This window comes from Anomaloglossus baeobatrachus (assembly GCF_048569485.1).
Source record: "Anomaloglossus baeobatrachus isolate aAnoBae1 chromosome 5 unlocalized genomic scaffold, aAnoBae1.hap1 SUPER_5_unloc_24, whole genome shotgun sequence".
NCBI classification, from domain to species: Eukaryota; Metazoa; Chordata; class Amphibia; order Anura; family Aromobatidae; genus Anomaloglossus; species Anomaloglossus baeobatrachus.
The window spans coordinates 617,900-689,988 of record NW_027441800.1 but is presented as its reverse complement, the minus strand read 5'-3'; the positions used below and the strand labels follow the sequence as shown (position 1 = coordinate 689,988).

Genomic DNA, 72,089 nt, shown 5'->3' with positions numbered 1-72,089 from the left:
TGGCCGATGGCTCTCTCTTGACTATCACATACAGGAGTGCTCGGCCAAATGTTCTTGTGTTCTCTGTCTGAGAGCAAATGTCGCCTCCTCTGGGGGTGGATTATCTTTAAAGAGAGCAAAAGGATCAACAAGTGGAATTCCAACACGCCAGTTCCTTCCCTCCCTTGACAGCCATTCTCAAGGTAAGTCGGGAAGCCTCCATACACATCAGATTGTTGTCCGATCCTGGCGACTTTATTCCTATGTATGCGAGCCTTCATGTAATCTGTATAAGGGCTTATTCAAACACCTATGAACGTCAGTACAATCTCAGAAAGCAATGCATGGACTGGGTGAGGCCGTCCTCATAGACAGTACTGAGCTCAAAAGTTATGAACCTCAGTGCAGCAACTCCAATCTAGTCACCTCTGTAGTGAGACAGCTAGAATGGAATTACTGTAGAGAGGACGTCCCTTATAGACAGTACCCAGAAATCATGGACCTAGGTGCAACAACTCCGATCTAGTCATCTCTGTACTGAAACATCTATAATGGAGTTGATGTACGCCAGATGTCCTTATAGACAGTGCTGTGAGCTCAGAAATCATGAGTCTCAGTGCAGCAACTCTGATCTAGACACCTCTGTAGTGAGATAGAATGGAGTTACTATACAGAGGACGTCCCTTATAAACAGTGCTGTGAGATCAGTAATCATGAGCCTCAGTGCAGCAACTCTGATCTAGACACCTCTGTAGTGAGATAGAATGGAGTTACTATACAGAGGACGTCCCTTATAGACAGTGCTGTGAGCTCAGACATCATGAGTCTCAGTGCAGCAACTCTGATCTAGACACCTCTGTAGTGAGATAGAATGGAGTTACTATACAGAGGACGTCCCTTATAGACAGTGCTGTGAGATCAGTAATCATGAGTCTCAGTGCAGCAACTCTGATCTAGTCATATCTGAACTGAGAAAACTAGAAAGGAGTGTCTGTACAGAGGGTTTTCCTTAGGCCAGAGCCACACTATCATAAGGCATCAGATGCGATATGCTAATGGCACTCGGATCAGGTTCTGCTACGAGTATGAGTCGAGTGTCATTATACAGTGATCCAATCCAGTAATCGGATCACAGGTGCAGGGGAGAGGGAGGGATTAATCTCTCCATCTTCTCCATTACTTGTCTGCATATATCCAGATGTCATCTGAGCACAGTGCGATGTTTCACACGCACCTATAGACTTATATGAGTGCAAGTGAGTCCAGACTTCCTGCAATCGCAGCATGCTGCCATTTTTTCCTCAGTCCGATTGGAGCTGAAAGAAAAAATCGTAGATCTGAGCTGCAGCATTGTCTAACATGAAGCCGCGTGCAATCCAAGATTTTCTCGAGTCATACGCCAGTGTGACAGTGCAGTGCCCAGAAATCACGAACCTCTCTGTCATCTCTGTACTGAGCAGTGGTGTAACTAGAGTTTGATGGGCCCTAGTGCAAAATTAGGACCTGCCCCCCCAACACAGACACACGGGGTACGGGATAATGACGCCGACACTCGGGGTATGGGATAATGACGCTGACACTCGGGGTTCAGGATAATGACCCTTAACACTTGGCTCTTTCCCTCAGCCCCCAGGTTTCCCATGATCTGAAATCCCTCTTTCTATCATCACCCAGCTTTCCTATGTTCTGATATCCATCTTGTCCTCAGCACCCAGCTTCCCTATGCTCTGCTATACATCTTTCTCTCAGCACACAAGTTTCCCATGCTCTGATATACATCTTTCCCTCAGCACATAGGTTTCCCATGCTCTGATATACATCTTTCCCTTAGCAACCAGCTTTCCCATATCATAGCATCGTAAAGCTGGGTGCTGCGGGTAAGAGCCTCTTTCCATCAGCACAAAACTTTCCTATCCCAAGCTTATGTCTTTGTCCCCCCTCGTATATATAGTTCTCCAAATACTATAATGGCCCCCACATAGCCTTCCATATAGTATATTGGGTCCCACGTACCCCTTCATTTTATTAGAATACGCCCCATAGTCCTTTTTGTATTATAATGTATTTCCCATAGTCCTCCATGTATGGCGACCTTCACACATCAGTGTTTCTGGTACGTATGTGCTTTTTTTTGTATGTACCAGAATCACTGACATACGCAGACACATTATAATCAATGTGACTACTCACACATCAGTGATTTTTCACTGAACGTGTCTCCGTGCAGCGTACACGCGTAGCCGTGATTCTGCACGGAGACAAGTTCGGTTTTTTTCTGGCATCACTGATGACCCACGGACCGCACTATGGTGTGATCCGTGCGTGATCTGTGAAATACGTACCAGAAAATCACTGACATATTAAATTTTAAACATTTTCAACTCACCTTTCCAGCGATTCGCTGTGCAGCCTCTGATCTCTGCAGCTCCTGCCCGGCTCATGAATATTCATGAAAGCAGAAATAGCCGACCCGGAAGTGGCTGCAGAGAGCGGTAGGCGTACGCTGCAGAGCCGAGGAGTTCAGCACCATGGACAGCAGGAGCGAAGGCAGGTGTTAGGTCTTCGTGGTGGAAACACTGGACCGTACACCGGACTTCCCCAGTGAGGCAACCAGACCGGTCACCCCGCCAGAGGGCCCTGATGCACGGCAGCCAAAGCACTACTGGTAGCAAGATAGTCCGTTCAGGGAACTGGGAAGTAGATGTCTCTGGGGTCACAGAGTTCCTGAAAGTAGTCCGGGTTCCGATGCCGGGCTGTGACGTCAGGCGGAATCTGGAACCGGCTGAGCGAGAGGGCAAGTCACCAAATGGAACCGGGGAACGGAGACAGGTGGGACTGAGGAGGTGGTTGAATCCTCAGATGACAGTCACCGACAGGAGTCCTGGGAACAGCCGTGGACAGGACCGGTTGGCATAGCAGGATAGGCTCTGTGAGATAGACAAGGTTAATACCGGACAAGGCAAAAGGGGGACCTGAACTCCTAGCTTACTAAACACATAGAACAGGCCCCGCCCACCTGGAAGGAAGATCCTCTTATACCCAGTACCTGCATAGGCAATATCCTGTTTCTGGACGCTGGCCCTTTAAGAGAAGGTCAATGACCACGCGCACGCCCTAATGCGCATGCGCGAGGCCCGAGTGTTGGCGGCCAGAGCGGGGAGCGGTGCAGAGGAAGCAGGAGTGCCCGGCAGGGAGTCTTGCATCGCAGAGGAGCGCCTGGAGCGAGGAACAGGACGCAGGAGAGGGAGAGGGAGCAGGGTGAGCGCGGAGAGGAGGACCGGAGGCCGGAGTGGCGGGTAAGGAGCGCTGTCGGGGACCGGAGAGCGTGACAGTACCTCCTCCCCCACGCCCCCCTCCCCGCAACCGGGACAGGAATTCACGTATCAGGGGGGTGCCAACATTCTGCCGGGGCTCCCAGGACCTAACCTCGGGGCCATAACCTGCCCAGTCCACCATGAAGTATTGCCTACCCCGCACAGTCTTCATGGCCACAATATCCCTTACCGCATAGATGTCATCCTCAGCAATAGGAGGAGGAGGACTGGTGTCAGCGGAGAAGGAACCAAGGACAACCGGTTTGAGCAAGGAGACATGGAAGGAGTTCGGTATCCGCATCGTGGCCGGGAGCTGTAGCTTGTAATAGACCTCATTGATCTTGCCGATAACTTTGAACGGCCCGATGTATCGAGAACCCAACTTGTACGAAGGCATCTTCAATCGGATGTATTTGGATGCAAGCCAGACCAGATCGCCTGGAGAGAAACTCGGAGGATCCAGGCGCCTCTTGTCCGCGTGTCTCTTCATCTGCAGGGAAGCGCATTCCAGAGAAGTCTTAACAGTGTTCCATATGGCAGAGAAATCTCGGACCAGGGCATCAGCAGTGGGGACATTGGAAGCCGAGGATACTAGTAATGGAACGGAAGGCTGAAGTCCGTAAACGACATGGAAGGGAGAGCTGGAGGTGGACGCGCTGATGTGATGGTTATGGGAGAATTCAGCCCAAGGAAGAAGCGTGGACCAATCGTCATGATGGATGTTGACGTAGTGGTGCAGGAAGGAAGTCAGGCACTGATTGACTCCTTCCACTTGGCCATTCGACTGAGGGTGGTAGGCCGAAGAAAAGTCCAGAGACACTGCCAGATGTTCGCAGAGAGCTCTCCAAAAGCATGAGGTAAACGGAGTTCCTCTATCAGACACAAAGTGTGCGGGAAAGCCATGCAACCGGAAGATGTGCTGTATGAAGGCGTCAGAGAGCTCCTGGGCAGAGGGCAATCCGACCATGGGGATGAAATGAGCCATCTTCGAGAAACGGTCCACCACGACCCATATGACCGTATGTCCGGAGGACAAGGGCAAGTCAGTAATAAAGTCCATGGCAATGTGTTGCCACAGAACGGAGGGAATTGGCAGAGGCAAAAGACCACCATATGGGAGGTGCTTGGGCGTCTTGTTCCGGGCACAGGATGGACAGACTGAGACGAAGGAGACGACGTCCTTGCGAAGAGATGGCCACCAATAGTGACGGACAATCGTACTCCATGTTTTCTTCTGACCAGCATGGCCGGCTGTTTTCGAGGCATGACCCCAGTGTAAGAATTTCTGCCTGTCGGTCTCGGAGACATAGGTCTTCCCAGGGGGTGTGTAAGCCAGAGCGACAGGAGCCACCGGAATGACCTTACTGGGGCAGATGACGGGCTGGAACGTCTCCTCCTCCTGCTCCATGGGCACAAAGGACCTGGACAAGGCATCTGCTTGCACATTCTTATCCGCGGGCTGAAAATGGAGTTGGAAATCGAACCGGGAAAAGAACAAGGACCACCGGGCTTGTCGTGGGTTCAGTCTTTGAGCAGACCGCAGGTATTCCAGGTTCTTGTGGTCAGTGTAAATGATCACTGGGTATACTGCTCCCTCCAGGAGGTAGCGCCATTCCTCCAAAGCCAGTTTGACAGCCAGTGGCTATCGATCACCGATGGTGTAGTTGCGTTCAGGCGCCGAGAAGCTCTTGGAGAAGAATCCACATGTGACCATCTTCCCGGTGGAGGACTTCTGCATGACCACTGCCCCGGCCCCTGAGGAGGAGGCATCCACCTCCAAGGTGAACTGTCGGTTCAACTCTGGATGATGGAGAACAGGAGAGGAAGCAAATGCCCGCTTCAGGGAGTGGAATGCGGCGTCAACCACCGGTGACCAGTCCTTCGGGTTAGCCCCCTTCTTAGTCAAGGCGGAGAGAGGCGCAGTCAGAGCAGAGAAGTGAAGAATGAACTGACGGTAATAATTGGCAAAGCCGAGGAAGCGTTGAATAGCCTTCAGTCCGGAAGGAGGGGGCCAGTTGAGGATAGAAGAGACCTTCTCTGGGTCCATCTGCAGACCAGTGTCAGAGATCACGTAACCCAGGAAGGGAAGAGACGACTGTTCGAACACGCACTTCTCGTACTTGGCTCTAAGCCTTTGTAGGACCCGCTGCACATTCTCTCTGTGGGTCTGTAGGTCCGGGGAGAAGACCAGGATGTCGTCTAGATATACGACCACACAGACGTAGAGGAGATCCCTGAATACGTCGTTCACTAGTTCTTGGAAGACTGCCGGAGCGTTACATAGACCAAAGGGCATCACACAATACTCATAGTGCCCATCGCAAGTGTTGAATGCGGTCTTCCATTCGTCCCCAGAGCAGATGCGAACCAGGTTGTAGGCACCGCGGAGATCCAACTTGGTGAACACACGGGCTCCTCTGAGCCGATCGAATAATTCGGGGATGAGCGGCAGAGGGTATTTATTCTTCACGGTGATCTGGTTTAATCCACGGTAGTCAATGCAGGGGCGCAGGTCACCTTCTTTCTTCTTAACGAAGAAAAAGCCTGCTCCAGCAGGAGACGAGGATCTCCGAATTAATCCCCTTGCCAGATTCTCAGTGATGTAGGCGGACATGGCCGTGTTTCAGCAGGGGACAAGGAGTATATCCATCCCCGAGGGGGTGTGGTTCCCGGCAGCAGGTCGATGGCACAGTCGTAGTGACGATGTGGCGGAAGCACCTCTGACTCCTGATTCAAAAATCCCCTGCAGGTCTTAGGATCCCCGGCATACTGGGGCGGAGATGCCAGGCGGAGTTTAGAGGTCTCCGAGGAAGCCCCCACGGGAGCTGCGGACGTGGTCTGAGTCGCCAGGGAGGTGGCTGTCGCTTGCAGCGTATTCAGGCGGGTATCCACAGATGTCATGAAGGCCAGCATGCGGGATTGGGTCTCGCGTTGATGTCCCAGTTCCTGCTGTAATCCAGCCAGCTGGGACAGCAGTGCTTCGGCGGGATCCATGGACTGTTCTAGCTGTTAGGTCTTGGTGGTGGAAACACTGGACCGTACACCGGACTGCCCCAGTGAGGCAACCAGACCGGTCACCCCGCCAGAGGGCCCTGATGCATGGCAGCCGAAGCACTACTGGTAGCAAGCTAGGCAGTTCAGGGAACAGGGAAGTAGATGTCTCTGGGGTCACAGAGTTCCTGAAAGTAGTCCGGGTGACAAGACTCAGGTTCCGATGCCGGGCTGTGACGTCAGGCGGAATATGGAACCGGCTGAGTGAGAGGGCAGTTCACCAAACGGAACCGGGGAATGGAGACAGGTGGGACTGAGGAGGTGGTGGAATCCTCAGACGAGAGTCACCGACAGGAGTCCTGGGAACAGCTGTGGACAGGACCGGTTGGCGTAGCAGGACAGGACCGGTTGGCGTAGCAGGACAGGCTCTGTAAGATAGAGAAGGTTAATACCGGACAAGGCAAAAGGGGGACCTGAACTCCTAGCTTACTAAACACGTAGAACAGGCCCCGCCCACCTGGAAGGAAGATCCTCTTATACCCAGTACCTGCATAGGCAATATCCTGTTTCTGGACGCTGGCCCTTTAAGAGAAGGTCAATGACCGCGCGCACGCCCTAATGCGCATGCACGAGGCCCGAGTGTTGGCGGCCAGAGCGGGGAGTGGTGCAGAGGAAGCAGGAGTGCCCGGCAGGGAGTCTTGCGTCGCAGAGGAGCGCCTGGAGCGAGGAACAGGACACATGGAGGACGCAGGTGAGGGAGAGGGAGCAGGGTGAGCGCGGAGAGGAGGACCGGAGGCCGGAGTGGCGGGTAAGGAACGCTGTCGGGGACCGGGGAGCGTGACAGCAGGTGAGTAATGTCCATTTGCAATCACGGATTGCACATGGACAACCCACGTGTGCCGTGAATCACGGAACACGGAGGGACATGTGTGGGTTTTACATGTCACTGAAGAACGTCAGTGTTTTTCAATGACGTGTGAAGGGGGCCTATAAGGTAGCTCTCATAGCCCTCCAATTATTATAATACAACTCCTATAGTCCTCCATGTATTATAATTCACCCCATAGTCCTTCATGTATTATACTGCACCCCATAGTCCTCTGTATATTATACTGCACCCCATAGTTTTCCATATATTATAATGCACCCCCATAGTCCTATATGTATTATAATGCAGTCCCCATAGTCCTTCATAATGTATTATTTACCCCAGAGTCTTTCATGTATTCTAATGCAGCCCTATGATCCATGTATAAGGTAATGCCATTAGTCCTCATATAATGCAGCCCCATAGTCATTCATATTGCATTATGCAGCCCCATAGTCCTCCATGTATAATGCACCACTGCATTCCATGTATAAGGTGCCCTTCATATTGTATTATGCAGCCCCATAGTTCTCCATGTATAATGCACACTCGCATTCCATGTATAAGGTGTCCTTCATATTGTATTATGCAGCCCCATAATCCTCCATATATAATGCACCCCTATAGTCCATGTATAAGGTAACCCAGGGGTCTCAAACTCGGCTGGGTGTATGGGCCGCACAGAGGAAAAAAAATAATTTGGGGACCCGCATTCTTTGCAGGACAAAGTGACATTTTTTTTGGTACCATATATAATATAATTTATTTTTTTTTACACACCTTGGGATCACTGATTTTGAACATTTTCACTTGTTCATTATAGCAAACATGCACATTCTTTGTTTAAATATAAACATTTTTTTTTTACATTATATTCCTTTCTTGTAACTAATAGTCTTACAATTAGCACTATATAGAAATTTTGACCAACATCTTTTAGTAATGTTCCCCATATTGTTGTAACGTGCCCATCCTTGCCCCCTTGTAGTATTGTGTCCCATCCCACAGTAATGTGCTCATCCTTGTCCCCTTGTAGTATTGTACCCCATCCTAGTCCCCATCCCACAGTAATGTGCTCATCCTTGTCCCCGTCCTAAAGTAATGTTCCCCATCCTTGTCCCCATTTTGTAGTAATGTGTTCATCCTTGTCCCCATGTTATAGTAATGTGTCCATCCTTGTCCCCCATCTTATAGTAGTGTTCCCCATCCTTGTCCCCTTGTAGCAATGTCCCCATCCTATAGTACTGTCCCCATTCTATAGTAATGTGCCCATCCTTTAGTAATGTGCCAACCTTGTCCCCACCCTATAGTAATGTCCCCAGCATTATCCCTATTCTATAGTAATGTTTCCCATCCTTATCCCCTTGTAGTAATGTCCCTATCCTACAGTAATGTGCCCACCTTGTCCCCATCCTATAGTAATGTCCCCATCCTATAGTACTGTGCCCATCCTAGTCCCCATCCTATAGTAATGTCCCCAGCCTTGTCCCCAATCTATAGTCATGTGCCCATCCTAGTCCCTATCCTATAGTACTGTCCCCATACTATAGTAATAATGTCCCCATCCAATAGTATTGTGCCTATTCTTGTAATGTCCCAATCCTATAGTAATGTCCCCAGCCTTATCCCCATCTCATAGTAATGTGCGCACTTTCTCCCCATCCTGTAGTAATGGGTCAGCAGCACCCCTCACCTTCCACAGGTCTGCGGCCCCAGATCCACAGTGATTGGAGAGATCGGTCACAAGGCCAGTCTCTCCAATCAGAGCTGGGGGCGGGTGAAACTGAGGTCATCCAGCTCCAGCCAATGATCAGGGCTGGATTTCAATGTTTCAGCGATTTTCAATGGCTGAAACATTAGTGGCTGTGATTGGCTAAGCGGCGTTCGTCAGCCAATCACAGCCTCCGTAGGTCCGGGGAGGAGACACCACCCCTCCTGAGGTCCCCTCCTCCCCGAATCTAAGGTATTTGCAGCGATCGCAGCCACCGGGGCTGCGATTTCGCCATGACGTACTGGGTACGTCATGGGTCCTTAAGTACCAGGGAGCCATAACGTACCCAGTATGTCATAGGTCGCTAAGGTGTTAACGTCCAACACACACACACACACACACACACCATTCTTCTCACCTGTCCCGCGCTCCCTCATCTCTGCTTCGTGTGGCCCCCAGGCCCGTGTGGTCACTATCGCGGCAGGTGCAGTGTCACTGTCAGTGATTTATGTGAGATGATTGTATTGCCGGCGCGAGAGCGCAGCGCCACCAACACATTCATCTGACATAAAGTGCAGACAGTGGCTGCGGCCCCTGCACCGGCCGCGATAGTGAACAGGGGCACGGGCTTGGGGGCCACACGAACTACCCTGAGGGGCCACATGCGGCCTGCGGGCTGCATGTTTGAGACCCCTGCCTTATAGGAACCTGACACATACAATGATACCGTCACCCCCGATCCCTTCATAGTGTTACTGTATAATGTCCCAGCATGTGGAGCATTCCAGTATTTGACTGCGGGCCCCCTAACTGCTGTGCCCCGTGATAAGGGGTTAATCCGGTCATCCCATGTAATTTCTCCCTCCTCCCTGTTTTGTTGCAGCCAATGGTTCTGTTCTCCTCCTCCTGCTTCCTTCCTTTATAAACCTCTTCCCGGCCTCTTCCGGTCTCTCCCCACTTTGTGGGACCCGGAGGCAGCTGTCCCCACTGTGCACTTGGAGAGAGTGAATATGGCAGTCGATATAACCGCTGCCGTCCCGGACTATCAGGAGGGATTGGGATGCATGGCTGTCATCCCTCATTGCTGGCCGGTGTCCCGTGCCTCCTGATGGTCAAGCTCCTGTCCCTGCTCCCATCCATGCCAGCGGGAGGTCGGTGTGCCCGGCCGCCGGATCGCCTAAGCCCCGTTATCACAAACCCCAGTGCACAGTCCCCATAGTGCCCCCCCTCCTCCTCAGTACCAGCCCCACCCAACCGACAGTTACCCAGCGCGGCGGCGCGCACCCTTTCATTCACACAAAGCCCCCCTGCCCTGATGCTCTGTGTATGCACCTCCATCAGACACGGAGGGCTGTAGCCTCACCACCCCCCTCCCTTTAGTATATGAGCCGGCAGCTGAGCACTGGCCCCGCCCACCATTAACACTGAGCGGTTGCTGCTCTTCCTCTATGCAGGGAGCGCGGCGCTGCTATCTTTTTTAACTGCCCGCACCCACAGGCTCCTTCCCTTGCAGTCCCAGCCCCCCCTTCACTCTCTCTCACCCCTGATGCGCTTGTCTGCTCAGCACCCATGCACTGCACCTCCCTGCGGCCGCGTCATACACACTTCTGGCCCCGCCCACCCGCATCCACCTGTATAGTTGATCCTTGAGTGTATGGGCTCCTTTCAGGTGGTAGGCGTGGCCTGTCCAGTGTAACAATTCTCCCTCCCCCGTCTGCACACCCCACTCCACTGTGTCAAGGGGTTAAAAATTCCTGTACATAGAGTCTCATTTTTAGGTCTCATTTTTAATCAATTTAATTATCAAAACAATAAATCTTACTTATTAGTACAGTGAAAAACACAAGTAACAGTAATACCTTCCAGAAATAGAGATTTAACAATGAAAACCTGAACGTTTAGGACGCAAAATCCCTAGAATAGAAATAGGACACGTACATTGTAATATCTATACGGAGTTCCTGAGTTATCGGTGTTTGACTTATACAAAAAAATGAAGAAAATTACTAATGTGACTAGATATAAATGTATTCAAATGTTTAATATCATAGAATACCAATAATAATTTACAATAAATATTCACGAAAGAAGAAGGTTGTATCTAAAAAATAGGAGGACTGAAAACTCCCATGAGTGCAAAGCAACTCAAACAAAAGAAAGAAGAACAGTAACACCCCAACACCGATCAGTAAGACCCCAACACCGATCAGTAACACCCCAACACCGATCAGTAACACCCCAACACCGATCAGTGACACCCCAACACCGATCAGTAAGACCCCAACACCGATCAGTGACACCCCAACACCGATCAGTAACACCCCAACACCGATCAGTGACACCCCAACACCGATCAGTAAGACCCCAACACCGGTGTAACACTCAACCGTAAAACCCAACACTGGGGTGTTACTGTTCTTCTTTCCTTTGTTTGAGTTACTTTGCACTCATAGGAATTTTCAGTCTTTCTATTCTTTAGATACAGCCTTCATCTTTCGTGAATAATTATTGTAAATTATTATTTGTATTCTATGATATTAAACATATTTGAATAAATTTATCTCCATTTCCCTTATAGTTTTTCTCCACTCATACAAAAACCCTACTTATGAATGGAGGAACTGTCTTTGGATAGAAAGAATTGCGTGGCGGTCAGAGCGCTCCGAGGCTGGCTTAGCTGCTAGTAGATGCTGTAGCTGTGCTCAGCCTGTAAGGAGCTTGGCAAGCGCTGCTGTGTGTCACTGCCTCCTAAGCGTCCTGACCCAGACTGCAGATGTCGGATCAGTTCAGACAGCAGCAGCCCTCCTGTAGGTGAGCGGAATGATGAGCTCCTGCTGCCATGTGAGTCATATTGCTGTGCAGCAGGTGGTGAGCAGTGGGACTCAAGACACACAGGAGAGCAAAACGAATGCAACATTACTGACTTTGGGGGCATTATTGCTTAAGATGGGGGTGAGGGTTATTATTTGTATTACATCTATTGTCATTTCGAAATCCATGCAAATTTAAAATTTTTTTGGTTTCTTCTTGGTATAGTGTGGCAGTGAAAGCCACTGAGATTTGCATACTAACCTGTACTGTATTTATATGCAGAGTCTATAGACTATTGTAAGTGCCTTCAAATTGCCCCTTACAATTGCCACAGCTGTCCACTAGATTTCCTTTTCTTCCATGATCCGCGTGATACCACGGGCATGGCTAGCACTGCGGCCAAACTCCTGATAGAGCTAGCAGCCAGCCAAACAGCACCCAGCCAATTAGTAGCACGCTCACATTGCTCTCCCCTTTTCTCCCTAATGCCAGTGAACCAGATTAAGCAGAAGAAATAAAAATCCAGTGGATGGTTGTCGGGATAACTTGGGGGCACTTACAGAATCTGTAGACCCTGCATCTATATACAAGTAAATATATATGCCCCCTCCCTGCCCACTTATGAAATAGAAAAGTTAAGTTATTCTTTGAGAATTAACTGATATTCCTCTTTTTTTTCCTTTTTTTTACTGATTGCTTTTGACATAACTAAACTGAACTAATTTTGAAATCTAGTTTAGTTTCAGTTACAGTATATGAAAATGGTCTGTAAATGCACTTAGTGTAGGTTGAGTTCACAAGGGCATCGTATAGTTATATTCAGCTTCTCTGTCCAAAGGAGAGGCTGGACAGAACCAAATAGAATAGTTTGCTTCCCTGTTTGCTTGAACGGGGACAGTAACTTACTGAACTGCTAGTGCTCAAAATATTAGCACGTTTTTTTCATACCCGCAGGCCTTTCCCCCCTGTTTTAAAGCAGCCTTAACATTTATAGTACGAGCAGTTCAGAAGGCTTGTACCCTTATTCAAGTTATCGGGGAACCAAAAGTCTTTGTTTTGTTGTATTCAGCCTCTTATTTTTGACAGAGGAGCTGAATGAAACCCCCTGACCCCCAGCCTTAGCTTTATAAGAAGTGCTGTAAAGAATAGCTAAACTTTCAAACCAGTTTAACTCTATTGGCTTCCCCACCCTCATTATAACTCACCTTAGTCCTGCCAATTGTGTGCTCCTGGACTGTGGTATCACCCATGGTTCTTGCCTTTCACACCCGCTCTGTCTCCCTGACATCCACCCAACATTTTCTCTGGCAAGTGTTTACATGTGTACTTACCCAAGATGGCATCAGCCCCAATCGGAGACTTCCTTTCCTCTGAAATCTGATTAGCAATAAGGAAAGGAAGGCTCTGATCACTTCTGGTGCAATCTTGGGTGACTACATACAGTATGTAGTCACCAGCAAGAGGAAATATCTGGTGGACATTGGGGAAACAGAGTGCGATGCAGCGGCCAGGAGCGCTGTACTGCTGTAGGACTAAGTAAAGTTATAACAACAATAACAACAAGGCCCAAGGAGACAATAGAGGTAAACTTGCTTAAAAGTTTAGCTACTCTTTACAGAGCGATTGTCTTTACTCATTTGTTATACCTGTAAACAGGAAAAACTACATTTTAACATATATTACAACTTCTGAATTCCCACATAGTTTGTTTGGGTCTACCGTTTTTACAGAGTAGCTCATGTCATCATAAACTTCCCAACAACTGTCCTTTCTTCTACAATATGAAATGTAATGGTTTCCTTGAACATGCATTATAATGGCTCCTAATGTGTACCGTATATCTGATATGATCACTTGAGTGGGGAATTCAGAGATTCGTTGCTTTATCGGTAAACCAACACGTGGCTCTATTATAAGATGTGGTCCTGGTTTGTAGATAATTGTAGTACGTTCGCTGCAGTTGGGTGTACATGGATTATTAATGAGCTTAGATGAAATTTGCATAGCACACTCAAAACCATGTTTTACATCATTAGTGTTGATTGGCCAAAAGATATTGCATCGTTCTTTGTTGTTTTTACATGTCACATTTTGACATGTAGATATTTCTGTTAAACTGGGGATGTCTTTTAAAAACACTTCTACTGTATGGCCAATGTAATCTTCTGCATCCAATCTCGTAATTCCACCTAGATGTGTGTAGCTTGTGTAATTTTCCAGTATCAACTGAGCTCTCTTTCTGTACATGTTTTGATTTGCCCCAAATTCCACAAAATACTTAACAGCACCCAAAATGGGTTTTCTGAGTTAGTTATGAAGTTTCTGTATGAGTCATAATCAACAAACATGGTTGACAAACTATGCAGCAGTGAGTCAAATGGGCAAGTATTATTGACCTTATACACATTATTATTTATATTAATGGTGTTCAAGAGATTCCCATTGCGCAGGATACCTAAAGGTTTTCATGTACAAGGATCATCAGTTATTTGACATATATTTGGATACGGCGTTAAATATGTTGGTCTCTTCTTGAAGAGTATGTTCAGTGGGGAAAGTAAATCCTTGGACTTCAACGACTTGTTATCACCTTCATTTTGTGCTATGGGAGTATGTACCATTTTCAGTTGAGAGTTGGTTTTACCCCGCCAACATTCTTCTTCCCTAAGCTCTACCACACACTGTTCTGTGTTCCTACTTTCAAAAACACTTGTTTCTTTCATAGATTGTTGAAGGGGCAGGAGAGTGTCTGTCAGCTTTTTTATGTGTTCACTAACCACTTCTTTTTCATGACTTTTTTCCTGCTGCCCATGTTTGTCTTTGGCAGATTCATTGATGACCTCTTCCTTTTCCAATGTTACTAAACTGTTTCTTTCTGTGACATGTACAGCAGCTGCTATTTTTGAGCGCCCACACAGAGCACTTAAATACAATGCAACAAATTTGTCAACTCGCATTTGGAGTTTGAATATGCTGAAGAATGGAGTTCTTCAAAAGGCCAAAATCTCCCTCAACTGATGCAGAAGAGGTTGTTTTATTTGGTGATTGAAAAACTGGTTGCATCACAGATGTCCAAATAGGAAAATACCTCAGAAGGTGAAGTAGTTTATGAGAAAAATCTGGACAGAAGTAAGGGTTTGGCTGTTCCCCCTGTTCTAGACTTGCAGTTTCTGCTTCTTGCACAATGTCATTTAGCCAACCTGACAGTGGCTCACTATAGCTCTTTTCATTTTCATCACTCAGCATTTCAGTCTCCTGACAATTCTCCATATACTCATCAATAATTCTCAAATTCCCAGTCTCTATGCAATGGCAAAGGTATGCCTTTGATGATTTATATTTTGATGTTTCACGATCACTGACGTTACCTGTTGTCTCAGATACACAAAGAATAAAGGTACTGAGAACAAGCTGTTTAAGACTGTCAAATGATTCGCACTTCACCAGAAGTCCAACACATCGTATATAGAACTTCCTCACAAGTTTTGCATTTTTTGGAAAGCACTTCCACCGAAATACAGTTTTAATCAGGTGGGCAACATCTCCTCGTATATAGCATTTTGGTTTTTCACTTTTATTGCCAAGTAGGAGGAACAAGCAAGTCCTCAAGTATGTGTTAAGGCTACAGTCATTTAGAGCTTGTGACAATGCACCAAGTAATGCATGAGAAAAGTCGCAGACACATTCTTTAGGCAATGTCTGTACATCCTTGATCCATTTTTCCAGCCAAAAAGTTATAGTTGGAGTATCTTGAGTTTCACTCAACATTTGAGATACACTCATTTGTGTATTCCCAAAGTTAATAACAATCTCATATAAAAAATATGAGCAGACAATTTATTTTCTCGTTTTATTTTGAATACCAAACTCCCTGTGGCATCTACTTGAACGCGAGGGAAGCAATGCTTTGAACCATACTTCTTAAAAATATATATTTGTTCCTTTGACCAATAATGAACAAAAAAATCCATCATATGAGATAGTATGAATATCTCCTGCATACTTATGAGTATTCTTCATCTGAGACAGTGATAAAACTGGATCTTTCAACTTTGGTGTACCAAACATCCTATCCATAGCTTCTTGCCTAGCATCTTGACAAATTCTTAGTGATGGTATGGTTGGTGGTTCCTTTTCTCCAAATGCTATTTCGGAATCAATTGTTTCTCGTCTCCAATTGTAGGGTAAAGTTTTTAACATTTCTTGTCCAAGTTTCCTTCTCTTCTCACCTCTCAACTGATTTGTTTTTGGAATGTGGTATGGGTCTTGTGTCAGGTGCTCGAACATGAAGAATTAAAGGGTTTCCCAGATCAGGTTCCTCTTCTGCATAAATATGCACTGCTGCTTTGCACTCTGTGCAATGCCCATCTGCAGTTAAGAACTTTATTGCTTTGTTTTCACCCACACAAACTTTGTTCCTCTTAAAGGAGAAGGTTCATGGGAGTCCATGCTGTTTATAAAGAACCTCTGTGATAATAGAAGTCCATTCATGTTTTTTGACCACCATGCGCCTCTTTTTGCTGTCACCCTCATTATAGAACACAGTTTTGGGCTTGATCTCTAAAGGGGGCTTCACACGCTACGACATCGCTAATGCGAACTCGTTGGGGTCACGGAATTGGTGACGCACATCCGGCCGCATTAGCGATGCCGTTGCGTGTGACACCGATGAGTGATTTTGCATCGTTGCAAAAACGTGCAAAATCGCTCATCGGTGACATGGGGGTCCATTCTCAAAAATCGTTACTGCAGCAGTAACGAGGTTGTTCCTCGTTCCTGCGGCAGCACACATCGCTCCGTGTGACACCACAGGAACGAGGAAGCTCTCCTTACCTGCCTTCCGGCCGCTATGCGGAAGGAAGGAGGTGGGCGGGATGTTAGGTCACGCTCAGATCCGCCCCTCCGCTGCTATTGGGCGGCCGCTCAGTGACGTCGCTGTGACACCGCACGGATCGCCCCCTTAGAAAGGAGGCAGTTCGCCGGTCACAGCGACGTCACCGGGCAGGTAAGTATGTGTGACGGGTCTGGGCGATGTTGTGCGGCACGGGCAGCGATTTGCCCATGTCGCGCAACAGATGGGGGCGGGTACCCACACTAGCGATATCGGGACCGATATCGCAGTGTGTAAAGCCTGCTTAAGTATTGGTTATAAGGGATTAATACATGCCATAGAAGTGTTGGTTCTTGTCCCTGTGTGCGCACAAAGCCCCCCTTTGAAGAGTGTTCCTCTGGAGAGTTTTCATCAGATGTGCTTGTGTCAGGCCACAACTCCTTAATTTCTGTATCTTTTGATTGAGGCAAGATGTTATGTTCCATACGTAAGTACATCTGCAAATCATACCTATTTTGAAATACATAGTCATGTATCTGTTTGGGTTTAATACTAGAACTACTGGACTCGTGACACCTATATAGAAATACATGGTGCAAAGTAGTCAAAATGACTACCTCAGTAGTTCTAGTGTTAAATATAGCCTGGGAAGTTTCTGATTCTTCCATCAAGGAGCTATATTTCTGCAAGGCGGGGTGAGAACATACTTCCCTCCAGATAGGATCAGAGGCCGACTTTAACTGTCCATTAGCATTGAAAATGCCAGGATAAGATTTTAATGTTTTTTTTAATGTCTGACTAATAATAGAGGGTTTTCGTGGCATCTAAAAACAAAAATAGGTAAACGTTAGAATGGATAAGCTAGTATGTTTTTTCTTGTCACTAATCAGATATTACAACCTATATGTCTAGTTTCAAATAAACATTACTGCATGTAATATGGAAAGTGATCCTCGCCAATACACCATGGACATCTCAGTGTTTTGGTTGGAATTTCATTGTAACTTGAACTGTCATCAAAAAATAGATTTTGTTTAATAGGTACCGCAACCTTTTTTTTAATTAATTTATGTTGTTTAAATTCTGTCATGCTGTGCCTGCTGGCCACAGCGTGACCGTAACGTATGTGTGGCAGTGCGGCGTGACATCTGCTGGCCACAGCATGACAGTATCATATGTGTGGCAGTGCGGCGTGACATCTGCTGGCCACAGCATGACAGTAACGTATGTGTGGCAGTGCGGCGTGACATCTGTTCCCCAACGCCACTTGGCACATTTTCCTATTGTGCACTTATGTGCTTAAGGGCTAGAACACACAAACGAGTTTTGCTGGGCGAATTCGTCCGTCAAAATTCGTTCTAAATTCGCCTGCAATGCTGCCCTATGGGGCAGCACACGCGGCCGAATGTAAGCGGGCGTCACACACGGCGATATCGTGTTCAATATCGCCGCTATTTGGACGTAGTGGCGATATTGCACGGCAATCGCCGCATGTGACATCCCGACGCCGACCGTCGCAAGGTTTTGGAAGTTCCAAAACCTTGCGACTGCGAGCGGGGCAAACCGTAACATCGCCGCGTCACACATGCGACGGCAGCAGAGACTCCTCTGAGCTATTCCTAAGGAGCTGAAGCTTCGAGGAGTCTCAGCCCCCATCGCGTGACGTCACACACGACCAGCCCGCCTCCATCTCCTCACCGTCGGCTTGCAAGGTGTCAGTGTGTGACACCTCGCAGCCGTCGGCGGGCCGATGCGCGCGGCCGCGGCATCGCCTGCGATGCTGCGGTCGCGTCGCTATGTGTGACGCCCGCTTTAATTCTCGTCGGCACCCGACGAGGCGCCGACGAGAATTAAATCAGTTGCATGCAGCTGATTTCTCAGTTTGCCCAGCGCTGTGATTCAAAGTGCCGGGAGGCTCAGAAACGGCGCCGGCAAAACGCCCGGCATGAGTGTCTGTGTTCGTCCAGCGTACTCGCCGGGTGAGTACGCTGGAAGAACACATACGCTCGTGTGTTCGAGCCCTTAGGTGGGATTTAATTTCCTAACACACAGCTCTCTACATCCATTCTCCTGCTGCCATCCATATCTGCATACAGTGATCAGCAGATCCATACACACACTCATGCAGATAAAGATAGGACAATTACACACAGTAGATCAGACCTTCCTGCATAGAAATATGCCATACATAGATAAAGATAGGACAATTACACACAGTAGATCAGCCCTTCCTGCATAGAAATATGCCATACATAGATAGATAGGGCAATTACACACAGTAGATCAGACCTTCCTGCATAGAAATATGCCATACATAGATAGATAGGGCAATTACACACAGTAGATCAGACCTTCCTGCATAGAAATATGCCATACATAGATAAAGATAGGACAATTACACACAGTAGATCAGACCTTCCTGCATAGAAATATGCCATACATAGATAAAGATAGGACAATTACACACAGTAGATCAGCCCTTCCTGCATAGAAATATGCCATACATAGATAGATAGGGCAATTACACACAGTAGATCAGACCTTCCTGCATAGAAATATGCCACACATAGGAAATCAATACCTACCTTCACATTTAGTGAACACACTTGTACCAGGATGTGTTTCTCTGCCTGCTCTTATGACTGAAGTGAAAATGAACATCCAAAGAAAAGGTCACACACAGGGTCAAAAAGAGGGTGGGATCAAAATCACTCAAAAGTTGATACATTGTATTGATAAAACTACATGCACATGTAAAAGGAGCTAAGTGGGTTTTCAAGCCTTTGCCCCACCTGGTTTTTCCACATGTGGTTTTCAATGGCATCATGCAGTGCTTAGGCCATGTTCACACTTGTCGGATTTGATCCGGATTGCTCCGTCGGATTTTTCAGTCGGATTGTACCGTCACTGTTTTTAAACCCAGGATTAACCCATAGGCAGCAATGTTAAAGCAATGTTAAATTGTAAAATCCCTGTGCACACTTGCAAGCGGGATTTTCTGTCCGGATTTGGCCGCTTGGACGGATTTTTCATTCCGCTGCATGATCTTGATTTTTTCATATCCGTCGCGGAACTCCATTGGGGTCAATGTTAGGTCAAACTGCCACTCTCAAATTCATCCAAAAAACGGCCAATTTCAAAAGAGGGGGGGCTAACCCGTAGCTAACCCCCCACCTGACACCCCCAATATCTCGGGAACGAAAGGAGATCTAATGTTAATTTTTGCTGATCAAACCGGATCTAACGAATATCTATCAGAACCCATCCAAAAAATGGACAATTTCAAAAGAGGGGGGGCTAACCCCCCACCTGACACCCCCAATATCTCGGGAGCGAAAGGAGATCTAACGTTAATTTTTGCTGATCAAACCGGATCTAACGAATATCTATCAGAATCCATCCAAAAAACGGCCAATTTCAAAAGAGGGGGGCTAACCCGTAGCTAACCCCCCACCTGACACCCGCAATATCTCAGGAACGAAAGGAGATCGAACGTTACTTTTTGCTGATCAAACCGGATCTAACGAATATCTATCAGAATCCATCCAAAAAACGGCCAATTTCAAAAGAGGGGGGGCTAACCCGTAGCTAACCCGCCACCTGACACCCCCAATATCTCGGGAACGAAAGGAGATCTAACGTTAATTTTTGCTGATCAAACCGGATCTAACGAATATCTATCAGAATCCATCCAAAAAACGGCCAATTTCAAAAAAGGGGGAGCTAGCTACGGGTTAGCCCTCCCAGAAAAAGATCGTAAATATCTCATTTTTTAGAGGAGATCTAACGTTAGTTTTGGTTGATCAAACCGGATCTAACAAAGATCTAACGAATGGAATAATTTTTTACCCAAATTCTTAATAAGGGGGACCTAACTCGGGGTTGGTCACAGCCATTCACAGATACACACAGCCGATCACAGATACACACACACAGCAGATCGCAGATATACACAGCAGATCACACACAGCAGATCTCAGGCACGCACAGCCATCACAGATACACACAGCAGATCACACACAGCAGATCGCAGGCACACACAGCCGATCACAGATACACACAACCGATCACAGATACACACAGCCGATCACAGATACACACATCCTATCATAGGCACACATAGCCGATCACAGATACACACAGCCGATCAGAGATGCACACACAGCAGATCGCAGATATACACAGCAGATCACACACAGCCATCACAGATACACACATCCGATTGCAGACACACACAGCCGATCACAGATACACACAGCCGATCACAGATACACACATCCGATCACAGATACACACACAGCAGATCGCAGATATACACAGCAGATCACACACAGCCATCACAGATACACACATCCGATCGCAGACACACACAGCCGATCACAGATACACACAGCAGATCGCAGGCACGCACACACAGCAGATCGCAGATATACACAGCAGATCACACACAGCCATCACAGATAGACACATCCGACCGCAGGCACACACAGCCATCACAGATAGACACATCCGACCGCAGGCACACACAGCCGATCACAGATACACACATCCGAACGCAGACACACACAGCCGATCGCAGAAAAACACAGCCGATCGCAGACACACACACAGCCAATTGCAGACACACACACACACATCACATCACATCACATCCAGTACTTACGGCAGCAGAGAATGAGAGCAAGTCACGTGTCCGGCCGCAGGTCCTGTTCGTCGCGCTGCACCGCACTGCCTCTCAGGATTCTCCCGGCGAGAAGAGATCGGTGTCACTGGATGAGGTGAGTGTGTATGCGATCCGATGTGTGTGCGATCCGATGTGTGTGCGATCCGATGTTTGTGTGTGTGTGTGTGTGTGTGATTTGTTGTTTGCGTGTGAGCCGATGTTTGTGTGTGCGATCTGACTGTGTGTGCGATTTGATGTTTGTTTGTGAGATCTGGTGTGTGTGTGAGATCTGATTGTGTGTGTGTGTGTGTGTGTGTGTGTGAGATCTGATGTGTGCGGGTGTGTGATCACTGCAGGTCCTGCCGCTCAGTGTCGGGTGAGTGTAATCGCCGGGTGCCGCTGTCTATAATGAAGTGTCCTGCAGTATCTGTATCTTTTTTAGCTGCACGGACACTTCATTATTGATCCGGGACTAGGGCTTATTTTTGGGGGAGGGCTTATATTTAAGCCTTTCTCCGAAAATGCTGAAAATCCCTGCTAGGGCTTATTTTTGGGTGAGGTCTTATTTTTGGAAAAACACGGAATACCCCCAGAGTTGTATGTCCCCTCCACCCCGGTGATGTATACCCCCCCAGAGCTGTATGTCCCCCCCACCCCGATGCTGTATACCCCCTCAGAGCTGTATGTCCCCCCACCCCGGTGCTGTATACCCCCCAAAGCTGTATGTCCCCCCCCACCCCAGAGCTGTATACCCCAAGAGCTGCATGTCACACCCCACCTCAGAGCTGTTTGTCCCCCCACCTCAGAGCCACTGCCCCCCTCTAGAGCTGTATGCCCCCATTGCTGTATACCCTTTTCCTCAGTAATATGTATTCCCCTCAGTAATGTGTATGTCCCCAGCCTCTCTTGTGATGTATATACAGCAGTGTTAGTGTGCTCTATATGTGGCCATGTCTGTAAGTGACTGCCACCAAGGAGTGTGGTACAGACACATGCCCAGGAGGAGCTGGATGGAGACAAGCGGGGAGGTGAATAAGGCTGTTGCCGGCTTCCCAATATTAAAAATATACATAAAAATGTATCAGTGTGTGCATGTATGATCTGTATCTATGTATGTTAGTGTATATGACTGTGTCTAGATTTATGTCTGTTTATGTGTGTTTTTGTGAATTTCTCTTTAAATATACAGTATGTGTACGTATGCCTGTATGTGTGTGAATTTGTGCATCTCTATGTGTGGATGGGGCCCACTGAGACTCTTTCGCCCAGGGCCTACAAAAACCTGGAACCGGCCTTGCATGTACCAGTCATGTATTCTCGTGTTCACTGTACAGGGACGTACCTCTGGGGGGCATGCGGCATATTTTCTCCTGCACAACAATCGGGGGCACCATTGGAAAGTGTGAGGCAGCAGTATGGTGGGAAAAAATTGTAAGTGGACAGTATTGGGAAAGTCTGCAGAGATGAGCTGTGGAAGTGAAAAGTCATCATGACGTCTGGACAAGATGGAGAAGAAAGAATAAGATGACTCCGATCAGAGAAGATGTCACCTGCAAGGTACCTGGATGTACAGTTAGGTCCAGAAATATTTGGACAGTGACACAATTTTGGCGAGTTGGGCTCTGCATGCCACCACATTGGATTTGAAATGAAACCTCTACAACAGAATTCAAGTGCAGATTGTAACGTTTAATTTGAAGGTTTGAACAAAAATATCTGATAGAAATTGTAGGAATTGTACACATTTCTTTACAAACACTCCACATTTTAGGAGGTCAAAAGTAATTGGACAAATAAACCAAACCCAAACAAAATATTTTTATTTTCAATATTTTGTTGCGAATCCTTTGGAGGCAATCACTGCCTTAAGTCTGGAACCCATGGACATCACCAAACGCTGGGTTTCCTCCTTCTTAATGCTTTGCCAGGCCTTTACAGCCGCAGCCTTCAGGTCTTGCTTGTTTGTGGATCTTTCCGTCTTAAGTCTGGATTTGAGCAAGTGAAATGCATGCTCAATTGGGTTAAGATCTGGTGATTGACTTGGCCATTGCAGAATGTTCCACTTTTTTGCACTCATGAACTCCTGGGTAGCTTTGGCTGTATGCTTGGGGTCATTGTCCATTTGTACTATGAAGCGCCGTCCGATCAACTTTGCGGCATTTGGCTGAATCTGGGCTGAAAGTATATCCCGGTACACTTCAGAATTCATCCGGCTACTCTTGTCTGCTGTTATGTCATCAATAAACACAAGTGACCCAGTGCCATTGAAAGCCATGCATGCCCATGCCATCACGTTGCCTCCACCATGTTTTACAGAGGATGTGGTGTGCCTTGGATCATGTGCCGTTCCCTTTCTTCTCCAAACTTTTTTCTTCCCATCATTCTGGTACAGGTTGATCTTTGTCTCATCTGTCCATAGAATACTTTTCCAGAACTGAGCTGGCTTCATGAGGTGTTTTTCAGCAAATTTAACTCTGGCCTGTCTATTTTTGGAATTGATGAATGGTTTGCATCTAGATGTGAACCCTTTGTATTTACTTTCATGGAGTCTTCTCTTTACTGTTGACTTAGAGACAGATACACCTACTTCACTGAGAGTGTTCTGGACTTCAGTTGATGTTGTGAATGGGTTCTTCTTCACCAAAGAAAGTATACGGCGATCATCCACCACTGTTGTCATCCGTGGACGCCCAGGCCTTTTTGAGTTCCCAAGCTCACCAGTCAATTCCTTTTTTCTCAGAATGTACCCGACTGTTGATTTTGCTACTCCAAGCATGTCTGCTATCTCTCTGATGGATTTTTTCTTTTTTTTCAGCCTCAGGATGTTCTGCTTCACCTCAATTGAGAGTTCCTTAGACCGCATGTTGTCTGGTCACAGCAACAGCTTCCAAATGCAAAACCACACACCTGTAATCAACCCCAGACCTTTTAACTACTTCATTGATTACAGGTTAACGAGGGAGACGCCTTCAGAGTTAATTGCAGCCCTTAGAGTCCCTTGTCCAATTACTTTTGGTCCCTTGAAAAAGAGGAGGCTATGCATTACAGAGCTATGATTCCTAAACCCTTTCTCCGATTTGGATGTGAAAACTCTCATATTGCAGCTGGGAGTGTGCACTTTCAGCCCATATTATATATATAATTGTATTTCTGAACATGTTTTTGTAAACAGCTAAAATAACAAAACTTGTGTCACTGTCCAAATATTTCTGGCCCTGACTGTAAATGTATGTTTGTGATACTCAATGCTTCTCATTAGTACTGTGGTTCCTGTATGGTCAAAAAGTCTGATAAATACTAATAACAACTCCCAGCATTTTCTTACAATTGTTAAGGACTTACTGGGAGTTGTTAATGCATGTGATACAAATGTATATGTGGATATGACATTACAATATATTGTTGTAGTAAACTTGGTGCTGTAGTCATATATTGGTGGTTCTGGTGATATATTGCTTTACTGATGAGGGTGCTAGTGATGTATTACTGTACTGCTGGTGGTTCTGGTGATGTATTTATAAACCGTTTACTGATTCTGATCCTGTACACATGTAGCAAGCCATAATTTGTAAAATTACATGACCACAAGGGTTTCTATATCAGTATTTATGTTAATAGCATTAAAGGGGTTGTCCAGGTTTGTGATGAAAGTCTCTGTGACTGCAGACTTCTGAATCCTCACACGGCACACTGTCAGGACTCTCAGATGCCAGCAGTGAGAGCTTCAAAGCACTAACCACAAGTATAATCACAATTCACTTATATTGAGTGAGGCTGCACACGTCTAATTTGAATGTGGCCAGAAGTAGGCAAATCACATACTTGCGGTCCTCTGAATACTTGCTCATGGCATGGGAAAATCATGACAGCGTGCAGTCCTCAAGCTGTGAGAATTCAGTCTGAAGTCATATAGAATAACTGCAAATTTTTATTGTGGACCTGGACAACCCTTTTAATAATAAAATTAAGCCCTGTAGCATGCCCAATCCTAACAACCTGTAATATACTCAATGTAAGGATTTAGCTCTGCTTGCCAATTCCAGAAGTGGTCAAATGACCACTTGCAGGTAATTTTCATACTTCCAGTCACAATTAGCTTCTGTTTATGGGCTGTAGTATTTCACTGAACATTGAGAGAATCAGGAAGAGCAGCTCATCGGCACATGGCAAGTGTGATAATGGCGTATGAGCGGTTACATGACGACTACTCAAACCGCATAAGCCGTGTATAGGAGGGGGCGCCAAACTGAATGATCCACCTCTGATACTGTATATGGTATACCGCGCACAGACATCAGCTGTTATGTACTACTCCGGAGATAATACAATAGAGAACACATTGTTATTTTTAGCAACCATTGCTGCCAGTGAGAACTTTCCTTTTCTGCATTTTTACTATTTCTTGACTGTTTTAACATTAGGATCAATAAAAAATGTCAGTAACTCTACTTTCTGTGTATATGTGACGGCTGTGAGTGATCCTGGACTGTGTGTGTATTGTAGTACTGTAAATATGAATGTGGCAGAACAGGATACGATCCATGCTCTCTGGATTTATATCTAAATGCTACAGTTCGCGCTCTACTGTTATGGCTAAAAATGTTAACGTTATTGGGCCCCACCAGATTTTCTGCCCAGGGGCCCCCACCAACCTTAATCTGGCCCTGCGTACATAACGTACTAGAAGGAGTTCATATAAGCACACTTGGAGTATTGTGTGCAATTTTGGGTGCCGGTGCTCAAGAAAGACATTACTGAACTTGAAAGGGTTCAGAGGCGGGCTACTAAAATAATAAATGGAGTGGGTGCATTACAATACACGGAAAGGTTATCAAAATTAGGTCTATTTACTCTAGAAAAGAGAAGACTTAGGGGAGACCTAATAAATATGTACAAATATATCAGAGGGCAATACAGAGATCTCTCCCATGATCTGTTTGTACCAAGGACTATGACAAGAACAAGGGGGCATTCTCTTTGATTGGAGGAAAGAAAATTCCTACATCAGCATAGAAGAGGGTTCTTCACGGTAAGAGCAGTGAGGCTCTGGAACTCTCTTCCTGAGGAAGTGGTGATGGCCACTCACTGAATGAATTTAAGAGAGGAATGGATGCTTTTCTTGATAGCAAAAGTATAGAAGGTTATAAATAGCATAATCTTACAGGTAGATAGAAGAGAGACCAAGATTATTAGAGGAATGGGTGGGCTGCAACACCAAGACAGGTTATTAAACTAATCACAATGTATAAATATATGAGGGGACAGTACAGAGACCTTTCCAAAGATCTCTTTACACCTAGGCCTGCGACTGGAACACGGGGGCATCCGCTACGTCTTGAGGAAAGAAGGTTTAATCATAATCACAGACGAGGATTCTTTACTGTACGAGCAGTGAGACTATGGAACTCTCTGCCGCATGATGTTGTAATGAGTGATTCCCTACTAACATTTAAGCAGAGCCTGGACGCCTTTCTTGAAAAATATAATATTACCAGTTATGTATATTAGATTTTATGACAGGGTGTTGATCCAGGGAACTAATCTGATTGCCGGATGTGGAGTCAGGAAGGAAATTTTTTTCCCATTGGAGCTTATTTGACACATTGGGTTTTTTTTGCCTTCCTCTGGATCAACATGTTAGGCTACGGGTTGAACTAGATGGACTTAAGGCTACTTTACACGGTACGACCGATTGTGCGATTTCACAATCGATCGTACCCGCCCCCGTCCTTTTTGCGTCACGGGCAAATCGCTGCCCGTGTCGCACAAAGTTAGTAACCCCCGTCACACATACTTACCTCTCGTGCGACCTCGCTGTGGGCGGCGAACGTCCACTTCCTGGAGTGGGAGGGACGTTCGGCGTCACAGCGACGTCACACGGCTGCCGGCCAATAGAAGCGGAGGGGCGGAGATGAACGGGACGTAAACATCCCGCCCACCTCCTTCCTTCCACATAGAGCCGGCGGCGGCCGCGGGAGGCAGGTGAGCTGCTCATCGTTCCCGTGGTGTCACACGGAGCGGCGTGTGCTACCACGGAAACGATGGTCAACTAAATTAAACGATATTATGGAACCTAGCGAGCAGTACCCGACTCACGATTTGTGAGCGATACTGCGTCGCTAGGAGGTGTCACACAGGCCGGCATCGCCAGCGATGCCGGATGTGCGTCACAAAAACCGTGACCCCGACGAGCTATTGCACGATAGATTGTCTGGTGTAAAGCAGCCTTTAGAGTCTCCCTTCAACCTTAAAACTATGAAACTATGAAGCACAAAAAGCAATATGGGTGAACATTAAAATTTCTTTTTGTATAAGGGCCCTAAACAGACCCAGTTAGAACCCACGGAGGTGGTGGTCCGCCTGCGGGTTTTAATGTTGTGTAAATACAGATGAAGCCGCTCAGGAAGCAATGAAGAAAAATCCATGGAGGAATGTAATTAATGAACATTTCTTCAGTTTTAAAAACAAAAAGGAATGTTGAAATAATTAATTTTATTAGAATTAAATAATATTAGTTATTGGTGGGGAGTGTTGATGTGCACCATATATTTGTATTCCTTAGTATAGTGATTCTAGCTGTGAAGGTTCAGAAAGCGAGTGCCAGAGCAAAGCAGGAGTGCGCATGCGTGAGGGGTAACAGGAGTTCAGGTCCGTGGGAGAGAACCACACCGCGCATTCGTGGGGGTTAAAAGACTTCAGACCGTGGGAATTACCTCACTGCGTCTGTGCAGTTTATGGAAAGTTCACAAGCTTCAAACAAGAAGCCCTCCTGCATGACTACAGTGCGAAGGACAGTGCCGGAATAACCACACACAGGACCCCATAATCATGCACCCCTTCCCTCAATTAGAAACAGGAGTCATTAACATCAATCATATACAATTTATAGTTATATAAATGTATAAATATAAACATTATTAAAATGAAACATATTTAAAAGTCGGGACCTGAATTAAGATAATATAAAATTATTATAATATAAATACGATAATATAAAAACAAGAAATCTATTAAATTGAATACAAATATATTGATAAAATGATATTTATAAAACAGATCTGTCACCTCATTTAAACCTATAGGCTTCAAAGTGTTTAATTTGTATATCCAGAATGTTTCTTTTGTATTTAATACCTCCAATCTATTAGGGGTATTAGGAGGGATCTGTTCGATGGGGTCACCCTTAAAGCCATATTTTTATTATGCACTACCGTACAATGCCTAGAGAGTCCATGTAGTAAAAAAAAACTTGCCTGTGGGAATGAAGTCTGTTGTGGAGTGTCTGAGAGCTCCTGCCCACATACTGTTTATTACACTCGCATGGAGTGTTCGAGAGGTCCTGCCCACATACTGTTTATTACACTCACATTCTATCAGGTATACAATAAAATCAGACTGGCATCTGAGATGGCCCTTTATCAGAAAATCTTCCAAACTAGAGGAAGAGCAGAAGGATTTCCTCTTATGTTGGATGTTGGATTGACTTACAGCATAAGCAGTTTTTTTTCAAAGCATCAATATGAGCTGCTTGCAACACAGAGTTCACTGTACCCGTGGGACTTCTCAACTTGCTGGGGGCTACAATATTTCTCAGGGTAGGGGCCCTTCTAAAAGTGATACCCAGATGAGTAGGCATAACGTCCTTTAAAATAGTATCATTTGATAATATGTTCCAATATTTTTCCAAAACTTTTCTAATAAAAACACTGTCATTACTGTATGTGGTAATGAAATTAGGCGTGAAATCATGCGAATTACTGGATTCAAAAGTAGCAGTTCTGGATTTAAATTACCTTGGCTTATCTGTTACCTTACCTGGTAAGACCCTATTCTGCGCTTCTATCCACAGTATTTCCTACGTACACTGTGATGGTCAGGCACAGACTGAGTGAGTCGTGTGATGAGCTGTGAATGAACTGAGGTGAGATCACTGAAGTCACCTGAGGTCAAGTTACCTGCGGTCAAAAGTGGAGGACCGTGGGAACCTCCAGCTGTGGCAGCAACTAACCTAATTGACGTAACCACTGATCTCTGCTCAGTGTCTGCCTGAATCTCAAAGCAGGTAGTCATGTGCCATGATCACTCGCTGTGACTTTACATGTAGCAGAGCTGGAATCGTTGTCTGACCTTGTCTGGATTATGTTGGACTTGCACAGGTGTTTTGGGGATTAATAAAGTAGTAAAAAGAGGGTAAAAGAGGGTATCCACTACATACACATCATGCACCCACGGCTCCGCTACATAGAGATCATATATACACAGCTCTGCTACGTAGACGTTGTACATACATAGCACTGTTCCATACACATCATAAACATACGGCTCTGCTCCATATACGTCATACACACATTTTCAGCAACTTGTGATCAAGATCGATCAGGTCCAAACGTCTTTATTTTAAAGTTGCTCAACAAATCTTCTCCTCACCTGAACTTATCAATAAAGAATGCAATTAAGCAAAGATTGAAATAAGAGTGTGAACGGGTCACATACATACACAACAGGGGTCACATACATACGCAACAATGGTTTACTATAACCGTCCACTGGCACCACGCCTCATCGAGTGTGTGCACGCCAAAATAGGACTACACTGAGGAGCTGATCATGTGACCCCTGACTCCTCCCCTCCATGTGACATCATCACAGGTCCTGTAAGCACAGAGCAGCCATATATCTAGTGTGCGGCTCTGCAGGTGGAGGTAGGTGCAGGGTATTATATATCTAGTGTGCGGCTCTGCAGGTGGAGGTAGGTGCAGGGTATTATATATCTAGTGTGCGGCTCTGCAGGTGGAGGTAGGTGCAGGGTATTATATATCTAGTGTGCGGCTCTGCAGGTGGAGGTAGGTGCAGGGTATTATATATCTAGTGTGCGGCTCTGCAGGTGGAGGTAGGTGCAGGGTATTATATATCTAGTGTGCGGCTCTGCAGGTGGAGGTAGGTGCAGGGTATTATATATCTAGTGTGCGGCTCTGCAGGAGGAGGTAGGTGCAGGGTATTATATATCTAGTGTGCGGCTCTGCAGGGGGAGGTAGGTGCAGGGTATTATATATCTAGTGTGCGGCTCTGCAGGTGGAGGTAGGTGCAGGGTATTATATATCTAGTGTGCGGCTCTGCAGGTGGAGGTAGGTGCAGGGTATTATATATCTAGTGTGCGGCTCTGCAGGTGGAGGTAGGTGCAGGGTATTATATATCTAGTGTGCGGCTCTGCAGGTGGAGGTGTGTGGAGATTCCCCATTACTGGGGCAGGCGGCATTAACCCCTTCAGCTCTGAGACTTTCTTGGTGTTTTTCTCTCGCTGATTTCTATGAATCGTGAGGTTTTTATTCCTTTTCCTCTGATAGATACAGACGCCCCAACTATGAGAGGCCGGAAGTGAGGAAACCCGTCTGCCCTCAGTCCTCGGCCCCTTTCTGCCCTCAGTCCTCGGCCCCTTTCTACCCTCAGTCCTCGGCCCCTTTCTGCCCTCAGTCCTCGGCCCCTTTCTACCCTCAGTCCTCGGCCCCTTTCTGCCCTCAGTCCTCGGCCCCTTTCTACCCTCAGTCCTCGGCCCCTTTCTGCCCTCAGTCCTCGGCCCCTTTCTACCCTCAGTCCTCGGCCCCTTTCTACCCTCAGTCCTCGGCCCCTTTCTGCCCTCAGTCCTCGGCCCCTTTCTGCCTTCAGTCCTCGGCCCCTTTCTGCCCTCAGCCCCTTTCTGCCCTCAGTCCTCGGCATCTTTCTGCCCTCAGTCCTTGGCCCCTTTCTACCCTCAGTCCTCGGCTTCTTTCTGCCCTCAGTCCTTGGCCCCTTTCTTCCCTCGGTCCCTTTCTGCCTTCTGTTCTCAGACCCTTTCTGCCTTCTGTTCTCAGACCCTTTCTGCCTTCTGTCCTTGGACCCTTTCTGCCCTCGGTCCTCGGCCCCTTTCTGCCTTCGGACCCTTTCTGCCCCCACATAGTATAATGTTCCCCCAGAATGTTCTCATTATGTTTCCCCTTATTATCTCCAGTAATTGTATTATTACAGCGGATTCTTTATGATGTTACATCGTCATCTTCTCCCCATTCAGGTCCCTACAATATCGGATCCTCTCAGTGGAGATCTTATATATAAGAGAATTCTCCTGATTGCCCCGTGAAGGATGGATATGGACAGGGACAAGATGGCGGAGAGGATATTACACCTCACCCTAGAGATCCTCTTCCGGCTTACTGGAGAGGTGAGAGATTCTGATGACGTCACATTACATCATTCTTATCTATGGGAATAACAGATGGACAGAACTGGAGAGGTGAGGACTCTGGAAATGTCTGGAGTGAGATTTATTACTGTGTCTCTCCATAACCAGGATTACACAGTAGTGAAGAAGACCTCTACTGAGCCCTGTCAGGCCCCTGTGTCTGAGGGATGGAGAAGACCCCTGAGCCCAATCACGGGGCCTCCACCTCACCCCCCGATACATGAGGACATCAATGACCAGAAGATCCTAGAATTCACCTACAAGATGATTGAGCTGCTGACTGGAGAGGTGACACTGCTGGGAATGCTGGGACATTATACAGTAACGCTATGAAGGGATCGGGGGGTGACGGTATCATTGTATGTGTCAGGTTCCTATAAGGTGTCAGGACGTCACCGTCTATTTCTCCATGGAGGAGTGGGAGTATTTAGAAGTACACAAAGATCTGTACAAGGACGTCATGATGGAGGTTCCCCGGTCCCTCACATCACCAGGTAATAGACAGGACTAAATACAAACGGCCTATAATTATCTGTATGTAAGGAATGAATTCAGTCCCTGTATGTGTCTCCTCCAGTTCTATACAGTAAGAGGACAACACCAGAGAGATGTCCCCGTCCTCTTCTCCCACAGGACTGTAAACAAGAAGATCCCGATGTTCCTCAGGATCATCAGGTAGATGGAGAGAAGGAGCCATGAAATCTCTCTATGATGTGTAGACGGCTGTGAAGGTCTTGTGCTCAGTCTTGTTTTATCCTCCAGTATTATATGTGTTACTAGATGGTGGCCCGATTCTAACGCATCGGGTATTCTAGAATTTATTGTGTAGTTAATATATGATTTTTGTTATATATATAGATGTTGTGTGTAGTTGCCAAGTGTTTATGTAGGGCGCTGTAAATGTTCTGGGTGTTGCCTGGGTGTGGGGGGGTGTGAGAGCGGTGTTTGTGTGTTGCGTTGTTTGTGGAGCGCTGTGTGTCTGCAGCGTTGTGAAAGTGGTGCTGTGTGTGTTGGGCGGTTTGTGTGTGGGTGTTTGTGGGGTGCATGTGTGTGTTTTGGGGTGAGGTATGTTTTGTGCATTGTGTATGTGTTGCGCAGTGTGTGTGTATATTTGTCTTTGTGTGTCGCGGTGTTTATGTGTGCGTGGTGTTTTATGTGTTGGATGTTGTGTATGTGCGGCGTTGTCTGTGTGTGTGGGTGTGGTGTGTTGTGCAGTGCGTGTGTGGCGGTGTGTGTGTTTTGGGGTAGGTGTGCACCCCCATCGTGCTCCATCCCCCATGCTGCGCACCCCCCATCGTGCTCCATCCCCCATGCTACGCACCCCTCATAGAGGAGTATAATAGGAGGAGTATAATAGGAGGAGTATAATAGGAGGAGTATAATAGGAGTAGTCCTGGGGGGAGAGGAGGATAATAGGAGGAGTAGTCCTGGAGGTGAGGGGAGAGGAGTATAATACAGGAGGAGTAGTCCTGGAGGTGAGGGGAGAGGAGTATAATACAGGAGGAGTAGTCCTGGAGGTGAGGAGTATAATAGGAGGAGTAGTTCTGGGGGTAGAGGAGTATGATAGGAGGAGTAGTCCTGGGGGGAGAGGAGTATAATAGGAGGAGTAGTAGTCCTGGAGGTGAGGGGAGAGGAGTATAATAGGAGGAGTAGTCCTGGGTGAGAGGAGTATAATAGGAGGAGGAGTCCTGGAGGTGAGGGGAGAGGAGTATAATAGGAGTAGTAGTCCTGGGTGAGAGGAGTATAATAGGAGGAGGAGTCCTGGAGGTGAGGGGAGAGGAGTATAATAGGAGGAGTAGTCCAGGGGAGAGAGGAGTATAATAGGAGGAGTAGTCCTGGGGGGAGAGGAGTATAATAGGAGGAGTAGACCTGGGGGGAGAGGAGTATAATAGGAGGAGGAGTTCTGGGAGAGAGGATTATAATAGGTGGAGTAGTCCTGGGGGGAGGTGTATAGGTGCCCAATGTATGTGGGGGGCTGAGCCGAGCGACCAATGTGTGCGGGGGGCTGAGCCGAGTGGCCAATGTATTCGGGGGGGGCTCTGTGGGGCCCCGAGGTTCGGTGTCGGTGCAGCTGTGCATTACCTTCAGGGACTCCACGCGGCTGGATCTTGTCACAGGTAGGAAATCTTCTATTTTGATTGTCGTGACGCCACTCTCAGAATTGCGGTCAGTGGAGACCGCCACTGCAGATTAAGGGTGCCTGGGGCTGATAGTGAGTGCAGTCAGTTGTAATAGCCTCCTGAGAGTGAGGCATGCCCCAGGGCCCCGTGTAGGTGTGTGGAACTACAAGTCGCAGAATGACTCACACGCACAAGCAGGATGTCTTTCAGGGGTTTTACTCACTGATGGTGGCAGGGTGAGTAACCCGGGCGTAGCTGGGATGAACCAGGCTGGAACCAGGTGTCCTTCAGGCTGACTGATGAGGGTGGCTACCGACTCGCCTTCCTTAGCCCTTTGCGTTTTGGGGTAACCCCTGCTTGAAGCCCTGCTGGGGTCGCCCAGGGAAGTTGCTGGTGCCTCTCTCCCCTTCTTTTTGGCCCGTTTGCTTGTAGCCTGGACCAGGTCACTCCGGCTGCTTGCCTCCTGTGAGCTATGGGCCCTCACTTTGCTACGTGGCTGCGGACTCTGTGGTGTTGTCTTGGGGGTGTAAAGTGCCCCCTCATGCAGGTTTGGCAAAGGACAAGTGGATCTATCCCTGCACTGGGACCTGCTACCCGTTTGGGCCTGGTATCTCCCTGACAGTCTCCTTACTTTCCACTCCGTTGCTCTCTCTTTAGCTGTATGTGGATTTCGGGCAGCACTACCAGGTGACCGTTCTCCCCCGTCGGTAGTCACTGCGCGGACGCTGTTATACTGCAACAGCTCCAGGGTCTGCTCCTCACGTCTGCTCTCCCTGAGCTGCACACTAAAACTGCTTCGGCTCACTCTTCCCTCCTCTCCTGTTCTTGCCTACGTCACCTAGCAACCAGGCTCTCTACCACACCCCTTGAGTGGAGATGGAGGCTTCGCCCCCTCCTGGGATCCCCAGGGGTCCTCCCAAAGGTAAATGTGTGAGACCTGATCACTATGCGCCTGTGTAGTCACACCTCGGTCAGCCTTCTGGATTACCTGTTTTGTACTGTCCCCAGCATGGGTGCAGTACTCAGTGGTGCCTGACCAGGTCAGGGGCGCCACATTCCCCCTTAGTTATCACCAGCACGTCCTCGGGCTGCAAGACAACATTTTAAAATGCGTAAAACAGTAAAACATAAAACATTTTAAAACCATCAGGTACCATACATCACCACCCTCCACCCACAAGTCCGTTAACCCACCCTAAACCCTCTCAGGCGGCAGGTCACCGGTTTCTTTTGGTAACCAGGTCTGGGCCATCAGCTTCCCCAGACCTTTCTTCCCATCTGCCTCTCCCGTTGGCCGCGCCTTCAGCCACTTCTGGCAGGATGTAGAGGCGGCTTTCATGGTCTGGTGGTTTCAGGGTATACCTGGCCTGGTGGAGCCGCGCCTTCAGCCTCTTCTGGCAGGATGCAGAGGCGGCCTCCACAGTTGGTGCTGACCAGGTACCCTCTTTGTGGTGGAGAGCCAGGCCCCATAAACAGGCGTGCTCTCTGGTTGCAGGCGAGCCAGGCCCCTAAACAGGCTGGCTCTGGTGGTGGTACCTCTGGGGTAACTATTTACACTGCGAGAGTTTGTGGCTATAGCCAGTTCATAGCCTTAAGGTTCAATTTTCAAAGTGCAAAAAGAGGTTTCTCACATTAGTTCATGTGGGCACATTTCTTGAACATGTAAACGTTGCAAAACTTGTCAAAACTTGTAACTTCTGTACTTTACTTTACTTTACATGAACTTTGCTCCTTCTTCCTTCTCACCAGGGCTTGGGCCTGTAGGGCTGCGGCACCTGTTGCTTTCTCCATCTCTGTCATCATCTGTAGTGGTCTCATCAATGGGTTCTTTGTCTTTTCTGTAGGGATTTCTGGGACATGGTGTAACATCTAGTGCGTACCATCCACGTTCTCCTTGGTGCTTTGTGAATTCTACCGAGTCTCCTATCTGTAGGTTTCTTCCTGGATGTCCTCTAGGTAAATGTGCTCTTACATCCCTTCTGTTCACAAAAATGCCCTCCTTTACACCAGGTGCTACTATAAAGCCATATCCAGACCTTAGATTGAAGTCTTCTACAACTCCTCGACAAAGTGGGCCTCTGACCTGCGATTTGGCCCTTCTCAAGGTCCGCTTTTCCTCTAAGTCTCTGGCCGTGACCTCGTCCTTCTCCTCGGGAGACTGCTGTGCAGGTGGATCCCTTGTCCTGCTGCGGCGCCGTGTCCTGCGGGCTGGGTCCGGCCTGGCTGCTATCTCACCGCTTGCAGGCTCCCAGGTGATGTATCTGGACAGATCTTCCTCAGCGGAGGATGTCGGTTCCTCTTCATCCCAGCGGGAGTACGGCAGCATCTCTGGCTCTTGGACTGGTGCTGCATCCACTGCTGATGGCTCTGGAGTCAGCTTCTCAGCTTCCTGGCCTCCCCTCCCCCTTAGTTCTTCTGGGCACTCCTCTTGTGGCAGCGCTAGGGATGGATTTTCATCAGCAGGCCAGGGCGGGGGACTCTTTGGCATGAATGTTGCAGGAGTCTTCCTGTGAGTATGCGGAGGGAGCAGATACCGGTCCACCATCTCCTTTGGGAAGTGGGCCTCTAGATCAGCCTTCAGCTTCCAGTATTCGGGGTCCTCCCCCAGCAGGGACTTCCTAGCAGGGACTTCCTTGGGCTGGGGAGCGGTGTCTGCTCTGGCCTGGCAGGCCGGGGTAAATAATTCTACAGTCTTGTCTTGGCGGGCCGAGCTGGGCGTTGCCGCAGCGACCTGGGTCAGCGTCGCTGTTGCGGCCGGTTCTTGGCGGGCCGGGCTGGACGTCGCTGCAGCGATCTGGGCTTGGCGGGCCGCACCTGGCGTGGCTGCGGCCTGGTTCAGCACCTCACTTGCGGCGCGGACGAGCGTCGCTGCTGCGGTGGGGTCTTGGCGGGCCGGGCCTAGCATGGCGGCGGCCTGGGTCAGCGTCACACCTGCGGCGTGGAGGAGGGTCGCGGTGGCAGCCGGATCTTTGCGGGCCGGGCAGGGCATCGCTGCGGCGGCCTGGATTGGCGTCGCAGCTGCGATGGGATCTGTGCGGGCCGGGCTGGGCGCTTCTGCGGCCTGGATTGGCGTCGCAGTTGCGATGGGATCTGTGCAGGCCGGGCTGGGCGTCGCTGCGGCGGCCTGGACTTGGCGGGCCGAGCCTGGCGTGGCTACGGCCTGGGTTGGAGTCGCTGCAGGGACCGGATCTGGGCGGGCCGGGCAGGGCATCGCTGCGGCAGCCTGGGCTTGGCGGGCCGGGCTGGGCGTCGCTGCGGCGGCCTGGATTGGCGTCGCAGCTGCGATGAGATCTGTGCGGGCCGGGCTGGGCGCTTCTGCGGCCTGATTCAGCGTTGCCGCGCCGGGCATCTCTCCAGGGACCGCGGGCATGGCAGCAGGGGTCGGGGCACTCGCACTGGCAGGGGCAACACAGGACTCACCCATCGGTAGCATCATCGGGGTCTGAGTCGTCGCCGCTCGGTCTGGCACTCGTCGTGCGGTTCCCCTCTCATAGGCCTCAACTGCCTCAGCGATTTCCTTCAGCTCCACACGTCCCTCTCGGATCTGCTGCACGATCCTCGCTTCCAGTCGGTTACTGAACTGGGCAAGCTCCCAGGACCACCAGGCAGCGGAACCCGGCTCTGGGCTCCTATCTTCAGACGCCATCTTCGCCGCGTCGTCGCTGCTCTGCAGATCTTTTCTCAGCAGCAGGCCTCCGACTCTACCTTGCAGCCTCAGTGCCAGTTCCTTCACTGCCTGGAACTCTTCACCCAACAGCAGGCTTATCAGTTTCTGCTCTGCCTTGTCCAGCAGCAGGCTTCTGGCTCCCTTTCTTTCCCGACGTCTCTGAACGCCTCCGCTCCCATCACTTGCGAGACCAGGACTCTTCAGGGGATCTCTGGGTAGCCACACCTCTTCGTGGGCGGTAACTTCTCCCAGCGCGGGCTGCTGTTGTTTTTCAGCGCGCTTTTCATGGTGGCAATATGGCGGCGCTTCCAATTTTCCAAGCGGACCGCCCAGGCACATGGTCACCTGTCTGAACAGGTCTAGTCCTTATCCTGTTCGTGACGCCAGATTTGTGGGGCCCCGAGGTTCGGTGTCGGTGCAGCTGTGCATTACCTTCAGGGACTCCACGCGGCTGGATCTTGTCACAGGTAGGAAATCTTCTATTTTGATTGTCGTGACGCCACTCTCAGAATTGCGGTCAGTGGAGACCGCCACTGCAGATTAAGGGTGCCTGGGGCTGATAGTGAGTGCAGTCAGTTGTAATAGCCTCCTGAGAGTGAGGCATGCCCCAGGGCCCCGTGTAGGTGTGTGGAACTACAAGTCGCAGAATGACTCACACGCACAAGCAGGATGTCTTTCAGGGGTTTTACTCACTGATGGTGGCAGGGTGAGTAACCCGGGCGTAGCTGGGATGAACCAGGCTGGAACCAGGTGTCCTTCAGGCTGACTGATGAGGGTGGCTACCGACTCGCCTTCCTTAGCCCTTTGCGTTTTGGGGTAACCCCTGCTTGAAGCCCTGCTGGGGTCGCCCAGGGAAGTTGCTGGTGCCTCTCTCCCCTTCTTTTTGGCCCGTTTGCTTGTAGCCTGGACCAGGTCACTCCGGCTGCTTGCCTCCTGTGAGCTATGGGCCCTCACTTTGCTACGTGGCTGCGGACTCTGTGGTGTTGTCTTGGGGGTGTAAAGTGCCCCCTCATGCAGGTTTGGCAAAGGACAAGTGGATCTATCCCTGCACTGGGACCTGCTACCCGTTTGGGCCTGGTATCTCCCTGACAGTCTCCTTACTTTCCACTCCGTTGCTCTCTCTTTAGCTGTATGTGGATTTCGGGCAGCACTACCAGGTGACCGTTCTCCCCCGTCGGTAGTCACTGCGCGGACGCTGTTATACTGCAACAGCTCCAGGGTCTGCTCCTCACGTCTGCTCTCCCTGAGCTGCACACTAAAACTGCTTCGGCTCACTCTTCCCTCCTCTCCTGTTCTTGCCTACGTCACCTAGCAACCAGGCTCTCTACCACACCCCTTGAGTGGAGATGGAGGCTTCGCCCCCTCCTGGGATCCCCAGGGGTCCTCCCAAAGGTAAATGTGTGAGACCTGATCACTATGCGCCTGTGTAGTCACACCTCGGTCAGCCTTCTGGATTACCTGTTTTGTACTGTCCCCAGCATGGGTGCAGTACTCAGTGGTGCCTGACCAGGTCAGGGGCGCCACAGCTCCATGTGGCATCCTCTCCCCTGCAGCGTCCATGTGGCCTCCTCTCCCCTGCAGCGTCCATGTGGCCTCCTCTCCCCTGCAGCGTCCATGTGGCCTCCTCTCCCCTGCAGCGTCCATGTGGCCTCCTCTCCCCTGCAGCGTCCATGTGGCCTCCTCTCCCCTGCAGCGTCAATGTGGCCTCCTCTCCCCTGCAGCGTCCATGTGGCCTCCTCCTAGCCTGCAGGGTCCATGTGGCCTCCTCCTGGCCTGCAGGGTCCATGTGGCCTCTTCCTGTCCTGCAGGGTCCATGTGGCCTCTTCCTGGCCTGCAGGGTCCATGTGGCCTCCTCTCCCCTGCAGCGTCCATGTGGCCTCCTCTCCCCTGCAGCGTCCATGTGGCCTCCTCCTAGCCTGCAGGCTCCATGTGGCCTCCTCCTGGCCTGCAGGGTCCATGTGGCCTCTTCCTGTCCTGCAGGGTCCATGTGGCCTCTTCCTGTCCTGCAGGGTCCATGTGGCCTCTTCCTGGCCTGCAGGGTCCATGTGGCCTCTTCCTGGCCTGCAGGGTCCATGTGGCCTCCTCCTGGCCTGCAGGGTCCATGTGGCCTCTTCCTGTCCTGCAGGGTCCATGTGGCCTCTTCCTGGCCTGCAGGGTCCAAGTGGCCTCCTCCTGGCCTGCAGGGTCCATGTGGCCTCCTCCTGGCCTGCAGGGTCCATGTGGCCTCCTCCTGGCCTGCAGGGTCCATGTGGCCTCCTCCTGGCCTGCAGGGTCCATGTGGCCTCCTCCTGGCCTGCAGGGTCCATGTGGCCTCCTCCTGGCCTGCAGGGTCCATGTGGCCTCCTCCTGGCCTGCAGGGTCCATGTGGCCTCCTCCTGGCCTGCAGGGTCCATGTGGCCTCCTCCTGGCCTGCAGGGTCCATGGGGCCTCCTCCTGGCCTGCAGGGTCCATGGGGCCTCCTCCTGCCCTGCATAGTCGCATCTTCGGCTCACAGAGCGCTTACCCGCTCCAAGTGCCGGCAGCCTCTTCTCCGTCTTCCTCCGCGGCACTCTGCACACTGACAGGCGGCAATATTTTGAGGTAATCTCACCATGCTCCCGTGACCTCTGCAGTGTCATCACGCCGCCAGATGCTGGGTCAGAGAGAAAACTGGCTCCACTGAACCTGGAAGTGTGGCTTGCACGGAGGTACGGGGATTCATTTGTATCGGCATCTTAAAGACGCCGATACAAATGAATACAGGGAACTGGATCGCCGACGCTGATTGTTGCCGGTTCGGCGCACCGGTTGTTATTTTAACAACCGGTTTGCCCGAACCAGACAGAACCAGCTGAATCCCACCCCTGGGCTGAGGCGAGCGGCCAATGTATGTGGGGGGCGGGGCTGAGGCAAGCGGCCAATGTGTGCTGAGGGCGGGGCTGAGGCAAGCGGCCAATGTGTGCGGGGGGCAGGGCTTAGCCGAGCGGCCAATGTGTGTGGGGAGCTGAGGCGAGCGGCCAATGCGCCGGTTGTCACTGTAATGATGTCATTTTGGAGCAAGACAGACAGAATAAGGCAATTATATATATAGATACTTGTGTAATGAGAGCGGTGGAGGTGGCAGGATTAGAGCTTATCATAGATGGGACTTCTCCATCTGTCTGTGACTTTTTTACAATATTTGTTTCAGGGTGAAGATCTGCCCCATATTAATACTACAGAGACATATGTGAGGGGTGATGAGCGGAGTAAAGAGGAGATTCCTACAGATAACCGCCCAGGTGAGTAGTGACCACTAAATGCAGAGAAGTCACAGATTCTTCTCAGTCACCGGCTGTGGCTGCTTTTTCAGGGTTGTAGTCCGGCCATATCAAATGGTCACCATTCTGCTGCTAGACCACCACATGTTCCTCCACCCAAAACTGCCCCCATTATTTTGAGCATTGGACGACCTTCTGTTGGAGTGAGACTTGTATCAGCCAGATCTTACAGGTAGAATCCACCCTATCCCCTGAAATTAGTGTACCGCCCCGCGCTCGGCTGCAGCCGAGCCGCTCGGATCCGGGCTCGTTGGTGGGTGGCTCAAGCGCCTCCGGACCCGGGGGTCACTTCGCTCTGAAAGTGTGCTGGCGCTACTTAGGGGGGAGGTAGGTAGGTGCACGGCCGGAGCCGTGTTTAAGTTCGTGACGCCACCCACGGGTTGTGGTGAAGGTGGACACCACCACTGCAGTTACGGGGCACCCGGGGGAGATGGTTATGCAGCAAGATGTTAACCCCTCCGTGGACAGGGATGATGGCCCCGGGACCCGTTGGGGGAGAGTAGCTGGGCGGTGCAGGGCGGTGCGCGGCCGGATGGCACTGTTATACTCACTGGTATTGACACACACAAGTCTCTGATGAACAAAGTTGATGGTGGTCGGTGCCCGCAGCCAGCTGCGTCTGGTCCCCCATCCGGTTTGGTGGTCTTTGCCTTTCTCCTGCACCATGTAGTGTATGTGTAGACTGCCTGTGCTTCAGCAACGGGAGTCCGCTCCCCGGCTTTGTATATGTCAGAGGAGCCCGTTTGCCCGCAGACGCTGGCCCGTGGGATCTCTCTGCCTGTGCGGTGGCTTTCTATCCCCCTCGGTGGGCTGTTGTCTTCAGTCGGGACTTGGGTGGGAAAGGACCTAAGGTGCAGACCGCAATCAGTTGATTAACTCGGTCCAGTGGCTTCTGGACCTCGTTTCAGGGTCTGAGTAACCCCCTTTGTGCTCCGGTTTCCGAGTCGGTTCCCCGGGTCGATACCGGCGGGCCACTACCCTGTCCCGGCCCACCATGGTTCCACCGAGCCGTCTTCCCGGCTCCTGCAGGCTAGGCCACCATCTGCCTCCTAGCCAAAGGTGCCCGGGCTCCAACCCCGGCACCTGTCAGACTTCTTCACTCCTCACTCCACTCACAACTGAACTCAACTTGAACTCACTCTATTTTCCTGCCTCAGGCCCTCGGTGGGCGTGGTCAACCGCCTGGCTCCGCCTCCCTGGTTTGTCCATAAAGCTCTGCGGGAGGTGACTAGGGTTTATGGTTTGGCTGGTATTACCTTATTGGGGGACAGGTGTAATGCGGGGGTCTACCTGTGACTACCTGGCTAGTCCAGGGCGTCACATTAGAAAATCATGGCAAGAAAAATCTAATCTGTATGGTGGACCCCTAAGAGAAAGCGGAGGGTAATGATGCTGGTGACGTCCTAGATTGTTAGTTTGGTGCCGTATTCTCCAGGTGAATAAAGATTGATTGCTCTCAGTGGGAGAAACAAAATAATAATCTTGTAGTTGATGAAGAGACCTCAGTAGTCTGAAAAGCTTGCTTTGTAACAGCATTTATATTAATTTTGTTCTCCATTAATAAGTATCATAACTACAAGATTCTTATTGTTTCTCCACTGAGAGCAATGACTCCATCTTCCTAGAATCTCAGCATCTTATTGATGGATCTTCCTTCTCTCCCTTCTGATGAATGTGCTGATAGGGGCGTTTTTATCGAAACTTGGGCACAGGGTAACTGTAACATATGTAGGGGGTTAGGATTATCCCACAGTGGGTACATAGAGGCCGGGCAGCCCACCCACATGATTTCCAAAATTTAACCTCTTCACGCCATCTTCACATATTTTTCCTTTTTCCCTCCTTTTCTTCCAAGAAGCATAACTTTTTTATTTTTCAGTCAACATAGGCATATCAGGGATTATATTTTTTGCGGGATGAGTTGTACTTTTAAATGGTACTATTCATTTTATCATATAATGTACTGAAAAATGGGAAAAAAATCCCAAGTTCAGTGAAATTGCAAAAAAGTGCAATTACACTTTGTTTTTTATTTACCATGTTCACTATGTGTTCCCATGTTCAGCCTCTGATGGTGAGGATAGGCTTGTGCTGGGAGGTAGCTGCCAGATGATATGCCAGGGAGTCTTTGCACTGTGATAGCTGACCGCAGGGATCGGTGATTGGAGACGGAGAGTCACTGATGTGGTTGGGTGCAGACAGGACGGCTGGTGTAAGCAGGTGTAGCGGATATGGCAGGCACAGCTGGTATAGATAGATACAGCATGTACAGTGGATACTAGAAAACAGACACGTGTTAACATACACAGCATAAGACTCAGCAAGTGGCATGGTAACTGACAACTAGCAACGCGTCTCTAAGGATTGACCACGTTGCCCAGGCACCTCCCATAGGGGGAGGATTACTTAAATACCTATTGCCTCTCAGCCATAGGTTGTGAGGAACTTACGGGTTAGCTGCACGCTGGCCCTTTAAGAATATATGAGCATGAACTAAACTCACTCCAGGGATAGCCTGCACCAAGGAAAGGGTGCTGGACAGTGCGAAGATGCTGGTTACAGCGTTACAAGCTATTTTATAAATTATATCTTTAATATATAAAGCCTAGTGTATGTTTGTGTGTATGTCCGCTAAAGGAATCCGCACCGTTGCATTTACAATCACAAAATTTTGCACAGCCACCTAATTTGATTCAGGGAACGTCATAGACTAAATTTTGAGAGGAAAATTTAACACCACGCTTTACAGTTATTGGCCAAACAAACCCTTCTTACATTAAAGTCAATGGAGCTCAGAGCTGCAGGTCATTAATAGGAGCTGTGATTGGTTGCTATAGGCAACAAAGGACATTCTTAGTATAAGAGTTTGTGTGAGATAATGATTAGTATAAGCAGCTTATGTGTGAGGTAATATGATATTGGCAGAGACACGCACAGACACATACACAGAGACACACAAACACAGAGACAGACAGAGACACACAGAAACTGAGACACAGACACATAGAGACTGATACAGAGACACAGAGACTGATACAGAGACACAGAGAGAGAGAGAGAGACAGAGACACACAGAGCCAGAGACAAAAACAGACAGAGACACAAAGACTCACACACAGAGACAGACAGACAGAGAGACAGAGATACAGAGACACACAGAGATACAGAGACAGACCGAGACACACCCACAGACACCGAGACACACCCACAGACACCGAGACACACCCACAGACACCGAGACACACCCACAGACACCGAGACACACCCACAGACACACACACACAGAGACACACCCAGAGACTGATAGAGACACACGCCCAGAGACAGAGAGACACACTCAGACACACACACATAGAAACAGACATACAGAGACACACACAGACATAGAGAAAGACACACGCAGACACAGAGAAACTTTCCTGGGCAACCGCGGGTACTACAGCTAGTTTATATATATTATTGAAAATAATTTTTATTCTTGGCAGAGGACTGTACCAGGAGATTTGAGGCACAACTGACATCTTCGATTTTTAAAACAGATAACCTTGATATCACACAAAATTTAACTGAAGTGAATGCCTCTGTTCCAGATATACCATCATCTCTTCAAAGCAAAGATCTATCATCTGATTCTCTTAAACAAGTCCTACCTTCTGATTCATCACAGACTATTAAGAAAAATAAATGTCACAAAAGCAGCATTAAAAATCGAAGTGCTCTTGCAGCAAAGAAGCCATTTTCAACTTCAGAATATCAAAAAATTAATAAAAAATTCACCCAGGGCAGAAAAGATTTTCTTCAGAATCTGTTAGTTACGAGAAAGGCCACACAGGGGAGATGCCAATTTCATGTTCAGAATGTGAGAAATGCTTTAACAAAAAATCACATCTTGTTGAACATCAGAGAACTCACACGGGGGAGAAGCCTTTCACATGTTCAGAATGTGAGAAATGCTTTAGCAAAAAATCATATCTTGTTTTACATCAGAGAACTCACACGGGGGAGAAGCCATATTCATGTTCAGAATGTGGAAAATGCTTTAACCAAAAATCAAGTCTTATTACACATCAGAGAACTCACAAAGAGGAGAAGCCTTTTTCATGTTCAGAATGTGGGAGATGTTTTAACCAAAAATCACATCTTGTTACACACCAGACAATTCACACAGGGGAGAAGCCTTTTTCATGTTCAGAATGTGGGAAATGTTTTTCCGATCAATCATGTGTTGTTAGACATCAGAGAACTCACACAGGAGAGAAGCCTTTTTCATGTTCAGAATGTGGGAGATGTTTTAACCAAAAATCACATCTTGTTACACACCAGAGAACTCACACAGGGGAGAAGCCTTTTTCATGTTCAGAATGTGGGAAATGTTTTGCAGCTCAATCATATCTTGTTAAACATCAGAGAACTCACAGGGGAGAAACCTTTTTCATGTTCAGAATGTGACAGATGTTTTAACCGAAAATCACATCTTGTTACACATCAGATAACTAACACAGGGGAGAAGCCTTTTTCATGTTCAGAATGTGGGAGATGTTTTAACAAAAAAAAAAATCTTGTTACACACCAGACAATTCACACAGGGGAGAAGCCTTTTTCATGTTCAGAATGTGGGAAATGTTTTGCAAATCAATCATGTCTTGTTAAACATCAGAGAACTCACACAGGGGAGAAACCTTTTTCATGTTCAGAATGTGGGAGATGTTTTAACCGAAAATCACATCATGTTACACATCAGAGAACTCACACAGGGGAGAAGCCTTTTTCATGTTCAGAATGTGGGAAATGTTTTACAGATCAATCATGTCTTGTTAGACATCAGATAATTCACACAGGGGAGAAACCTTTTTCATGTTCAGAATGTGAGAGATGTTTTAACCGAAAATCAAATCTTGCAAAACACCAAAGAATTCACACAGGGGAAAAACCCTTGACATGTTCAGAATGAGGGAAATATTAGACACACAAATGGATTATTTTTAAACATCAAAAATCTTACAATGGTAAAAATAATTATCTGACCTAGAAGGTGAGAAATGTTATACTTAAAAATTATAATTTGTTGACCACTAATAAAATATTCACATGGGATACTAGAAGCCTTTTGGAAGTAGACATTAAACCATCTAATGCAATTTTTGACCTCCCTACCATCTTCTCTCTTTTGTATTGGTTGAGGAGGTGGGGTGAAGGGGATCTCTCTTTTATTTTATTTGATATTTCTATTAGATCCTTAGAAATCCTTACCCCTTATTTAAGCCTTGCTGATTGGGAAGAGTGTGGCATTTCTAAATCGGTGGCTATTTATAGAGATTCTTAGTTAAAGTCCTTTTTGTAGATGGTTGAGAAATTTCGATTACATAGAAACTGTCTTTATTAATAGCTCCAAGTGAGACATCTCCTTAGTGCTAGATCTGACTTTGAGTACAATTCACCTCCTCTCTCTCTACATAGACTTTATCAAAAAGGGAAATATAATATTAAAGGGGTCTCAATTTTATATAGGTTTCTAAACTCCTCGTTGGAAGATGTGAAGTTGTCATACATAATAAAATGGGAACAAAAGTTATCTTTTACATTCTTCCCTCAACAATGGTGGGCCGCCTCGGAATGGACTTATAGGATATCAGCTTGTATAATTCACCTAGAACAAATGAAATACATTTATACAAGGTGGTATCTGTTTCCAGGCAAATTGGCTCACATGATCCCGGATTATTCCCCTTTCTGTTGGAAAGGTTGTCTTCAGAAAGGCACGTTGGGGAATGAATGGTGGTCCTGTCCTAAAGCTATGATATTTTGGGAGCAGGTGTTTGATCTAATTTCATCTGTAACTAGTCTTCCTGTAATTATGGATGATCTACTGGCAATCCTGAATATAGGACTCGATAACTTCCCTGAAAATGTGAAACCTGTTATTGCTGATATACTTACCTTGGCCAGACGATGTCAGGCTATAAAGTGGAAACTCCCTTCAGTTCCCTCGGTTGAGGAGCTTGTCAGGAAAATTAATACTCATTATGAATTTGCCCTTGTCCATAATATAGAGAGGAGAAAACAAATTCAGAAAAATTGGGGTATTTCCTTCATGGGCTATTTATCCTATGGGGCTTTGATCTCTATATATGTTTTTGTTATTGATTCCTACATATAGAATAGACCGGATTGGTGTTCTTCCCCATCCTCCTTTTTTTTTACTTCTTTTTCTTTATTTTGCTTAGTGGTGGTTGTTAATATTATCGTAGTGTTACGCCGATTGTGATTTGTATTGATTGTTGTTATGTGAAAAATTGAAATAAAATACAGTTAGGTCCAGAAATATTTGGACAGTGACACAAGTTTTGTTATTTTAGCTGTTTACAAAAACATGTTCAGAAATACAATTATATATATAATATGGGCTAAAAGTGCACACTCCCAGCTGCAATATGAGAGTTTTCACATCCAAATCGGAGAAAGGGTTTAGGAATCATAGCTCTGTAATGCATAGCCTCCTCTTTTTCAAGGGACCAAAAGTAATTGGACAAGGGACTCTAAGGGCTGCAATTAACTCTGAAGGCGTCTCCCTCGTTAACCTGTAATCAATGAAGTAGTTAAAAGGTCTGGGGTTGATTACAGGTGTGTGGTTTTGCATTTGGAAGCTGTTGCTGTGACCAGACAACATGCGGTCTAAGGAACTCTCAATTGAGGTGAAGCAGAACATCCTGAGGCTGAAAAAAAAGAAAAAATCCATCAGAGAGATAGCAGACATGCTTGGAGTAGCAAAATCAACAGTCGGGTACATTCTGAGAAAAAAGGAATTGACTGGTGAGCTTGGGAACTCAAAAAGGCCTGGGCGTCCACAGATGACAACAGTGGTGGATGATCGCCGCATACTTTCTTTGGTGAAGAAGAACCCGTTCACAACATCAACTGAAGTCCAGAACACTCTCAGTGAAATAGGTGTATCTGTCTCTAAGTCAACAGTAAAGAGAAGACTCCATGAAAGTAAATACAAAGGGTTCACATCTAGATGCAAACCATTCATTATTTCCAAAAATAGACAGGCCAGAGTTAAATTTGCTGAAAAACACCTCATGAAGCCAGCTCAGTTCTGGAAAAGTATTCTATGGACAGATGAGACAAAGATCAACCTGTACCAGAATGATGGGAAGAAAAAAGTTTGGAGAAGAAAGGGAACGGCACATGATCCAAGGCACACCACATCCTCTGTAAAACATGGTGGAGGCAATGTGATGGCATGGGCATGCATGGCTTTCAATGGCACTGGGTCACTTGTGTTTATTGATGACATAACAGCAGACAAGAGTAGCCGGATGAATTCTGAAGTGTACCGGGATATACTTTCAGCCCAGATTCAGCCAAATGCCGCAAAGTTGATCGGACGGCGCTTCATAGTACAGATGGACAATGACCCCAAGCATACAGCCAAAGCTACCCAGGAGTTCATGAGTGCAAAAAAGTGGAACATTCTGCAATGGCCAAGTCAATCACCAGATCTTAACCCAATTGAGCATGCATTTCACTTGCTCAAATCCAGACTTAAGACGGAAAGACCCACAAACAAGCAAGACCTGAAGGCTGCGGCTGTAAAGGTCTGGCAAAGCATTAAGAAGGAGGAAACCCAGCGTTTGGTGATGTCCATGGGTTCCAGACTTAAGGCAGTGATTGCCTCCAAAGGATTCGCAACAAAATATTGAAAATAAAAATATTTTGTTTGGGTTTGGTTTATTTGTCCAATTACTTTTGACCTCCTAAAATGTGGAGTGTTTGTAAAGAAATGTGTACAATTCCTACAATTTCTATCAGATATTTTTGTTCAAACCTTCAAATTAAACGTTACAATCTGCACTTGAATTCTGTTGTAGAGGTTTCATTTCAAATCCAATGTGGTGGCATGCAGAGCCCAACTCGCGAAAATTGTGTCACTGTCCAAATATTTCTGGACCTAACTGTATATATTGTAAAAACAATTTACATGTGGAGAAAATATAAATTTGAAAAAATTGAACAAGAAAACAAAAAAGAGACCGTGACAGTAAAGGCAAGTAAGTAAAGAAGAAAGGAAAGCAAGTTAGACGTTACATTAGAATTATAATATATACAGTTACTAATAGACGTCTATTTTCTAAAAATCAAATAAAAAGCAATATTCCATGTGCAGCTAACTTTTCCCATTGTTAGATATTTATATATTCATTATATTGACAAGAGTATTGCAATGTCCCCCCAAAAATACCCAACATTCCTCCTCCCTCTTCTTCCTAACTCCCAATCTCAGCGATCTGCCATTCATTAGTTACTTTCAGAGCACAATCTCCATGTCTGACCAATGTCTGTAACTTCTCTATACTACAATAATAACCATGCTCATATTACACATTACTATTTCCATCTACGACCCATTCCTTCTTTGTGGGAACATCTGCTGTGATTGAGTGTCTAAAATAATCCATGATTATCTATACAGAGACGTCATGTACAGAAATATTAGGGCTACAGCAACATCACATATGTTATACAGAAGAATAGTGCTGCCTCTATAGCTCTTTATACAATGACTTCTAGATCAGACAAGTGTTGAGGGCGGGGGCCGCTGCCGCTTCTCTCTCTCGGGGGCCTGTTCGTATCCGGGTTTCTGCTACAGCTCGAGCGGTGACCGGACCCGGAAGGGGGTATTTACAGGGGAGTTGTTGTGTCTGTGACGCCACCCGTGGGTTGCGGTGAGGGATGGTGGCACCGCCGCTTCCTGGTGATGGGGCGCCCGGGGCTGTTAGAGTGGGGAAGCAAGGTGGCATCCCCTTCTCGGGGAGGTGGTCTGTGTTTGCATTGACAATATTTAATTATATATACAGTACAGACCAAAAGTTTGGACACACCTCCTCATTCAAAGAGTTTTCTTTATTTTCATGACTTTAAAAATTGTAGATTCACATTGAAGGCATCAAAACTGTGAATTAAAACATGTGGAATGAAATACTTAACAAAGTGTGAAACAACTGAAAATATGTCTTATATTCTAGGTTCTTCAAAGTAGCCACCTTTTGCTTTCATTACTACTTTGCACACTCTTGGAATTCTCTTGATGGGCTTCAAGAGGTAGTCACCGGAAATGGTTTTCCAACAGTCTTGAAGGAGTTCCCAGAGATGCTTAGCACTTGTTGGCCCTTTTGCCTTCACTCTGCAGTCCAGCTCACCCCAAACTATCTTGATTGGGTTCAGGTCTGGTGACTGTGGAGACCAGGTCATCTGGCGTAGCACCCCATCACTCTCCTTCTTAGTCAAATAGCCCTTGCACAGCCTGGAGGTGTGTTTGGGGTCATTGTCCTGTTGAAAACTAAATTATGGTTCAACTAAACGCAAACCGGATGGAATAGCATGCCGCTGCAAGATGCTGTGGCAGCTATGCTGGTTCAGTATGCTTTCAATTTTGAATAAATCCCCAACAGTGTCAGCAGCAAAGCAACCCCACACCATCACACCTCCTCCTCCATGCTGCAAGGTGGGAACCAGGCATGTAGAGTCCATCTGTTCACCTTTTCTACAAAGTCACGGTGGTTGGATCCAAAGATCTCAAATTTGGACTCATCAGACCAAAGCACAGATTTCCACTGGTCTAATGTCCATTCCTTGTGTTCTTTAGTCCAAACAAGTCTCTTCTGCTTGTTGCCTGTCCTTAGCAGTGGATTCCTAGCAGCGATTTTACCATGAAGGCCTGCTGCACAAAGTCTCCTCTTTTTTTTTTTTTTAAATTCTTTATTTTCCACACTTTTTAAATTTTTTAAAGGGAACCAGCATCATAACTAAGTACATTTGTTAGGATCATATCGGCCTTTTTGCAAATACATTCCATATGCCTTGGGTATAAAGCAAAATTTACATATTCATATATTATCAGGCAGTATTCCCGCAAATACCCTCACTTAGGCGTCCAAGACTTCGGGTTCCACTGAACTGTTTCATAAATAAGTAAATATTAAACAAATAACCATAAGTAATCAGCAAGAGTGCTTAGTAAGAGGAAGGGAAAGAGAGCAGAGGAAGAAGGAGCAAGCTAGTTTGAAAGAATAGAGAGGAATGAATACCAGGGAAAAAGGGGGGGGTGGGGGGGAGTGGGGGAGGTGAAGGGGGTGGGGGGGAAGGAATGGGGTGGGGAGGGAGGTAGGGGGTGCGGCTATGTGTTGCCTTCTGCGGTTCCCTCAGCGCCCATTGCGCCCCCCACTAGAACATCATAGTCCTCGGAATGCTGGAAATCCAGCCATTCCCGCCACGTAGCCCAGAATTTCTCATATGAATCGTGCAATGATGAGGTTAAATCCTCCATGAGCATGAGGTCATTGACCTTATTGATCCATTGAACTAATGTGGGAGATGACGTACTCCTCCATTTTTCTGGTGTGCATACTCTCGCTGCCGTAATGAGGAATTTCCTCAGGGAATTCTTATATGTTTTTTCACGAATCCCGCAGTGATGCAACAGGGCCTCCGCCGGCCCCAATTCCTCATCCTTGTCAGTAACCTGTCAGATAGTGTCGGACACTCCCTTCCAGAAGGGCTGGATCATTTCACACCCCCAGAACACATGTGGAATGTTGCCCTCTGCCTTACCACACCTCCAACATATAGGGTCTATTGACGGAAACATGACATGTAGCTTGGAGGGAACTCTGTACCATCTAGATAAAAGTTTGTAGCTAGCCTCCTGGAACCTGGAACTAATGGAAGACGTGTGGGCCAATCTGAAGATCCTTTCCCATTGTGCTGGTGTCAACTGAATTCCCAAATCCCTTTCCCACTGTGTAGCGAAGGGGGGTAGTTGTTGATCTGAAGGTGAAGATAAAAGCGAATATACCGCCGACAGTGAGTGATGTATTATGCCTGATCCCATACATAATTGTTCAAACTGTGTCTTAGGTCGCTGAAAGTAGGACCTGGTGGGAAGACTACTGAAAAAGTGCGCCAATTGTAGGCATCTCCACTGGCCAAGCGGGGTAGGATCTTGTCTAACTGCCAAACTAGCTGCCGAAGGCCAGGATCCCCAGTCTCCAAACTCCTCCACTCGATCCATCCCGCCTCTAATCCACATCCGGAAGATCGGATCCACCCTACCAGGTTCAAAGGCAGGATGGCTCAAGATAGGCATTAGGCTGGAGTTCCTGGGAATCATTTCTAACTGTACTCTCCCGATGTTGCAATATGTCACGGTTGGGCCGATGGTTGGATGTGTTTTCAATCCTGCAGGGACCTCCGAGAGCACCTACGGCAATTTATTAAGGGGTATTGGGGGGAAGGACTGCTCAATTTGTATCCACTTCTTCTGAGACCCATTCCGGCACCAATCAATCTTTCTAGTAAGATGTCCCGCCAAATGATATCTTCTCAAGTCTGGCAGCCCAATCCCCCCCCCCACCTTTGGTCCTGTGCAAGATGGCTCTTTTTATACGTGCCGATTTACCTGCCCAGACGAACGAGGACTGAATTGATTCTAGGGATTTGAAAAATCCCGAAGGTATTTTAATTGGGAGCGCCTGTAACAAATACAGGATTCTGGTCATTAGCATATGCCGCTATTTTATGCGTGTCTTGAAACACTCCTATACCTGCAATATCTGGGTTGGCTCGTACGTGTCTGAGGAAGGGCTCAAGCGTCAGGATGAAGATTAAGGGTGATAGTGGGCAACCTTGACGGGTGCCATTAGATATTTTAAATGGGTCCGACAGGATCCCATTCACTCGGACCCTAGCCGAGGGTACCGAGTACAGAGACATAATCCGACCCATCATTTCGTGTCCCAACCCCAGACACCCGAGCGTGGCTTCCATGAAAGTCCATCCCACTCTATCGAACGCCTTCTCGGCGTCTGTTGACAGCAGCATGGATGGATGGTATGCCCCTAGTTTTGGCTTTATGTATTATGTATTAAATTAATGGCCTTAACTGTATTATCCCGTGCCTCACGACCCACCATAAAGCCCGTCTGGTCTGGATGAATTATTCGTGAAAGTAGAGGTGCCAGCCTATTTGCTAGAATTTTAGCAAATAGCTTTGTGTCCACATTTAACAAGGAGATCGGGCGGTAGCTCGCACATTGTGTTGGATCTTTCCCTGATTTAGGTATGACTGTAATGTGCGCTCTCAACGAGTCTGCATTAGAGTTCGGGGTTCCTGACACCCTGGAGTTGAATGCTGACAGTAGGTGCGGGGATAATATTTCTTTAAGTTTTTTATAATATACAAGGGGGAAACCATCTGGCCCAGGTGCCTTTCCTGTTTTGGACGACCCAATTGCATCAACTAGTTCTTGAATTAAAATTTGAGTTTCCAGTGCTGCTATCTCAGAGTCCTCCAACCTTGGCATTTTTGCTTCTCTGATATATTCTAAGATTTTCCTTTTTAGGGATGATTTTGGTGTTTGGGGATTATTTGTTTCTAAGTTATATAATGATTCATAAAATTTTTGGAACGTCTCAGCAATTTCTGTCGAAGAGTGAAGTATGGAGCCCCGAGAATGTGCAGGAGATATTTTTGGTATAAAAGTTGTCGCCTGCTGCTGCCTGAGTGCTCTTGCTAACATCTTACTACACTTGTTCCCGTGTTCGTAAAAATGTCTACGGCATCTATTAAGAACCCCTTTTGCCTTACTATTCAGTAATTTCCGTAATTCGTCCCGAACTTTGAATAGGGTACCCCCCAACTCCGCTGAGGGCATCTGCTTATGCCGTGTCTCCAAGTCTCTGAGTTGTGTTAGTAACCTGGTAACCTCCATTTCCCTTTCCCTCTTTCGTCTTGCCCCTGCTGTATGAAAACCCCTCTGATGACACACTTATGAGCCTCCCAGACCGTTGTTGGAGTAGTGTCTCCAGTCCCGTTTACTGTAAAATATTCTGTCAGGGAATTCTGTACTATTTGCAGGCTTCCGGGGTCCTCCAACAGAGAAGTGTTCATTTTCCACTGCCACTGCTGTGGGATCGGAGACTGCAATACCATGGACACCGTACAGAGTGCGTGGTCAGAGAAAGTTATGCTATCTATCTGAGCTTGTGCGATCCTCTCAAGATCTTTATGTTGTACAAAAAAGTAGTCCAGTCTAGAATATACTCCATGTGCATTTGAGTAGAATGAGTAATCCTTGTCAGACGGGTGCAGTAGCCTCCATGTGTCCACAAGCTGCTGCTCATGTAATATGCACCGCAGCTTGCGGAGAGCTGACCTGGGATGTACTGAAGCCCCTGATGAGGTGTCCTGAGCCGGGTTCACAGCGATATTAAGATCCCCCTCTAAGATGAGTGTCCCCTCCGAAAAGTCTTCTATCCTTTCCAAAAAGCCCGACAGGGCATCAATTTGCCCTACATTAGGGAGGTATATGGATACCAGCGTATAGATATGTGTGGCGATCCTGCCCTTCACCATCAATAGTCTACATGTGTCATCACTGCGAGAGTCCATGAACTCCCAAGGGATTGAGCGCGAGATGAGGACGCTAGTTCCTTGGGATTTCGAGTCAGGTGAGAAGCTATGGTATGCCTCCGGGAACCAACGTGAAGTCAATTTGAACAATTTGCCTTTGCTCAAATGCGTTTCTTGCAGAAAAGCAATTTGGACCCCAGCTTTTTTTAATGTGTTTGACAGGATAGACCTCTTACCCGGACTATGTAAGCCTTTTACATTTAACGTCCCACATTTCACCTCCGAGACCCCTGAATTATGCATGTTGAGCCCAAGACCGTTATTAACCCCCTACCAAGGAGAACGGGGTAAAGGAAAAAAGGTTAGGGACTAGGTGGATAAAAGAGGTTAAGAGTGCCAAAAAAAAGAGAGACGGCACAGTCTTTTAGAGCGAAAATCGGGTAGGTAGAAAAGAGCAGTAGAAAAGGATGAAATCAGCTGAGGAAGTGAGTTAGAAAAGGGATACAGAAAGTATTCGACAAGAAGGGAAAGTAAACAAACCAGCTGGCCTAAAAGAACGACCAGTAAATAACACACTATAAAACTTTACAGTCTCACGAAATTTGGAGACCTGGTGACCTTCAATCAGGAGAACCACCCTTGGGGTGCGTGGAAAACCAAGGGTGACAGCTGAGCAAGCTATAGGCATTAATGACATTATCCTACTAGGCTAAAAACTCACATCTCACCCCCCGATCTGAGACCGAACGGTGAGAGGCACAATTCTTAAACTTGTATGTCAAACTATCAACACAGTAACACAGTATTAAGGGACCCTGTGACTACCCAGAAAGGAAGAAGAGGAGAAGAGAGAGAGAGGGAAAAAAAAGGGGGGGGGGGGGAAGAGGGGAAACAGACCCCCCCTGTCAGTGAGGAGAAAGACATAGATATAACCTACATCAGTGACCCATCATAATAGTGTCCTTCTCAAGTCCAATAATCCTACAGGGACTGCCAGATCTTCCTCCTCGACCCGCACCTCCCACCTCTGAATAAGGAACCACCTCCGATCTCGCGTCATCAGTCTGGCTCCTCCCGGGAGAACTCTCCCATTGGCCTGGAATCCTTGGAGCTCCTCTGGGGTCTTGCAAATCCGCGCCTATTTCCTCTTTGTCTTTGGGGTAATCCATCGGATCTGTCCAGATGTAGCCAGTTAGGGATTGCTACTGCAGGGGTTTCAAGGAACTGGAAAAGACCCTCCACCTCCTCCGGGCATTTCAGCAGGTATTGGACCCTATTATGCCAGACTATAAGGTGAAATGGGTGTCCCCATCTGTATGACGCACCTTTTTCCTTGATTTTTTGCAGTAAAGGCATAAGTTGGCGTCTCATGTAGAGGGTTCTAGAAGAAACATCAGGAAAAAGCTTAACTTCAGACCCTTCATATGTGACAGTCCCGTGGGTCCATGCATTTCGCAGCATGGCTTCTTTATCAGTATAATAGTGCAGTCTGCATAGGACATCTCTCGGCTGAGCATTATCCCCAGGGCCCTGGCGATATACTCTGTGGACTCTGTCAATCACAAAAGTGGTGTCATCAGCAGCTCCCATCACCTTGTTAAAGATTGAGGTTACAGTTTTAAGAAGAGCCGTAGCAGCGATCTTTTCTGAAATGCCTTTCAGGCGTATATTATTTCTCCTTCCCCTATTCTCTTGATCGTTTAACAGGATGGCGACATTTTGCAGATGTGTTCTGGAGTTGGATAGATCTTGCTCCAGTGTGTTAACTCTTTCAAATAGTGTAAGTACATCCTTCTCCACTGCTATAGTGCGTGTATCAAGAGCCTCTATATCCCCTCTCACAATGGACAGAGCCCTCTCATGTGCCGCCTCCATTTTGGTGACTAAATTGTCCAGGTCATTTTTAGTGAGGAGTGCAGACAGCAATTGCAAAATACGGTCTGTGTCCACAATAGCACCCGCAGGGTTAACTCCATGTGCACTCTGGCTTCCAATTTGTTTCCCCTGGCTGTTAGGGGGATGGTGACCATGAATCCCTGCAAGCCCCTGCTCCACCAAGGACACTCTGTTTTTATTGCCTCCAGGGTTAAGCCCATCCATGTCAGGACCACCGCTCTCTTCACTAACCTGACACCTCATGGTCTGCTGTGTGGATGGGACACTGCCGCTGCCATCTTCCTGTGTACCCTGCTTCTCAGATCCTGCTCCTGTACACTCCTGCACTGCCAGCGTGTGAGATATAATCAGGGACCTGCTCTGGAGCAGTAGCACTCTGTTTCTGGCTCCCACGTGTCGCCTCTGCTTGTTTTTCAGCACCTCTGCTGTCCTTTGCAGCTGCAGCAGGTGCCTGCCTCATGACAACCGTCGCCATTACAGGAGGAGGCCTAGAGACTGGGGATAGTTTACCTCCCTGAAACAGGCGATCCACCGCCGCTCTGCTACTTCTCAGGGCCGGGGGTCCGCTCTGTGGTCCTGTGCTCCTCTTCCCTGGCATATTTGGGTGTGCCAGGTGAGTTTAAAGCTATGTTTTGTCGCCTCAGCCTACAGAGCTTTCAGTATGTACTTATGCCTGCCACCATGCTCAAGCCACGCCCCAGGTGCAATACTTTTATGGGTCGGTTTTGCTACTTCATTCATGTTGACATTTTTTTTTTTTTCTTACCCAAATGATATCTTTCCTCTATTATCATCTCCATTAATTTTACATATCGGCTCATCTCCTTATCATTTTGGTCCTCATAATATCGGATTCTTTCAGTGGTTTTATTCTGTTTTCAGAAAATATCCTGTCCAGGATGGATATGGACAGGGACAAGATGGCGGCGAGGATATTACACCTTACCCTAGAGATCCTTTTCCGGCTTACTGGAGAGGTGAGAGATTCTAATGACGTCACATTACATCATTCTTATCTATGGGAATAACAGATGGACAGAACTGGAGAGGTGAGGACTCTGGAAATATCTGGAGTGAGATTTATTACTGTGTCTCTCCATAACCAGGATTACACAGTAGTGAAGAAGACCTCTAGTGAGCGCTGTCAGGCCCCTGTGTCTGAGGGATGGGGAAGACCCCTGAGCCCAATCACGGGGCCTCCACCTCACCCCCCGATACATGAGGTCATCAATGACCAGAAGATCCTAGAACTCACCTACAAGATGATTGAGCTGCTGACTGGAGAGGTGACACTGCTGGGAATGCTGGGACATTATACAGTAACGCTATGAAGGGGTCAGGGGATGACGATATCATTGTATGTGTCAGGTTCCTATAAGGTGTCAGGACGTCACCGTCTATTTCTCCATGGAGGAGTGGGAGTATTTAGAAGGACACAAAGATCTGTACAAGAACGTCATGATGGAGGTTCCCCAGTCCCTCACATCACCAGGTAATAGATGTGGCAGGGGCCACAGAGAACAACACCAACACACCCCACACTCCCGGTCAGGCACACCTAAGTCAGACAAAACCCTTGTTGCCTTCCTCCAGGGGCTGATTATCACACCAGGGGGTGGGCCAGGCGGTTGGTCCCGCCCACCAAGGAGTTCACAGTCCTGGAGGCGGGAAAAGAGGAGAGATGAGTTTGAGAGTTGAAAGTGGAAGGAAGGAAAGTGGTAGTAGAGCAGACTGAAGTGGGTCCGGGTGTGTGGCCCGGACGGATCAGCAAGGTTGGCAGGCGGTGGTGACCGTCTGCAGGAGAGGCCTATCGGAGCTAACCGTAAGGACCGTGGACGGGCGGTGGCCCGGCGGTACCGGACCGGTACGCAAAGAGAAGCCAGCACCATCCGGCAGGGGCTTACGGACCCCGGCAAGGCTAGGAGTCGCCGTGAATTTGCCAAATCCGTTAGCGAAGGGAACCTCCTGGGTTTCCCAGCAGCCAAGTCCTGACAGAAGGCAACAGTCCAACCGAGACAGGGAAACACAGTCACCGCCAAGGCTAAAGTTCCCAGGGCCAGAGCCTGCGGGCAAAAGGGGCTCCTTCAGCAACCTTCAAGCTGGGGAGCGGGTTACCGGTGGGAACCCATTGGGACCGTTACACTACATAGGTGCAGGGAAAGACAGTCACCATCAACCGGCCGGGAGAAACAACACCGCAGCCGTCTGTGGGACCCGTCCATCCAGCCGTGTGTTTTACCGAGAACTGTGTCCTCATCATTGGCTGAGTACCACCGTGCCGTGCAGCACAGCGCTGCCCCCGCGACCCTGCACCTCACCAGGCCCCGTAACCCGCCTGCCATCCATCCCTACTCCATCACCGGGCCCCGGGACAACCAACCCCCTACCCACGGAGGGGAGAACTAACATCAAAGCTGCTCCCTGTCACCGCTCCCGGGATCCCCGTCCAGAGCAGCGGTGGTGTCACAACTTCACCACAACCGTCGGTGGCGTCACGGACAATATCAAATCCCCACAAACAATCCCCCCTTTCACTCACGGGTGAGGAACGCCGCTCGAGTCCCCGGGATCCGACCCACCGCTCGAGCCACCACCGAGCAGCAGCAGCAGCCGGACCCGAGCAGTGGGAGAGCGCAGCGTCCCCTCCTCCGCCCGCGACATAGACAGCACTAAATACACACGGCCTATAATTATCTGCATGTAAGGAATGAATTCAGTCCCTGTATGTGTCTCCTCCAGTTCTATCCAGCAAGAGGACAACACAAGAGAGATGTCCCCGTCCTCTTCTCCCACAGAACTGTAAACAAGAAGATCCCAATGTTCCTCAGGATGTGTTTCCTCCAGCTCTATCCTGTAAGAAATATCGACTCATTTTCTTTCTGCACTAATTTTGTGTTTACATCTTTAGGCTTTCTATTCTGTTTTTGTTTTCAAATGTATTGTCTTTCCTTCTGTTTGTTTCTAGTGCCTTCTCTATGTTGTTATGATGGCAACTCAAAGACCTGCAGAGGGTTCATAAATACCGTTTCCCTGAAAATTAAACATAGTCCAAATATAACACTTAGCACAATTTTATGTGATTGTTGAAGAATGCTTGAAATTTAAGTCCTACTCCATAAATAAGCCCTAGTTACAGTCAGGGCCAGCTTTAGGAGGAGTCAAACTGCGCAAATTCTCAAGACCCCACTCTCTTAAAGACCCCGTCAGTTTTATTCTGAGGTTGATTGTTTAAGGACCTTTGATGGCTTCAAAGTCATGTGACATGATGTAACCAAAGGTCTCTTAATTGCAGGAGTCTAAAAGAACTGAACAGAGGACAGGCTGGCATGCAGGACTGGCATTAGGGGAAAAGGAGAGCAAACTGGGCAATTGTGTACCGCCCTGAGAGGGGCCTGGCCGCTTCCTCCGCTTGCTCGGGCCGAGCCGCTCGAGGTCCGGGCTCGGGTTCTCGGTGGCACGAGTGCCTCCGGACCTTGGGCCACGTCGCTCTTGTTAAGGGGAGGCGGTGGGGGGGGGGGGTGGTTGTGTAATGGGTCGTGACGCCACCCACGGGTCGTGGTGATGGGGGATGCACCACCGCTGCGGCTGAAGTGATGGCGGGCTTGTCCGGGATCGGTGTTGCGGCCGCAGCTGAGATGTTTGCCCCTCCGTAGGTAGGGGCGGTGTGTCCCGGGGCCCCGGTGGGGGGATACGGACTGTAAGGGATGATGTTGTCGTCGGGGTGCAGGGCGCCGTGCCGCGGTGTAGCGTCGTGCCCGGATGGCACTGGTGTACTCACGATTGATTCACACTCAGAGTCACTGGTAAACCAAAGTTCAGTAGTGGTCGGTCCCCGCAGCAAGTTGCTGATGTCCCCTGTGGGGTTGATGGTGGCCCCTTTTCCTGTGCACCTCTGGATGTTTGTGTTTCGGCCCCCCTGCCTAAGCAGTGGTAGCCTGCTCCCCGGCGTTGAGCTGCCGGAGGAGCCCTCGGTTGCCCGCAGGCGCTGGCCTGCCGGGTGTTTGGCACTCACCCGGTCTCGGTGGGCTTTTGCCTTCTTTCGGGACATTGGGTGTGGATGAACCCGTGAGGTCCGGCCAACAATCAGTCAATTTGCCTATAATCAGTGGCTTCTAAGCTAGGACGGGGTCTGAGTACCCTCCTGTTGGTGCTCCGGTACACGGTTGACTCCCCGGTTTGGGACCGGCGGGCTCCAACCCAGGCCCGGTCCGTACGGTTCCGCCGGTTGCTGTACCGGTACTCCTGCAGACGGCCACTACCGTCTGCCTGCCTGACGTTCTCTAAGGGGCTCAGGCTCCTACCCGGGTCCCTGACAGCTACTCCTCTACCACTCACTGTCAACTCCAAAACTCAACTTGTTCTGTTTGAACTTCCTGCCTCAGGACAGTAGTCTCCTCGGTAGGCGTGTCTTTCCACCTGACTCCGCCCACCTGGTGTGCTCTACTCGCCCTGAGGGAGGCATCAGGTCTCCCTTTCGGGTGACATGTGTGTGACCTCACAGGGGATGGGGGGGGGTGTATGTGGTAGATGTTATTACCAGTGACCCCTGGGGTCCAGGGCGTCACAATTGCACAGGTCCCTTTCTCCCAGGGGCCCCAGTGTTTATATACCAATTATAGGACTGCTTAAGGACCATTTTGACATCACGTCATGTGACCAAACGTGTCAATTGGAGAAGTCTAAAGCTGAAAAGGAGACAGGCTGGTGTGTCTGTGTCTGTTCACGACAATTTTAACCAGCTTTGCCAAAATGGGCAGAGCTTGGCGAACAAGGGTGTGATGCCACCGCTTCTCTAATTCATAACAAACTGCAATGTTCCCTATGCCAGAAATCTCACTCCAGTCCCTGACGTCATTTTTCAGTGTACATCACCGGTTTTGATGAATTTGAACCCTAATGTTTATCTGTACAGGCTGCAAGACCCTGCTACCTGCTTTGGTTACAAAGCCTAAGGATAGGCCATCAGCGTTACAGTCCCAGACAACCCAGTTGAATTTTCAGCATCTGTCTTTATTTTATTTTCGGCTTTAAAAAAACCTCTTTGAAATTGTCTATGTTGTGGATCAATGTTTCAAGCAGATGTTTGCAGGTTTTGCAAACCGTCATGGCAGCGTCAGGATCTGTTGAGATGATAGACTTTGGTACTTTGCATGTTAATTTCTCTGCTGTCTCTGAGCAGCGCAGGGAGACGCAAGCATCAAACTACAGGCTAGTAAGAGTTATTCTCTGCTGGGCTGCTTGTTAATGTCTGTGATCACATACTGTAGAGGAGAATGTATTGTTTGCTCCCGTTCTGTATATGCTGGCTGGACTATTTCATTAATGCCAGATATAGTTTACCTATACTGATCTGGTGAGGTGTTGTGATCCATGTTTATGGGTGTTTTTTGTGCATTATTACTGTTAGCTGTTGTGGTGTTAACCCTTGTTGTCATTTTTGTTGCTGCCGTCCTGCTCTTTCTTTTCTCCTTAGCCTCTTACTGTTTATTTTTGTGAGTTTGCAATGTGTCCCGTCTGTCTTTATCTGTATTTCCATCATAATCCTGCCCCTTCCTTCCCTAGGGGATCACAGATTAGATCTAGTCAGGAGACTAGTAATGCACGAGACTCCGGCATCTCCATCTTCAGGGGTAATCCAGAGGTTAGGAATAGCTTAGGGTCCCCTAGTGTGAGGGACAGTATAGGAGCCCCCTTTCCCTCATTATCCTGCAGTCACATTGTGACAATCAATCAGATTATTTACTGTAGCACATTCCAGAGAACTGGTGCTAGGAATGGGAGAGACGAATTAGAAAAGATGTAACTCTTAAGGCTGCTTTACACACGATATCGCTAGCGATCTTGTTAGCGATGTGACACGCCCAGATCATTGCTACGATTTGCCGAGATCGCTCATAGGTCATTTTGTAGCGGTCACATGTACTCATCTCACAAACGACACTACATCGTTCAGCGAGATATTGTTTGACCAAGGCGGTCATGTGGATGTTGTTCGTCGTTGGCAGGGTGTTAAACGTAGCAATATATCTGCTGCATTCCAAACGACGAACAATATTTTGAAACTGAAAGTCATGTCAACGATCAACGATTTTCGCTATTTTTAAGATCGTTCTGAGTCGCACGTAGGTGTCACACGCAACGACGTCGTCAACAACGACAGAAGTGCGTCGTGAAAACCATGACCCTGACGACATATCGTCAGTTAAATCGTAGCGTGTAAAGGGGCCTTTAGATCTCGATATTGGACAACAGATTCAGAATAATTTTTTCCCTAATTTAATTTCTGATGTTATGGTTTAAAAAAAATAAATGTACTTTCAAGATAATATCATTAAAAATTAATAACTTTGTGTTTATTTTTAGCAGATGACTGTATTGGGAGTTCAGATGGAAATCTAATATCTTCAGAATTTATAACAGATGATGAAAGTATCCAACATGATACATATGAAGAGCATGCTGTTGTCCCAGATATAAATCCAGTCCTTCCAAGTTACAGAAGGGATGTGGAATATGAAACGGATGAAACGGTTCCTACAAGGAAGAAGCCATTTTCATGTTTAAAATGTAGGAAATGTTTTGCCAGGAAATCATATCTTGTTGACCATCAAAAATATCACACTGGGAAGAAGCCATTTTCATGTCAAGAATGTGGGAAATGTTTTATTCAGAAATCCTATCTTTTTAAACACCAAAGATCTCACACAGGGGAGAAGCCATTTTTAAGCCCAGAATGTGAAAAATGTTTTATTCCAAGAATAAACCTTGCTAACGATTACAAAATTAACTCTAGGAAGAACCCATTTTCATGTTCAGAATGTGGGAAATGTTTTATTCAGAAATCATGCCTTGTCAGACATCAGAAAATTCACACAGGGGAGAAGCCATTTTCATGTTCAGAATGTGGAAAATGTTTTTTTCAGAAATCATGCCTTGTTCGACATCAGAAACTTCACACAGGGGAGAAACCATTTTCATGTTCAGAGTGTGGGAAATGTTTTATTCGGAAATCAAAACTTGTTGAGCATCAAAGATCTCACACAGGAGAGAAGCCATTTTCATGTTCAGAATGTGGAAAATGTTTTATCCAGAAATCAGCTTTTGTTACGCATCAAAGATCTCACACAGGGGAGAAGCCATTTTCATGTTCGGAATGTGAAAAATGTTTTAGTCAGATGTCACATCTTGTTAGACATCATAAAATTCACACAGGGGACAAGCCATTTTCATGTTCAGAGTGTGGGAAATGTTTTAGTCAGAATTCAGAATTTGTTAGACATCAGAAAATTCACACAGGGGAGAACGTATTTTCATGTTTAGAATGTGGGAAATGTTTTATTGCGAAATCAGCTTTTGTTATGCATCAAAGATCTCACACAGGGGAGAAGCCATTTTCATGTTCAGAATGTGGGAAATGTTTTATTTCAAAATCAGAGCTTGTTATGCATCAAAGATCTCATACAGGGGAGAAGCCATTTTTATGTTCAGACTGTGGGCAATGTTTTACTAGTAAATCAAATCTTGTTGTGCATCAAAGGTCTCACAAAGGGGAGAAGCCATTTTCATGTTCAGAATGTGGGAATTGTTTTATTAAGAAATATGATCTTGTTGTGCATCAAAGGTCTCACACAGGGGAGAAGCCATTTTCATGTTCAGAATGTGGGAAATGTTATATTCAGAAAGCACATCTTGTTAGGCATCAAAGATCTCACACAGGGGAGAAGCCATTTTCATGTTCAGAATGTGGAAAATGTTTTTTTCAGAAATCATGCCTTGTTCGACATCAGAAACTTCACACAGGGGAGAAACCATTTTCATGTTCAGAGTGTGGGAAATGTTTTATTCGGAAATCAAAACTTGTTGAGCATCAAAGATCTCACACAGGAGAGAAGCCATTTTCATGTTCAGAATGTGGAAAATGTTTTATCCAGAAATCAGCTTTTGTTACGCATCAAAGATCTCACACAGGGGAGAAGCCATTTTCATGTTCGGAATGTGAAAAATGTTTTAGTCAGATGTCACATCTTGTTAGACATCATAAAATTCACACAGGGGACAAGCCATTTTCATGTTCAGAGTGTGGGAAATGTTTTAGTCAGAATTCAGAATTTGTTAGACATCAGAAAATTCACACAGGGGAGAACGTATTTTCATGTTTAGAATGTGGGAAATGTTTTATTGCGAAATCAGCTTTTGTTATGCATCAAAGATCTCACACAGGGGAGAAGCCATTTTCATGTTCAGAATGTGGGAAATGTTTTATTTCAAAATCAGAGCTTGTTATGCATCAAAGATCTCATACAGGGGAGAAGCCATTTTTATGTTCAGACTGTGGGCAATGTTTTACTAGTAAATCAAATCTTGTTGTGCATCAAAGGTCTCACAAAGGGGAGAAGCCATTTTCATGTTCAGAATGTGGGAATTGTTTTATTAAGAAATATGTTCTTGTTGTGCATCAAAGGTCTCACACAGGGGAGAAGCCATTTTCATGTTCAGAATGTGGGAAATGTTATATTCTGAAAGCACATCTTGTTAGGCATCAAAGATCTCACACAGGGGAGAAGCCATTTTCATGTTCAGAATGTGGGCAATGTTTTACTAGGAAATCAGGTCTTGTTAAACATGTGAAGAAGCCGCACAGGGAAGGAACCTTTTACATGTTGTGATTAATTTAAATGTTTAACTGGTAAATCAAGTCTTGCCGACCATCAGAAAACCAACAGAGTGGAGCAGCCATTCATGCTTTCAGAATTTGCCAATTTTTTTAAGACTAATCAGATCCTGTTGTCCAATGAGTCACACAGGAGAAGCCATCATCATGTACTATAATTCAAAGGGTTTTATAAAAAGATTGGCTACAATTGCTCAAGTAAGAATTTGTGAGAAAAAGAACCATTTTATTTATTTTTAAATTTATTGTATTTTTTGGACCATAAGACACACCTAGGTTTTGAAGGAGGAATATAGGGAAAAAGATTGACACAAAACATGTGGTCATGATACACTGTTATGGGGAAGGGGGGATCTGCTGCTGACACTGTTACTGGGATAAAATCCCCCAATTCTGTACTGATGTCACCCATCCTGGGCCCCTTCCAGGTACTGTTGATGTGTCTCCCATCCATTTGTATACTTTATATCCATCCTGGTATATATGTTGCCCATCTTTATCCCATCCTGGTATATATGGTTCTTGTACTATTATATATGTCCCCATTCTTGTAAATATAGCCCTCATCTTGGGCCCATTTTGGTATATATTTCCCCATCACGCTGCACAGCACACATAAGAAAAGAAAATATACTCCCCATCCCTCTGCTCTTCCGGTGCACGGTGTTCTCTTCTGATGCTGGCAAGTGACTTCACCATGTAAGCGGCGCAGCGCATGACATTACTGCCATGTGCCCCCAGTTACACGCAGACGTAAGTGTTAGAGAATAGTCAGCCATAATGTGCTGAGCAGTCATGTTGTATCTAACAGCCATCTTGGGAAGACTTGAGCAAACTAACTTTGCAGCTAATGAGATGCACTGGCTAGAGTTCTCCCCCCAGAGAGGAGATAGAGATGACATCAGCGTAATTAGCAAGTATAAGAAAAGGTCCAAAAAAGGTTAAATTGAATAGAAGAATACAATTGCATCAGTTGATAGATGGTGATGTGTCGTCATGAATAGCAGGTGTATTGAATTGATAAAGAAATTAAGTTATCAATAGAGTTGTCAGTGTGTGAAGAGTTATGTGAAGTAGAGGCGCCTTCAGGGATCAGAAATGTCAGCAATGATGACACGGCTGAACTAGTGAAAAGTATCATGGAGGCCCATAGGAATCCAATAAGTTTTTACCGCAATGCTCGTAAATAATGTCATGATGTATCATTATATTCTTTGTTCTCTAGCGTATACGCCTTTCTCTGCAGTATGAGCTTTCCTTTGTGTAACATGTATAAGAGCCCCACACGCCTTTCGGGGGACACTTCTTCTTCATCTGTTGCTAATTCTGCTGTTCTGCCAGACACCTGCGTGTGTCATCCTGCCGCATAACCTGTCTTATCTGCTCTGTTGCTATCTCGGAATAATCTTCAGTCTTTGCTTGGAACAGATTGTCTAAAATGGCTTCTTAGCTCTCAAGGTCTATGGACATTTTCTTTCAGTAAACTGCCAGAATTTTCACTGCTCCCCACAGCCGGGATTATGAGTTTGGGGAGCAGTGAATATTCAATGTCTAATAGTAGACACACGTGATCGCCCAGTCATAGCAGTAATCGGGAGGCTTAGTAATCATGTGTACCCGATATTAAAGAGAATGAATATTCGCTGCTCCCCATGCTAATAATACCGCCTACTTCTTGGTTGGGGCTGGCTTCATTGCCAAGAGGTGGGCAGGATTATGGCGTGGGGAGCAGTGAATATTCATTTTCTTTTTTAGTTAGCACACTGTTAGCCTTTTTGAGAGCCTTTAGGAACATTTGTGAAAGGTTTTGATACTGGATTATATTTAGATAATTCACTAATCTCAGGTTGCCCACTGCTTTATTTACTAAAAAGAGCAGCTCCAGATTGGAGATAGGAACTCTTAAGTATATCACATTGTATATAATTGCATTTCAAATCTTGTTGTTTTGTTAATAAATGCTTGTAAATATATATTCTTCATGCCTGTCTTTCTCTATTGTCTAGATGTGATGAGTTTGCCTCAGAACCTCTGGAGTTGGCGCAGACCTGTAGGCATTTCACACAAATATAGTGAGGGGAGAATTGAATCACACTGCATCCTAGATATGTGGAAGTTGTTAAGACGCTCTGGTCCCAAATTATCAAAGCTTTTACGCCAAAAAAACTCACAAAAATTTGGAAAGTTGTGCCAAGATTTGGCATTTTCACTCTAAAATTGGCAGAGCTTGGGTGGGACGGGGGCGTGAAAGCACAGCTCCTTTAACCCCTTCACGACCTTGGACGGATCTATCCGTCATGGAGCGTGTGAGGTTAAGCCCCGCACCCTGCTTGCGGCTATCGGCGCACATATCAGCTGTTTTTAAGAGCTGACATGTGTGCCTGCATGTTCCGAGTGGAATCGCATTCCACCCGGAACATTTAACCCCTTACATCTCACTGCCAAAAATATGTGAATAACTAGGTCCATATCAGCATAATAATCCCATGAAGAATTACCAAAACCAGATTCTATACCTACAAAAAGACCTTCATATTCAATAGTATAAATATTCAAAAACTATAATGATTCAAATGCAATATATATTTTATTTATTATTTATACAAAAATGGGTCTAGAATTTCAAAGAGGACAGAAAAAGACACAGACCGTGCACATAAAAAACTAAAAACCGCAGGGGGGTGTGTGTACAAGATGTATGGTCTGAGCATCACATGATTATACAGATATATACATGAGCAACATGATTACATATAAAAAAAAGTCTGGCAGTGAGATGTATATGCGCGCGGCCATGATTTTTACTTAACGCCGCCCCCACCGGAAGTCACGTGCGCGAGCACGTGACTTTCGGTGGTTGCCATGGTAGCACAGGGTCAGGTGATGACGCCTGTAGCTATCATGACTCATTTCCTTTCAATGCCGGAATACAGCCGGCATTGAAAGTAAAGCACCGTATCTGCAGTTCTCAGCTGTGTAGCTGAGATCTGCAGATAGATCAGAGCGATCGGATTGCTGATCGCTATAGCCCCCTAGGGGGACTAGTAAAATAAAAAATATAGTAAAAAAAAAAGTTTAAAAAAAATAAAAAAAAAAAACCTAAAAGTTCAAATCACCCCCCTTTCCCTCATTGAAAATTAAAGGGTTAAAAAATAAAAAATATGCACATATTTGGTATTGCCGCGTTCAGACATGCCCGATCTATCAAAATAAAAATCAATTAATCTGATCAGTAAACGGTGTAGCGGCAAAAAAATTCCAAAATTCCAAACACCAAAATTACATTTTTTGGTCGCCGCAAGTTTTGCGCAAAATTCAATAACAAGCGATCAAAACGTAGCATCTGCACAAAAATGGAAAATGGTACCATTAGAAACGTCAGCTCAAGACGCAAAAAATAAGCCGTCACTGACCATAGATCCCAAAAAATGAGAACGTTACGAGTTTTGGAAAATGGCGCAAAACGTGCGCCAATTTTTTTTACAAGCTTGTCAATTTTTTTAACCCCTTAAATACAAGTAAACCTATACATGTTTGGTGTCTACAAACTCGCACTGACCTGAGGCATCCCACTGACACATCAGTTTTACCATATAGTGAACACGGTGAATAAAATATCCCAAAAACTATTGTACGATCACACTTTTTTTGCAATTTTTCCGCACTTGGAATTTTTTTGCCGTTTTCCAGTACACTATATGGTAAAACTTATGGTTTCATTTAAAAGTACAACTCGTCCCGCAAAAAACAAGCCCTCATATGGCAAGATTGACAGAAAAATAAAAAAGTTACGGCTCTCGGAAGAAGGGGAGCAAAAAACAAAAACCCAAAAACGGAAAGTGTCCAGGGGCTGAAGGGGTTAATTCATGACGAGCTGTGGTGTTCCCTATGCCAGAAATCTCACTCCAGTCCCTGATGGGAGTAATATTTCTAGCATGGCACAAGGAGGCACATTCCACTTGTCAAACGCTCCAGATTCATGAGGAGGCATTTACCTCTTCATGAATCAGGAGCGGCCCCCGCAGAAATGAGGCTTTTTATGTTATAAAACTCATTCCTTTAAAAAGGATAATTGTTGTAATAAAAAAAACTAAAGGATTTTATCTGTCTGATATCCAAGAGATTATTTTTTTTGTGGGGCTACCCACAAATAGAGATGAGTGGACCCGTTGAAGTTCGGGTTCAGCTTTTTCAGACGGACGTTCGATAAAGTTCAGTTCGGGAACCGGACTTGTCCTGAACCCTGCTGGAAGTCACTGATTGGGCAGTTCGGGTCTCCGCCCACATGCAACCGGCCATTAACAGAGTATTTATTACCGAGGGAGGGAGGGCGGGTTTTTTCCTTGTACACAATACATCCTATAACGATGTTTTTACCTCCCCGTGAAAACCATTCAAACTCTGCAAGCGGCTCACACTGGGCCGAGCACTGAGTGTATCCGAGCACTGCAATGCTAGATCGAGTGGTTAGGATACATAAAGCACCCGAACTCCAAACTCTAACACTGATTTTTTTTTATAAAGTCTGTATTCAGTACAAAAACCGAACTTTACTATTTAGGTTCACTCATCTCTGCCCACAAACCTTTATTACAGTTTAGATTATGGGTGTAGAAGAGACCAGAACTGAAAGGGGCCTATCTCTTTGTGAAAAGCAAATAACATTTATGATACCTATGCTGGGGTTTTGTGAATTTAATGGGATTCGGTCAATAAGTGTTTACCTCTTAATTAAAAATCAGAATAATATAAAGACAGTGTCACATTAGGTACGGGGAAAGGGAAACCCTGTGTGTAGCAAAGTGGGAGATGGTGACCTCTGACCAAGCCTACCGCTGGGCCCTGGGTTCCCTCACTGCCTTAGCTAGGTTCCACATCTATGCGCTGAGCCGGATACCTGACCCACGACTGACCATGATCTGGGCCCTAGGTAGGGAACGGATGGGATGAGCTCTTCGTCAACCCCACTAGGCACTAAAGGACACACAGAGATAACAAACAAGGGCAAACAATATACAAGTTATCTCTAGACGACTCAGTAAGAAGTTTGGTAAAGAGCAACAATGATCCTACTGGTGTGTGCAAGCCGCCTGCTTGCATCCAGAGCTTGTGAAAGAACTGAATATCACCTGCCCAAGTCTAGGGAAAATGATAGTATTTAAACCCAATGGGAAATAAAGAATATTAGTAGCTGAAGGGAAGAGGAGCTCCCCTGGATCCTAAAGAAAAAAGGATGAAAAACCAGCAGAGGAGATACCAGTACACTGAATACTAACAGCAGAAATAATAGAATGTGAGGGAGTATTTTGCACAGCCAAATGCTGTGACCTTCTATTGTCGGACATCGCAGGATTTTCTGTTACCCGTGACAGCCAGTGACTTTGGTTCCAATGATGTAATTTACTGCTAGTTTTGATAAAATTACTGTATTATCACTAGGGGATTATCACTACAGAGCTAGTAAAAATGCTGCCATGTACCCTCCATCTCCATTAGCTGTGTATAACCCCGCCCTCACCTCATTGGCAGCTTTCTGTCTATGCTCATTATACACAGCTGTCAATCAGTGATGTGGGTGGGTTTATACACAGTGGAGCATTTCGAGAACTGCTAGATCTTAAGCAGATAAAACGGTTTATCAAAACTTCAGAAAGCAGCCAAGTAAGTGACACATTGCTGGAATCAGGGTCTTTTGCTTATACAGGTCGATTGGACACATGTTAGAGTTGGCTTTATTCCTCCTAATCTATAAACCACATCCCGAAACTATGCGCTATTAAATTTTATATATTTAATCTGAAAAGTAGGCAGTGTTTATAAACATACAGTATATAAAAGATGTTTCAAAGGGAAACAAAACAATAAAGCATATAAAATTACATAAAATAAAAGGGAATAATGAGGGAAAATAAATGAACCTGGATCACAAACATAGATTCAGATTTATAGAGGGAAGGACGCCAATGGAACGTGGAACAATCCTATACAGCAATGTTGAATGAGAATTATAATTGGCATTAGCATTTTATTAACACAATTTACCCCCACATACTTCCACTCTGGTGACACATAACACAGCTGGACTTCAGATAACTACAGAATGTGTCTAAAGGCCCTGTCACACACACAGATAAATCTGTGGCAGATCTGTGGCAGATCTGTGGCAGATCTGTGGCAGATCTGTGGCAGATCTGTGGCAGATCTGTGGCAGATCTGTTGCTGCAGTGAAATTGTGGACAATCAGTGCCAGGTTTGTGGCTGTGTACAAATGGAACAATATGTCCATGATTTCACTGCAACCACAGATCTTCCAAAGATTTATCTGTGTGTGTGACAGGGCCTTTAGGGGTACTTTGCACACTACGACATCGCAGGTGCGATGTCGGTGGGGTCATGTCGAAAGTGACGCACTTCATGCGTCGCTCTCGACATTGTAGTGTGTAAAGCCTAGATTATACGATTAACGAGCGCAAAAGCGTCGTAATCGTATCATCGTTGTAGCGTCGGCGAAAACCATAATTACCTTGCTGCGACAGTCCGATGTTGTTCCTCGTTCCTGCGGCAGCACACATCGCTATGTGTGAAGTCGCAGGAGCGAGGAACATCACCTTACCTGCTTCACCGCGGCTCCTGTCGGCTATGCGGAAGGAAGGTGGTGGGCGGGATGTTTACGTCCCGCTCATCTCCGCCCCTCCGCTTCTATTGGCCGCCTGCCGTGTGACGTCGCTATGATGCCGCACGGCCCGCCCCCTTAATAAGGAGGCAGGTCGCCGGCCAGAGCAACGTCGCAGGGCAAGGTGAGTGCATGTGAAGCTGGCGTAGTGATAATGTTCGCTACGCCAGCTATCACCACATATCGCTGCTGTGACAGGGGCGGGGACTATCGCACTCGGCATCGCAGCATCGGCTTGCGATGTTGCAGTGTGCAAAGTACCCCTTAGTCTTAGAAAATTATGAGATTCCCAACTTTTACAATGTTCTTGCCCCTGGATATCCCAGACAAAAGATATTACTGTCATCTTTCCTCTCATGATTTTATCTGTTCATAGATAGGAAACATTGCATAGATATTTTCATCTCCCTGGCCAATATCCATTTGGTGAGACCCTGGCCATCACCCAATGATGCAGAACAATGCTTTGCATTCTCCGTTTTATCACAAATTCGAAAATATCACTTTTCTAATATATCAATGCAGTTCATAAAACCTCAATTCATATTTTCTATAACGGGAAACAAAGGATTTGAATTTATCTGCTATTTTTCTGTTTAACTGGTGCTCTTATCTCTACCGGTCATAAATCTGTCCTTTTCTGCATTCTTGTGCATTCAAGTTGAGATTGGCCTCACATCTGCTAGAGCATTCTTTTTAGTTACTTGTTTCCAAAGGAGGGGGTCAGCTACATAGGGGTCTTGTTGCGTCTTTATGGATTTTATAATTTCTATACGACACAGGACTACATATTAATGCATCTTTTTCCAAAATTGAGCTTTTCACCCCTTGAAAGCCAGGGTCATTTTTGGGACACTTTCCTGGACTTGGTGCTTAAAAGGTTTAATAAAATCAGAAATATTACTGTAATGATTCTCATACGACTTTGCTTGTGGAGATCCATTGTATGTGTTTGGTTTCCTGTTGTC

The 72,089-nt window shown here is 46.9% G+C and overlaps 2 protein-coding genes across 2 annotated transcripts; both read left to right on the top strand.

Annotated features, from left to right (window-relative positions):
• Positions 1-31,221: 31,221 nt before the first annotated feature.
• LOC142259071 (uncharacterized) lies at positions 31,222-66,290 on the top strand. The gene is made up of 7 exons (XM_075331592.1): positions 31,222-31,363; positions 31,493-31,672; positions 31,755-31,878; positions 31,962-32,059; positions 40,341-40,431; positions 58,517-58,630; positions 62,141-66,290. Exons 1-7 carry the CDS (start codon positions 31,286-31,288, stop codon positions 64,441-64,443), a joined length of 2,988 nt encoding a protein of 995 aa, XP_075187707.1. The 5' UTR covers positions 31,222-31,285; the 3' UTR covers positions 64,444-66,290.
• LOC142259072 (uncharacterized) lies at positions 44,261-45,994 on the top strand. Its single transcript, XM_075331593.1, has 2 exons — positions 44,261-44,882; positions 45,049-45,994. The coding sequence occupies exons 1-2, from the start codon at positions 44,308-44,310 to the stop codon at positions 45,419-45,421; spliced, it is 948 nt and encodes a 315-aa protein (XP_075187708.1). The 5' UTR covers positions 44,261-44,307; the 3' UTR covers positions 45,422-45,994.
• Positions 66,291-72,089: the final 5,799 nt, after the last annotated feature.

Excerpts from the sequence above, each read along its gene's own strand:
- LOC142259071 (XM_075331592.1), top strand. The coding sequence starts at position 31,286 with ATGGATATGGACAGGGACAAGATGGCGGAGAGGATATTACACCTCACC. Across the intron at positions 31,879-31,961 it reads CCGGTCCCTCACATCACCAG|TTCTATACAGTAAGAGGACA; the intron begins GTAATAGACAGG and ends TGTCTCCTCCAG. Across the intron at positions 58,631-62,140 it reads GTTTCCTCCAGCTCTATCCT|CAGATGACTGTATTGGGAGT; the intron begins GTAAGAAATATC and ends GTTTATTTTTAG.
- LOC142259072 (XM_075331593.1), top strand. The coding sequence starts at position 44,308 with ATGCCAATTTCATGTTCAGAATGTGAGAAATGCTTTAACAAAAAATCA. Across the intron at positions 44,883-45,048 it reads CTTGTTAAACATCAGAGAAC|TCACACAGGGGAGAAGCCTT; the intron begins TCACAGGGGAGA and ends ACACCAGACAAT.